At 45.3% G+C, this 70,913-nt stretch overlaps 4 protein-coding genes and 1 pseudogene across 5 annotated transcripts; 2 read left to right on the top strand and 3 right to left on the bottom strand.

The window, feature by feature from the left end:
- The window catches only part of LOC101754877, a 22,141-nt pseudogene extending 8,659 nt beyond the window's left edge, over window positions 1-13,482 (bottom strand).
- Window positions 13,483-18,079: 4,597 nt separating this feature from the next.
- On the top strand, window positions 18,080-33,546 carry LOC101778123 (sister chromatid cohesion protein PDS5 homolog A). 2 transcript variants are annotated; one of them, XM_012845498.3, is made up of 33 exons: window positions 18,080-18,378; window positions 20,152-20,355; window positions 20,456-20,637; window positions 21,360-21,486; window positions 21,628-21,846; window positions 22,016-22,232; window positions 22,339-22,484; window positions 22,586-22,731; window positions 23,513-23,662; window positions 23,754-23,802; window positions 23,882-24,070; window positions 24,320-24,502; window positions 25,682-25,833; window positions 25,925-26,051; window positions 26,154-26,306; window positions 26,385-26,450; window positions 26,537-26,673; window positions 26,756-26,873; window positions 26,967-27,101; window positions 27,201-27,400; window positions 27,949-28,099; window positions 28,197-28,340; window positions 28,423-28,503; window positions 28,873-29,424; window positions 29,515-29,616; window positions 30,445-30,518; window positions 30,618-30,669; window positions 31,374-31,460; window positions 31,542-31,579; window positions 31,967-32,029; window positions 32,112-32,269; window positions 32,374-32,909; window positions 33,013-33,546. In XM_012845498.3, exons 1-33 carry the CDS (start codon window positions 18,289-18,291, stop codon window positions 33,046-33,048), a joined length of 5,064 nt encoding a protein of 1,687 aa, XP_012700952.1. In that variant the 5' UTR covers window positions 18,080-18,288; the 3' UTR covers window positions 33,049-33,546. The 2 variants fall into 2 exon arrangements, with proteins under 2 accessions (XP_012700952.1, XP_012700951.1); XM_012845497.3 differs by having other exon boundaries at window positions 26,382-26,450.
- A 368-nt stretch (window positions 33,547-33,914) lies between these two features.
- On the bottom strand, window positions 33,915-36,113 carry LOC101777708 (DNA oxidative demethylase ALKBH2). Its single transcript, XM_004965186.2, has 4 exons — window positions 35,724-36,113; window positions 34,700-34,816; window positions 34,388-34,574; window positions 33,915-34,321 (listed from the first exon to the last, which is right to left on the bottom strand). The coding sequence occupies exons 1-4, from the start codon at window positions 36,009-36,011 to the stop codon at window positions 34,122-34,124; spliced, it is 792 nt and encodes a 263-aa protein (XP_004965243.1). The 5' UTR covers window positions 36,012-36,113; the 3' UTR covers window positions 33,915-34,121.
- Window positions 36,114-51,429: 15,316 nt separating this feature from the next.
- Window positions 51,430-52,204, bottom strand: LOC101753672 (early nodulin-like protein 1; the record flags this gene model as incomplete). The annotated part of the gene is made up of 3 exons (XM_022826084.1): window positions 51,430-51,563; window positions 51,633-51,977; window positions 52,048-52,204. Coding segments are annotated over 3 exons (636 nt in total), but the record flags the coding sequence as incomplete, so codon positions are not given.
- Window positions 52,205-57,679: 5,475 nt separating this feature from the next.
- On the top strand, window positions 57,680-59,074 carry LOC101777288. The gene is made up of 2 exons (XM_004965185.4): window positions 57,680-58,418; window positions 58,494-59,074. Exons 1-2 carry the CDS (start codon window positions 57,970-57,972, stop codon window positions 58,921-58,923), a joined length of 879 nt encoding a protein of 292 aa, XP_004965242.1. The 5' UTR covers window positions 57,680-57,969; the 3' UTR covers window positions 58,924-59,074.
- Window positions 59,075-70,913: the final 11,839 nt, after the last annotated feature.

Raw genomic sequence — 70,913 nt, 5'->3', positions numbered from 1 at the left:
ATCTAACTCATCCATAAACACCTTGTTCATGAGGTTCATGAAATAAGCAGGTGCATTGGTCAATCCAAAGGACATCATTGTAAACTCAAATTGACCATAACGGGTGACGAAGGCGGTCTTCGGGATGTCGCTCTCCTTGATCTTGAGCTGATGATACCCCGATCTCAGATCTATCTTGGAGAAATATTTGGCTCCCTTTAATTGGTCAAACAGGTCATCTATTCTAGGGAGGGGGTACTTGTTCTTAATGGTGACCTCATTTAATGCGCGATAATCCACGCACATCCTCATACTCCCGTCTTTCTTCTTGACAAAAAGCACGGGGGCTCCCCACGGGGATGAGCTGGGCCTGATAAAACCACTCTGTTGCAACTCTCCCAACTGTTTCTTCAGCTCGGCTAACTCTGAGGCTGCCATTCTATAGGGTCTCTTGGCTATAGGGGAGGTTCCGGGGACGAGGTCAATTACGAACTCTATGTCCCTGTCAGGGGGCATTCCAGGTAGTTCCTCAAGAAAGACGTCCGGGTACTCACTCACTACCGGGACTCCTTCTAAAGTCTTGGTCTCCATGCTGAACACCATGGGGTCTGGACCACTTCCCTTAGTGTGACAGGTCACTTGCACACCATCTCGATTGGTCAGGTGCACTACCTTATCAGCACACCCTATATGACCATCATGCAGGCTTAACCAGTCCATTCCAAGGATCACATCTATCCCCTTAGACTTAAGTACTACTAGATCCGCTAGAAATTCTACCCCACTTAAATTGATCGTCACCCGAGAGCAACCTAGTCGACACTGAATGTCGGCTCCAGGAGTCCGGGTTAATAGGGGTAACTTTAGTAGTACTGTAGGTATATGATGTTTTTCCACAAAACTTGAGGATATGAAGGAATGTGATGCTCCAGAATCAAAAAGTACTGTTGTCAAGACTGAGCTGACTAGGAACTCACCGAGTACCACGCCCTGAGCGTCGCGAGCCTCCTGCGCGCCGATGTGGTTGACGCGGGCTCGACCAAATGACTGCTGAGGCGGCCTCATCTGCTGGCTGTTGTTGTTACTGGGGTTGCCGCCGCTACGGACTGGCACACGGTTGGCTCCTGACAATGCGGCCTTGGGCCCAGCTACTGAGTTGGACAAGGCTGATGCTGCTGGCTTGTTGGCATAGGGGCAGTTGGCGATGAAATGCCCTGGCTCTCTGCAGTTGAAGCATGCCCTACCATTGCTGGTAACCTGGCTGGCGCTGCTCTGTGGGGCCTTGATGGAGTTCTGGCTCCTGAATGGGGCAGCAGTCTGATGTGAGCCAGATGCTTGGGACTGGGTCCGATAATGCATGGGAGCTTGGGATCTGGGCAAGGGATGACCGAAGCTCCTTGGCTTCTGGAATCGGTCCTGCTGGTGTGCCTTGTTTTCCAGGAACCGACGCTTGTTGTCCCTCCACTCTTCTGCCTTGGCCCTCTCAGTCAAGATGGCCATGTTCATCAAGGTGTTGAAGTCGGGGTAGACCTGAGGAGTGAGCAGGGTCCTTAGCTCCGCGTTCAAGCCTTTCTTGAACATGTCCTGCTTCTTCTCATCCTTGTCCACCTCCTCCGGAGCATAACGGGCCAGCTCCATGAACTGGAAAGTGTACTCCTCCACAGATCGGTTGCCCTGGCGGAGTTCACGGAACTCATCCGCCTTGCGCTTCATGGTGGCGGCGGGAATGTGGTAGCGACGGAATTCCGTCACGAACTCATCCCAGGTGATAGTGGAGGCATCCTGGGCGGCAGAGCAGTAGTTCTCCCACCAGGCTAGGGCAGTTCCAGTGAGCTGGTGGGCAGCCAAGAGGACTTTGCCCCTGCTCTCACACCCAAAGGGTTCCAGCTTCCTCTGGATGACGCGCAGCCAGTCATCCGCGTCCAGAGGGTTGACAGACCCGCCAAAAGTGGGTGGCTTGGTCCGGAGGAAGTCCGTCAACTTCTCATTCATATTCTGCCCGCGGGGCCTCTGGCGAGTAACGGCGTTGGCTAGAGCTTCCAGCAGAAGGGTCTGGTTGTTCATCACTTGAACCAGATCGATGACCGGTGGGGGCGGTGGCTGCTACGTTCCCACTTGGCTTTCTCCTCTTCCTTCTGGCTGGCTTACTTCCTGCTCCTCAGGAAGTACTGCTGGGGGCGGCTCCTGCCTTTCAGACTGCCTCTCTGCACTGGGGGAGGCATGGGCCTGACTTGGGAAAGTCCTGGTGGCACGCTTGGGCGGCATCTGCAGATTGAGTGAGACCTCTTTATGAGAGTACGATTTGGATTTTAGTGATCTTTAAAGTGGTTATCTCGTATTTTCAAAGAGACAGAATCCACCTCCTGTCGACAAACACACAGACTAACAAGCAACAAACACAAACGATTTTATTTATTTTGCCACGGGGGGGTACAACACTGCTGGGGTAAGGCCAAAACACGCACTACACGACCGGTTACAACAACACAACTGGGGGGGTACAACTCTAAACTGAGGACCATGACTGCTTCATTCCTCGGGCAATCCTGGCTGGGCACATTACTCGCGGGGCGAGTCTTCTCCCTGGACTGAGTGATCTTCTGACGGGAGGAGAAGGTCCAGCACCTCATCCTTCAGAGTCCCACCCGTGGGAGGGGTCTCAGGAACCACTCCATCCGACACCTCGGAGTTCCTTTCCGAAGGTGGTGGTGCCGGGGTGGCATCCGGGCTTTTCCGCTTACTGGGCCTTGGGACAATGGGAATCCCTTCAAGGATCGGAGCCTCGTCGTCCTCGATGGCCACCATCCTCCTTCTGGCACGAACGGTGAGGTGGGCATCCTTCAGTTCTTTGGAGTGCCGACCCTCAGCCTCCTTGAGAGCTTCAACGGCAATGGCCTCATTGCTTTGAGCAGCCGCGGCTCGGGCTTCGGCGGCAGCTAACTTTACCTGAAGCCTCCTCACCATAACTTCTGCGTCCTCGGCCCTACGGATCTGCTGCTTTAACTTAGCAGCCTGCTCGTCGTAGAGCTCATCCAAGGTGAGAAGGTAGGCAGCCATGTGCAACACAGTGGGGTCATCCTCGCGCTGTCCACGTCCTTCCAAGGTCCGTACCCGGGCTAGCCAAACCGGGCGGTTTTTCTTGACAGGCGGGTAGAACCTCATCGGGGTGCGGCCGATGTGCCTCTCATAGATCTGGCACAGGAAACGGAGGGCCTTCTGGGCGGCCACTTGATAGGTATCCTTGTGCCGGAAGCCGGTGGCAGTCACATTCCATGGTTGGATGTCCGGATAGCGGTTACTCCGCCCGATGTAGATAATCATCTCACACCGAGGGGTCCCGCGGTCCTCGTATTCCCTGCTAGTGTACTCCGGACGCTCGTAAATCCCGAGACGGTCCATGCAGGCGAACAACAATCTGGGAAAACCAGGCTCCTCCAGGCAGTGGCTGTTGACCCATCCTTCCTCGGCCATCTGGAAAAGATCCGGGGCACAAATTAGTTTTTCAATAGAGCAAGGGTAGGAAGAAATTTTGTAATTCTTTTGCTTTGGTCAAAAAGGGCTAATCCGGTTCTAAGGTCGCGTCCTACAGCCAACGATGGCTCTGATACCACCTGAAGCGTCTCCATATAAGCAGAGACTAAATGTGATACAAATATCAGTCCCAGGAGGCTGATAACACATTTATTCGACAGATAATTCAGTTACCGTACAACTCCCGAGGGAGTGGGCGTGAAAGCCACGCAGCGATAAACAGTAAATAAATAACGGCGGCTAACCAAGCGACTGCCAAAAGACAGCACTCGGGACTACACGGCAGCAACAACATCTTGGGCAGGACAACACCACAGGCAGCGTCAGGTGCGGACACAACCTCTACTCGAGGTCCTCTGCGACGAAATCGGGGTCTTCCTCTGTAGCAATGAAGCAAGGGTGAGTACTAGCGTACTCAACAAGTCCAACCCCACCACGGAGGGAAAAACAAGCAAGTTTATGCACAAGTATAACAAGGATAGGCTGGAGTTTATTTGCGGAAAGCTAAATTTTAACACATGCAGGGGATCGTTTTTGAAAGGGTTTTCGTAAAGTTTTCCTTTAATACCCGAAACACTGAGTGGGGTTGATCCTACACAAAGGATCCAAGGTTTTATCGCTATCGGACCCCCCGTTCGTCATAGCGCACGGCACAGCTGCCGGACTCTTCTGAAATTCCACACACACACACACACACATGACATTCTTGCCCAAACACTAGTTATGTGACCAAGCCGTAACTCGTCCAATGCCGTGGACACGGCTACCCGGATAGGTTTAACTCTGCAGAGGGTGTACACTTTTCCCACAAGTAGGGTACCGCAGCACGATCGCCTTAGTGACGGTACGGATCCTAACAAAGCCATTACCCACCTTAGCTAAGACTGACTAGCCCTCGCGGAAACACCCAAGGGGTTCACGGCTCGTCCATGAGACCGTAACCGGGACCTAAGTCACCAAGATCTTACTCCTTTTCCATGGGTTCCCGTTGCTCACCAGCACCCCTGAGGACTAACAGTTCAGCTAGTGGGGTTTATGCTAAGCCGTTGCCCATACAACGGTCGAGTGGTTGCACGATAGTGGAATTAGGCAAGATGACACATTAACTCGGTCCTTAATCACGACAGGATGGATATCTCCCGATATTGCTCAACCACCAAGGTACGAGCACAACAACATAGCATCCCACACGAGGAACACCCATCCATCCCGTCTACACATCATTTTTCCCCAACCCCAAAAGCCATTTCTCTTACTTGAACACACACACACATTTACTTTCCGAAAACACCATTGTGATAATGATTGCATTTGAGTAACAAATTCCTAAGCGTTCTAGCAGCGGCTATCATCTAAACAGAGCGAGTCATATTTAGAGATAAGCATAGGACAACAAGGAATGTTCATAACAATCAAGGGGTGGCTATCCAACCATGTCTTGCGATAAAGTGAAATGCATTTTGTAAAACAGGCCAATAGGTTGTGTTTGAAAAACTAGGTATTAAGTATGCATCAAAAGGGTGAGATTGGACTTGCCGTCTTCAAAGCCTTCCGGGAGTTCCGGCTCGCGGTACTGGTCCTCGGGCTCGGGCTCGCGGTCAAACTCCTCTCGGGCTCCTCCTCGGGCAATCCGCGATCTACGGCACACACAAACAGGCACACGAATAAATAAAAGAGGAAACGATTTTTAACCGTGAGCTCCGAACAGGAAACGCGAACGGAAAATAGGTAGAAGGATTATTTTTGGGAAATTTGGATATGGATCGGCGAAAGTATTCTGGAGGATGACGTGGTAAAGTTTGGGGTTAATTGGAGAAAGTTTGGCGCATGAAATGACGGGTTAAACATGGATTAGGGGCTTAAACGAAGGCTTAGGACTGATTTGTACTAAACCAGGGACCTATTTGTAAATAATTTTGGAGGTGGAGGGGCTTATCCGCGAATAGCTTTATGAGAGTGGTGGGAGGACTTATTTGCGAATAGTGGATTTCAGGGGGTTAGATCGGAAATTGGTTTTCTTCTTCCTCTGGTGCGCACAGTAAGGGGAGAGAGGGGGTCACGGCCGGGCCTAGGGGCGGCGGCCTAGGGTCGCCGGCGCGAGGGGAGGTGGCGGGAGATGGTGGAGGGGTCCGGGGAGGCCCCATTTTGCTACTCACCTCGAGGATTTGGGTAGGGAGGGGGTGCGGCCGGTGGTGGGTTTCGGCGGCGGCGGCGGCTCGGGTGGCGGAGGCAGGGGAGATGGGGAGTGGTGGTGCTGGTGGGTGGAGAGTGGGGAGGCCGAGCGGCTTTTTATAGGCGGCGGGGAGGGCGCCGGCGGTGGCGTGCGGGGTCGGAGCGCGGCGTGGCGCCAGGCACTGGGCGGAGTGGCGGCGGCGTACGGCGGGGTAGGGGCCGGGCAGGCCGGCCGGGGAGCTGGCGCCGGGCGGCGGCACGTGCCCCCGGGCACGGGCTAAGGCGGCCAGGCGGCGTGGCGCCAGGCGCGCCGGCAGGGCCGGGGCCGAGGTGACCGGCGGAGGTGACTGGCGGGAAGTGTCCGGCGGGACCCCGGGCGGGCGGCGCGGGTCCGGGCGACGGGACGGTATGGCGCCAGGGGATGGGGGCGCCGGAGTAAATGGTGTTGGCCGGCCAGGAGGTGTGGCGCCAGGGGATGGTGGCGCCGGGTGCCAGGAGGAAGAAAGGGGAGGAGAGAGAAGGAGGAAGGAAGAACAAAGAAGAAAGAGAGAAAGAAAGAAGAAGGAGGAAGAAAAAGGAGAAAAGAAAAGGGGAAAAAGAGAAGGAAAAAGGAAGAGACCGGCGGCGTCCGCGGCACGCGGTCGGGGCACGCGCACAGCGTCTGACACCGGCACGCGGCGAGATTCACGGGCACAGATAAAAAGACAGGTGGGGGTCGGCATGGGTACCGGGACGGCGAAATCACCGGGGAGATTTCCGATTTCCGGGAGCTCAGCGGTAAAAAGATTTTAAAGGCGGTTTTTAACGGGTGATTTTAGTTAGTGATTTCTGCGGGCGTTACACAGTGGCGGCACGGGGCGGCGGATCCGGGGTCCTGAGGACCAGATCCGGCCCTCCGGCTGCGGGATCTACGGTGTGCGGCGGCCAACGCGGGGCGGGAAGTTGTGAACGCGATGTATAGTGGTTGTGGCAAGTTGGTCCCCGGCCAGCGTGGCGGGTGCTGGGTGGCCCGGCCGCGCGACTGTGGCTGCGTGCGGGTCGGCGCCGAGACAGCTGGTGGTGGAAGCGGAGGCGAGGTGGCTGGAATGGTGCCAGACACCACCTCGGTGCTCCCCTTCTCCTCTCCTTGTTGGCGATGCAGGTCTGCAGTTTTGCAGCACCGCCGTGGTGGTGGGGCCAGGGTGGCCTGTGCTGGCATCAGTGCAGGGTACGCTCGTGGCATCATGGTGGTGATGCGGGATGTGCCGGGCCATCCTTCTGGCACAGGCGTCGGGAGTGAGAAGCTGCCGCAAGCGATACCCGGTGACAAGTCGTGAGGCGTCCACCGAGGGTAGGCTGTGTATGTGAAGCAAGCATGGGGTGGTGCTCCGAGCGAAAGCCTATGCCAGTGTTCTTGCCAGTGGCGCCCTCGGGCGTCATTCTCCCCGTTAGGGGCGTCATTGTGGGGCTTCCACGCCTGCTGCATAGGGTGTCTCTAGGTGAAAACCCTATCCAGCACGTACGAGCGACGACGGCGCTTTTGGCGTCACGCCCTCCTTAGAGGCGTCGCTTCTTGTGACCCGACTTGGCTTGCGGCAGTGCTTGTGGCGCCGGTGGTGGGGGAAGGTAGTCAAGGGTGGAGGTGGTTGATGGTGGTGGTGGTAGTGACGGTGGATGCCCGCGCACGACAAAGCGGCTGCGAACTGCAACGAGGTTACCCGCGCCGGCGGTTGCTTGGGCGACATGCGAGAGGAGGCGGCTGCAAGTGAGGAGGTGCGGGAAGGGACCGTGTCAGTGAGAAGGAGCGGAGGGCTCATGCTCGCTGGAAGCTTTGGGTCCGCATGTGTGGTGCAGCTGTGATCCCAGTGATGGTAAGGCGAAGGTGAAGTTTCTGGAGCGGCTCGGTGGTACCAAGTCACCCCTGACAATGAAGCAAACCCGGATCCTCGGAGAGTCCAGCAGCGGGAGAGGCGAGGCCCCCATGCGCTTTAAGGTGGTGTGTCCGATGAGTGGTGTGCGGTGATGGATGTGGTGAGGCCCACATGCATTCTGCGTTGCCTTTGAGGTTCAGGATCCGGTGCAGTGCTTTGGTCATTTTGGCGTGTAAGGCGCAACAGCGGTACTTCGGCAAGGGGTCCTGCATGGCAGTGGCCTCTTCGGTGAGGTGTGGCGGGCTTCTTTTGTGACTTCTACCAATGCAAGATTGTGGTTGGGAGATCAACGATCGTGTGTGTGGCCTGAAGATGACAGTGGCATGGTGGAACAGTCGTGGTAGCTACATGGCTTGCAGCGGACTGCGGCGACCAGTTCTTCATGGCAGCGGCTGGTTGGCGTGGGACATCGTCAGGAATGACGGCGCTTGCGATGAGTGTCACTTATCGGCTTTTCTCCCGGGTTGTGGTGGTGCGGTGTGGTGAGTTGGGTGGAGTTGAGTTGAGTTGTAGTCGTGTTGATGTCTCAATCCAACTGGTTGTTGTTTTGAGTTGGTGTTTCGCGTGGAGTTGTGCGGCTGTGTTGATGTCCCAATCCAACCGGACGGTGTTGTTGTTCTACTGTTTGTTGTTGTGCCCAGTCTGGGTGTATCCTCTTTTTAATATGATCGGCAGCTCTCCTACCTGGTTCGTTTCGGAAAAACAAGAGCATGGCATATAGTTTCAGCAGCAGCACCGCATATCTCACAAGTGGCTATCGGATCAATATACCTCCTATGCAGATTCGATATACTCATGCAGGACATGCTACCAAAATACACGAACCTTTGGTGGAATAGGCAGATGCCATAGTCTCTTCCAGAGCTAGTTTTCTCCTTCAGACAAGGACGCACGGGACTGTGTAAAGTCCCTGGCTTGATGTTCCCGGGATGAGATCAACCTATAAGTTGATCGTACTATATAGATCCCAGTTTTCTCCTGAGTCCATGCCCACATATCCTCCTGCATCCTTCCCAGCGAAATACGCTTCACTGCCTCGACATCAAAATACACGAGATTATCCTTGAGGGCATCCTCGTTCCATGCATAGTCATTAGGACCGGACCGGACAATGAACCGATCGAGCTCTTGGTTCGCGGTTTGATTGGTTCAACCGGTTGAACCACCGGTTCAACACGGTTCAAATATGGTAACTTATCAACTAAAATCACAAACACAATTGCAGCCTGATGGTTGCTATCCACATTGCCGAAGGCAAGGGTGGGGGTTGAAACCCCAGCCAAGCCATTTTTCCTCCCATTTTCTTCCCTGCATGCTGTTTTTTCTCCTTGCACTCGGTTTTCTCCGGTCTGTACCGGTTTCTTGTCTGGTTTTATACCGGTTTCTTGCTAGAAACCGCCGGTTCAACCAGTTTTTCCCGGTTTGATTGCTTATCCAATCTTTTAGGCGGACCGAACCGGCCGAGGCTCTGGTTCGGTCTTTTACTGGTCGGACCGCCGGTCCGATCCGGTCCCAATAACTGTGGTTCCATGATCTGCCATCAGAGGATAGCAGATCGACAACCGTTATAGCAGTAGCACCATCCTACCGGCAAACCGGCTTATTTCCAATTCCATCCGGAATCTAGGGATCATTCCAAACACTGATTGTCTCACCGTTGCCAATACGTCTGATCAAGCCATACTCTAGGGCTTTCTTCCCAGCCACGATTGCTCTCCAGGTCCGGGAGCAATTTCATTTTATTTTTGCACCCATAAAATCAAAGTTGGGAAAATATTTCCCTTTCAAGACTTTTTCACATAGGGATCTTGGAGTAGTGAGCATTCTCCAACCTTGTTTGCCCAACATAGCAATGTTAAAATGCTTGAAATCCTTGAAACCAATGCCTCTAGCAGATTTTAGCTAATTCAACTCCGACCAACTTCTCCAACGAATACTCCTCTTGTCAACACCACTGCTCCACCAATAATTCAAAACGGAACTGGTGATTTTCTTGCATCTATCAGGAGCCAACAAAAAATAGCTCATTGAGTATGTTGGTATCGCCTAAGCAACAGATTTAATCAGAGTTTCTCTCCCAGCACAACCCAGGAGCCTTTCTCCCCATCCTCCCATGAGGCTTCAAATTCTGGTAAGAATATGTTCAAAAGCATCTTTGGCTGATCAGCCAACCGCAGTCGGTAGTCCCAAATATTTCTCACAAAGAGCTTCTGAATTTATACCAGTAATTTGTTTCATCTCCTCTTTGACGCCCTCCTTGCAATTGGCACTGAAGAAGATAGTTGATCTGGCTATGTTAACCATTTGACAAGAGCACCTCTGGTACCTTTGAAGTACATTCACCAATATTTCCCCTCCTCCACCTGAAGCTTGGGTAAAAATAATACAATCGTCAGCAAAGAGTAAATGTGACACCCATGGAGCATGGATCCCCACCCTTACCCCTTTTGCAAGAAAATGAGGCTCAAAGAATTTGAGAAGGCAGGACAGACCTTCACTGCACAAAAGAAAGAGGTAGGGGGAAATCGGGTCATCCTGTCGAATTCCTCTCGATGGGTGAAAAGTTTCAAACACCTGACCATTGACTTGAACAGAAAGAGATACTATTTCTACACACCTCATGATCAGCTCCACCCATTCCTGACGGAAGCCAAGTTTGAGCATGATTCCCTGCAGGTAGTTCCATTCAACCCGATCGTAGGCTTTTGCCATGTCGAGTTTTACTGCGCAAGCACCAACCTTCCCCTTCTTTTTCTTCAGATAATGGATGCTTTCATAAGCCACGAGGACATTATCTGTGATGAGTCTCCCTGGCACAAAGGCTGACTGCTCCTCTAAAATAATCTCATCCAGAATGAGTCTTAATCTGTTTGCTCCACAGTCTTAATCTTGTACAGTACATTGCATAATGCAATCGGTCTAAACTGAGACAGCTCCTGTGGTGTGTTTTTTTTTATCTTGGGAATAAGTACCAAGACAGCGTTGTTAACCACAAAAGGCAGATAGCCACCATTTAGAAAGTTGAGGACCGCTGTACAGACATCTTTCTTCAACAAGTGCTAATGTCGCTGATAGAAACCAGCAGTGAAGCCATCCGGGCCCGGGGATTTGTCCGGTCCTATCATAGACAATGCCTTCTCTATTTCAGCATCAGAAAAAGGGGCACACAGCAATTCATTCATCTCGTCAGTTAACTTTTGTGGCACATGCTGCAGCACCTCCTCTGGTTCTGTATTATCTTGAGCCTCATACCACGTCTTGTAAAAACTTGTGGCCAGCTCCTCCAGTTCTTCTTGATTGGAACAGGCAGCGCCGTCGGCGCGACGGAGAGACACTATCCTATTTGTACGTGATCTGGTTCTCATCTTGGCTCGGAAGAAACCAGTATTCCTGTCCCCCCTCCTTCAACCAAATTAACTCTGGATCGCTGCCGGTCCATCTCTTCCTCGCGGGCTAGCAGCTCGGACATACACCTCATGACAGACCCCTCCTCGCGCGTTGGCCCAGAATTAAGTGCACGGCCTCTCAACGCCTCCAGCCGTCGCCTCAGCGTATTCAGCTCTTTTTTTACCGAGCCAAATTCATCTCTATCCCAGCCGGCGGAGCGTGTCGATCTCCACGGCCACTCGCGCCCGCAGGAATGCTCCAGTAGCTTTACCATCTTCATCAACATCTAGCTTGATCACATCACCAATAAGCGCCGCTGCCCTAAGGCCTCGCTTCTCATTCATCCAGCCAAAGGGAAGGTTTAGGATCCTCACCCATAACTCCATTTTTGCAAAACTAACATCAGACGGCTTTAAGTGTTCATCGTACTCCCTTAAGATCACTGCATGCCTGCCTACCATCCATGGCGAGCCGTCCAGAGCACGGTTTTTATCCTGTAATCCCCCAAACTCAGCGATGAACAAGTTTTCAGGCTTGTCACCCACCGATCGCATCTTGAGGCCGAACGGGTTGCCCAATGCCGACTTCATCGCACTCCTGATCGTGGTGATGTGGAGGACGGAAGGTGACAGAACCTTGCCGATGATCGCCCACTCCGCATCCCCCCGAGTAATCTCCTCTTCGTCGTCGCTGAAGGCCGCGACCACTTCCTCATGTCTGGTCAAGTTCAACCTCTCCAGGATTTCAGCAACACCATCGCCATTTCCGGATCCGGCCGGACCAGGGCGGGTTCCGGATCCTCCAGTCGCCGCCATGGAGGAAGGACGATCACGAAACAAAAAAACAAGTGCGTGACACCGACCGGGAAAACCGATCGTTCACAAGCAATCGATCCCAATCTAGGGTTCCTAAGCGGCGCTTCTATAACCCAAGAGGGAAAACCTAGGGCTTTGTGGACACCAGCGCAGGAACAGGCTAACCGGTGGTGGTTTGCGGTGGGCGCCGGCAACTGGAGTGTCGACGGCGGATGGCGTGGACGTCGCAGCCACGGTGGCCGGCGACGGAGCAGAGAAGATCGGGCCGGAGTTGGCCAAATCTAGCAGGGGATCGAAATAACCTTCAGGATCGCCAGTAACGTCGCCTTCCGAAAGTTACGGAACGACATCGTTAGTTTTGATGAACTGGCGTTGAGCATGGCTAAGGAAAATGCATTTCTATGTTCTCAAGAAAAAAAGAAAATGCATTTCTATTAGTTATTAAATATTATGACAAAGTTTTTGCTAAGACAATCTTGATACTTCTACTCACCTGTGCAATCCACCATCTCGTATCCTTTCTACGGTGATGTCTGATTAAGCTGCCATTTACCTCTGTTGTTGGCTGCATGTATTTCCAAGGCTCCCCCCATAGCCTGCAGCACAAACAGGTCCTTACTGAAAGAACAGGGCAACTCTGACGAGCGTAGAAAGAGAAACTTCGCAGGACGAGCAGAGACCATGTATGCTGCCAATGAAGATTGAAGAATACATATATTCAGAGAAGAAGAATAATCACCACACTGAAATGGCACCTAGGTACACCTGCAGCCCACATCTTCCTGGAGTTATAGCTCTCTTTCACTCCCACAGCGCCATTTGCCAAAAAGCATTGCTTCGCATGAGCTCGAAAGCTCGCCTCTGGCAATCCAGTGATGTCTCCGGAAAGAAGTAGCAGGACCAGCTGGGTCCTGAAGCACCTAATAATCACAAGATAAAAGATGAACTCTCAACAGATCTTACATTTTTTTATTTTTGTGTACAAAAAAAGCAGCAACTCATTCATATAGCCGTACAAATCTTCGAGGCAAACAAGACTAGCAGACGACACCTTTGCAACCGTCGTGATCAGCCCGGTTGTAGTATCCCGTAACCAGGATCCTCTTCTCTTTCATGGCAATGGCGAGGAGCCCCGACATTGCAACGACCTGCGCACCGATGCGGAGCCTGGGTATCCTCTCCCAGTCTGCAACCAGGAACTGCAAGCTTGGATCGCTGCAGTCTGGAGGATGCTGGTGAACCCATATATCCCTCTGCACTCGCCTGGTCTGTGGATAGTTCTCCTCATCTGATCCTGCGATCTGTGATAACGTTGTCGTTCCAAAGATAATTCAGTCTGCATACAAAATGTGTGGCATACTGTACAAGGAAAAGAAACAGTTTCGGATGAATGCAGGCAAGTCTCCTAATTAGTATCCGAACATCTGATGTGACACTGCTAAAATTTAACACATAGTATCAAACACCCTAGTTCATCACTATTCAAGCCCAAGTGACCCCTTCCACAGCGTCCAAGGAGGGAATGCGCCGTCGTCACCGCGACCGTCAAATTTCTTGTTCTTTTCCACGTTGAGCCTGCAGTTCTCCAGATGAGGCGGCCGCGGCACAAGTAAAACACGTTGTGCATGGAGATTTAAGGGGGCTCTCCGGATGCAATGTCCGTCTGATTGGTTACCTGAGCCAGCCATGGAGCCTGTCCCGCGGGGTGCAAAAGGCCATCCAGTGCCTGGCTCCCGAGATACGCAGGAAACCTTCGTTTCCTCATAGCCTGGCGGGCGCAATGCAGGTGCGAGCCCTTGGGCCACCGTGCAGACAGACAAAAGCGGCTGGTGTGCTAGTGAAGCTCTTGTCAGCCTGGCTGCACAGCAACGTAAACCAAACAAAAGAGCATTGCACCTCATCAGTGATTCTCCTCTTCGGATCCTTCGGTTCCCCTCTCCATTCGTCGTCGAAAGGCGACGGGATGGCAGAGGACGATTGGTATGAGATGGAGCCTATCACTCGCTGCAAGATGCGTAGATAAAGCGGCGCTAGTGTCGATTGTCAAATAGTTTTTTGTCACAGTGCATTAATGACTCGCATAAAACTAAGACCTCGTATAGTATGTTTCTTACCATTTGGCTTGCCATGAAAGGAAATCTAGTGTGATTGAGATGCGTTTATCTTTTAAACTGAATGCACGATTTGGCAATAGAGATTCAACCGCGATATAGTCCCAAGTCCCAACTAATTGAACAAAACAAATGCATATACTGCCTACACATGGTTTAGTTGCTTATTGAGTTTTCTTTTTTTAAAAAATACCCTCCGACCCTAAAAATTGGTCATTATGTGATTGAAAATTCATCCCACAACTCTTGTCCTTCTTACCCATTTAGTATGTCCATATGCATTTGACAGTCAAGTAGCGCCAGATTTAGCTAATAGGTAGGACAAGCATGGTCATTCCATACTTTTACTGATTTATCCGAGCTTTTCTAGACTGACTTTCTTTTAGGGACGGAGGAGAGTAGATAATTAAAGTTTACAATTTTTGCACAAATAAAAGAATACTATCTGCAGAAGCTCGTACTAATAAATGATGGGTACACGTACACCTTGGAAAATTCTTGAATTAAATGTCACTAATTGTTGCATATGTTGTTTGAAAAAAAAATATTGCAAATGCTAAAATGTGTTGATTAAGATTTTCTCCAATCGTTGGGTAGTATCTCACAAATTGTTGCAACAAAAATGTTTTTTTTTGTAAATAGTTGAACGTGCGTAGCAAGCTACAAAGTAGAAATCTTCACTAATTACATAAAGCGATATCAAGGGATTAATAAATAAAAAAAGATAGAAGCTATGGCTTGTCACGCTTGGGGACTGTCTTTAGGGGTCCTGGTTTTAGCTTGGGTGGGAGGAAAATAACCGTCGGTAGAAAAAAAAAACAATCACTTTGGAAGCTACTCTGGTTGCCTCTTCGCCTCTCCAACCTCATAGGTCATTTCAACGAAAATGATCTCACTGACAAGCCATTGCAATAACTGCTGAAAAAAAACAAAACATTTTGGTCAAAAAATAAATTTCAGAATAACAAAATTATTCTAGAAATATATAGTAGCATTATTCTGAAGGTTCATATTACAATCGCTGGCTACTACAATGGAGAAATGAAAAGAAAGAAAAAAATTAAATAATTTGTTGAGTGCTGGGTGGGTCTATGTGTAGAGTCTCTTGAGCAGCAGATATGTCCTCTAATGTACGAAGAATTGACTAGATTTTTTTATAAGAGTATGTCTTTTAAAATAAAACAACATATAGTGGAAGCACTTTCATGACGAATTTACTTGTTATCTAGTAATGTCAATTTTCTTGAAGTGTTTTTATGGACTTTGTGCATCTCACACTAAGGAGATAGGAACAATTTTGTTTATCTTAAGAAATCTTATTCTTTTGTATTAAGGTCAAAGCTTAAAAAGATTGTCCAACGATGTATTTATTCTTTATCTAAATGGATATTAAATAATTACCTTTATCTAAAGTAATCGAGAACAACTTATATTTTGAATGAGGTTAAGTAAACACACTAACCCTTGAGGCATACACACTCTTATAGTTTAAGTATTGAATCATGAACTAAACTTAGCTCAATTGGTCAGTTTTCTTATCGTGGATAGAAAATCTATCCGTACAGGAACTCGGCAAACATAATGTCTTTAGTGACTTTATCAATCCGCTAGTCGTGTCTTTTGAAGGTTCTCATATAGATAGAGTGTGCATATATGCATCCGTAGGGGTGAGTGTGCATGCATCTACTGAACTGATTTCCTCACTATTGTATTTCCCCATTATCAACATTTATTAACCAGATTATCACCGATCCATGCAAAACTACGTGAGCACACGCTGCAACCTACTAGCAGCACACGAGCGTGATGCCTGTTGCAACGCATGAAGCAAGCAATCGACACCAATTAATTACCACCTGTTATCTTTTCGCAGTTCCCTATCTAGCTTCAACCAGTTTAAGTACAACATTGACCTCTTACAATTTGGCATGCATATCTAGAATAATGAGTGTGAGGGTAGTGAAACAGATGGGTGGATTTTTTTTAATATATGTGAATGCATAAGTGGTGGTTTAAACATGTTTCTTTATCCTCATAGTAAGACAATGAAAACATCTTAAATGAAGTGACAAAGAAATAAATGTGTCAGCTTGAACAAAAAGAAATATATGCTATTTCTTTGTAACAAGGAGTTAAAAGCTTTTAAGTCATCTATTTAAAACTTCCTACATCTCTAGCTTTCAAAGTCATACGTCACGAAAATCATTGTACCCACAATTCATAAACCTTCAAATGACATATTTTGAACTTCCTATATCTTATAGTATGAGAACTTTTGGTGGATAGATTAAAATTTCTCTAGAAATCACATATTCAAAACTTTCTTACTTCTCTATTTTGAAGTAGCAAACTAAAACATTACACTTGAAAATTTAAAAATAAACTTTCAAATAAAAAATTCATAACTTTCTACATCTTCATCTTTCTAATCCCCATATGAAAACCTTTGTATATTCGGGCACACAATTTTTTTCTAAAACAAAACACACCATTGAAAAAGATTTGCTTTTGAAATTCAAAAAACTTTTAAATCAACCATCTAAAATATTTTCCTAAATCATTAAAAAATTCATATTAAAAACCATGTAGCCAGCATTGAAAAAACTTTGCATGTTTTTAAATCCAAATCATATATGCAAAACTTTCATGCATAAATGTTAGCTAGAATCTTTGTAACCATTGTTGAAAAATCTCTAAACTGATAGCTTTTAAAAACATAAATGCAAAATTTTTGCATATAGATATTACGAACTTTTGCATCATCAACTTTTAAAGATGCACATCTAAACTTTCTTCCTATATTCTCAAGAACTTTTGAAGCATATGTCTAAAACTTTCTATATTTGATCTCATACTATAAGAAAATATTAACTTAATCTTGATTGAGATTATATTTAATTGCTCATATCTCTCACGGGACTGTTTCTGCACGTGAAAAACTCCAACTATTTTTATTGATGCAAAATTACCGGTGCTATTATTGCTATTTAGGGGGATGTGCATTTCTAGTGCATGGATTAGCCAATAGATCAGCAGAAAAATCATTGAAAAATTAGAAAAAAACATATATCGTGGACATTCAGGTTCAATTGATACCATGAAAAAGTAACAACAATAAATCAAAGACTAATCATATGGCACACTGAGAATATTCTCAGATCCAATTAAATCAAAGGGTTCATTCGCAACTCCACCTGCATGAGTCACCTAATGACATGTGTCCTTGAGTTCCGATTCATGATATAATCAAATAGAATGTTTACATTTCTTATTTCCTTAAGTTTCGCTGTTTAGCTTGGAGCACTAAGCTAAACAGCTAAATTTCAGCTGGGTGGTAGGTAAGACACTGGCTAAATTTTAGTTAGGGCAAGTATATTGGTGTTGTCTAATAGACGGTCTCATGTATTGACACGTAATTTTAAGACGACTCAGCAAACCGTACAATGGGTTGTTTTATAAGTTGTCTGGTAGAGCTATATAATTCTTCAATTTGTGCATATGAAAAAGGAAAAATTATGAGTTGCATGACGCTAATAGCTTCTACAATGGTCGTTAAGTTGTCTCGAAGTCCTACAATTTAGCTCATGAGGCGGTTTTTTCGCGAAACAACAACCTCTTTCTCTCTCCTCTCTCTTTCTTCCACATCATCAAAAATCCTACGTGGTATTGTATGAGACGACCTATAAACCCACTGACGTGCTTAAGGATTCAACAAGTTGCTTAAGCATTCAACAACTTCTCAACTAGTAAAATTTAGTGACCTAAACTTTGTTTAGTTAGCGGGACCCAACTAGAGCCATAGATGCCTCTGCCTCAGTGATGCTAAACTCCGACACTCCTAGCAAGACAACAAATGGCATCCTCGCAGTTAAAACTGAAACCCCATCGGCGCACGCCTCCACCGGAATCAGTGAACAGTGTCCTAAACCTGCCCCGGAAACCCCCTCCCCCATCGTCTGCGGACCCGCACCAGCCCCCGACACACGGGTCCCGCGCGGCGTCGGCGCCACACCCCAGCCGCACCCGAAGCGCAGGTGCCGCGTGACAGATGGGCGCCGCGATTTCTAAATCGGCAGGCAGCGTGGCAGCACGCCCGGACAGCACACTGGCTGTGGGCTGGACTCCGAGACCCCAAGCCAACCGAGAACAAACTCGATCCCAACCCAGGCGGGGCCTTGGCATTCCGCTCACGAGCTCTCCGCCTCTCTCTTCTCTCTCTTCCACCACCCCACCCCCTCCCACGCCAATTTCGAAACAGCGCGAGAGCAGCCAAAAGCCGAGGGAGCCCTTCCGCCTCAGATTAGAACGACACCCAGAGAGGAGAGGGCGCAAGGCGGGAGCTTCGAGCGCGAATTGGGCGTCGATCCGGCGCGGCGGCCGGGGATGGCGGCCGCGGAGCAGCTCAAGGAGCTGGGGGAGAAGCTGCAGGCGGCGGCGCCGGCGCCCGCGGACGAGCTCGCCAAGCTCCTCGAGGTGAGACCGTGGAGACTCTTCGGAAGCTCTCGTGCTCGGGGGGTGGCTCCTCGCGCCCCCGAGCCGTGGCGGCGGGTGGCGCCGGGTGGGGTTCGGGTGGATCTGTGCGCGAGGCGAGGGAATTCGGCAGGTTTAGGGTTTAGAGCGCTGGAAGGTACGGTGCTGGCCGTAGGGTTTCGCTTGCGAATTGGGGGCGGCGGGTCCGCGGTTTGGATGGTTGGGCGTCAATTCAGCGTTGGGGAGGGTTTTCGGGGAGTGAGCTTTTGCGGGGAGGGCTGGTTAATTTTGGTGGCAAAAGGTTAGGTTTTGGCAAGATTGTGCTGTAGATGCTGTCGTGCCTCGTGAATTCGCGAGATTCGAGGTGGGTTTTACTTGTTCTGGCAGGGATTGTTGCTTTGGTTGGGGGAAGCACCGGGTGCAGCTTGGCCAATTTGGTGAGTTTTGGATGCTGAATTGCACTGTTGCAGTTCAGCTACCAAAGTTTTAGTTTCTGCTGTGTTGAAGAGAGGATTAATGTTGGTTAGGGTTCATGGGGTTTTAGCGTAACAAGAGGCCTCAGCTTTCTGGTGGTTGGCGGTTGTTTCAGTTACACTAGTTGTTACCGTTACACTAGAGGAGTGAATGGCACGAGTGGAACAAGAGTGCAGCTTGATCGTTATGCTGAATTGCACTGTTGCAGCTAGGCACCCAAAGTTTTAATTTCTGCTGTGTTATTGCGATTGGTTAGGGTTTATGGGGTTTTAGCGGAACAAGAGGCCTCACCTTTCTTTCTGGCTGCTGGTGGTTGTTTCAGTTATGCTAGTTGTTTCCATTACACTAGAGGAGGGACAGTAGCTAAGGGAAGCTGCAGATTTGTTCCATGAATCATTTTGGTGGCAGTTTATGTCAATACGTTTTGTTAAACCTAGGGCATGCTTCATGGAAATGCTGTGATCAGGGTACCGCTTTGTCTAGCAGTACCTTGAATGCTGTGGTTATATGACAGTTTTATTTTGGTAATTTCTTTATACTATTTATCGCAGGAGACTATTTTATTTGGTTTGCCCTCGAATCATGCCTTTTAGAACCACATGGACAGGCCACCTGTGCATGTGTTGGAACACAAACGCACCTATGCTTGTCCGAGTAAACAGCAAATGATATTCAACTTGTCAGAGAAGGAAACTGAATCTTGCACTCTTAGGGTCACACATTTGGGTCTTGTGTGTTCTGGTGTCGACTGCTCTCTGTTAGAGTTTTGGATGTGAAGAGGTCCATAAAAACTCAGTCCTAGGGAGAAACTCTCCCAAGGTATTGCAGTAAGAAGAAATTTTCTCGAGCTGCAGGACTGTGGAAAGGCCCTGAAGGCCAGCTACCCAGGACATGCCTGCAGCATGCATAGCTCTGAAAACAGCCATGGGTGAGGTACTACATGTGTGTTCTCATATGGAGAGGACCATGGGTTCGACATTTTGGTGGTAAATAGTATAATTTGTAGCTATTGTGGTATCTTGTGATTACGATTAAAAAGGTGTGTGCAGTTGCACACATACATAATAACTATCCTAATCGAAGTCACTATGCCACCAAGATAACTGTCACCAGAGTTAGTGTACCACTATGGCACCAGGAATTAACTGCGTGATGATACAATCTCTCAAAAGCAGGCACTGTTATGTTGTTTTTAAGTATGAAATTGGTTAGTCATACATACTGGTTTGATACTTAAATTGGGATCTTTTTCTTCATGGCAACTATGCCCTAGATACTCTATTGATGCTAATATTACTGCAGAAAGCTGCGGAATGCTTACATGGAATAGAGCAGTCGCCGGGGCTCTCGGTGATGGAAGCTATTCAACCAAGTTTAAAGGCTGTCACCAGAGAAGAATTTCTGAAACATGAGGATGAAGATGTCAAAGTTCTCTTGGCGACCTGCTTTTGTGAAATTACAAGAATAACTGCACCTGATGCTCCCTACGACGATGATGTTTTAAGGGTAACTATCATATCCTTTAAGGCACCAAATGACTGGTTTAGATAACTTGTATTGAGTTTACAACGTTTCTTTGGCATTTGAGATTTTTTTCCTTGTGCAGGACATATTCTATCTAATTGTAGGTACATTTCGCCGACTCAGTGATGTTAATAGTCAAACCTTTGGCAGGAGAGTTGCTATTCTCGAAACAGTTGCTAGATACCGAGCATGTGTTGTGATGTTAGATCTTGAATGCGATGATCTTATCACAGACATGTTTCGAACATTCTTAGAAGTTGTCAGGTAATTTAATAATTCAACTTTGTCAACTAGGTCAGTGCCTTGTGGTAGAGCATGAATGTTCATTCATTTATTGCTGCTTTATTTTCTCACTGTTGGTTGTGTTGTAAAGAAATCCAACAAAATGTATTCCAATAAAATCTATACTTGTTCTTCTTTGAACATGATTTCTGCAACTTCACAATGAATATGATTTCCTTTTGGTCTTTTGTCCGTGTTTATTTTTAAACTTAGAAGTGTGTACTGAGGCCTGAATTTCAAAGTCCTTATTGCTAAATAAATGGCTGTAGTATTTTCAGTCCAGTAGCATTTCAAAATCCTCAAAAGATATACTGCTTAACAACATATGTATTAAGTATGTAGGTTAGCAGCCTTGATATCCATAACTGATGATCTTTTTGAACACTTTAGCTGGCCAAAGAGGTTGCAGTAATATTGATCTAGAGCTGGAACATAATTTCTCGTGGTTCCATATAATTTTACTAGTATCATACTTTTTTGTGAAACTTGGTTAACAAACGGTTGGAATATTGTTCTGTGCCTAAGCAGAAACTCAAAGGTTTATTTCCTTGCATATGATTAAATATTATTGTGAACAATGCCAGATAACTTTCTTCATGCAACATTTCTGTTAGCCCTGTCATTCTTGATAGAAGTGCATACACCACATATTAGGTTATATTTTATTTTCCCTTGTTTGACTTCAGTTTTCTTATGTGATGCAGTGACAGTCATGAAGAAAACATTGTAAAGTCAATGCAGACAATAATGACCCTTATTATAGATGAGAGTGAAGATATACAGGAGAGTCTTCTGCGTGTGCTGTTGTCAGCATTGGGGCAGAAGAAAACTGTGAGTACCTTTCCTTTTAAGGTGTTTCAGGGATATTTTACAAATTTCAGAGGATCGCTGTTAGCTTCATCTACTGTTTCACCTATTCTTATGTTTGATTTACTTCTCTGAATTATTATTTCTGCGACTTCTGATAACTAGGGGGCTGCAATGTCCGGACGTAAGCTTGCTCGCAGTGTCATCGCGCATTCTGCTGGAAAACTTGAACCATACATAAAGAAGTTTCTGACATCATCATGGACTGGGGATGGCAGTTCTTTGAATGATCAAATTGATCACCATGGAATCGTATTTGATGTTTATCAGTGCGCTCCGAAGGTTCTTAAGGTGATCGTGCCTTATATTACTGGGGAATTGCTGGTACGATCTTACTCTGGAGCAATCACTTGGAATAAATGTTGGGAACAGAAACTGTCCACATTTTTCTCAAATCGATTCATAATAAAATGCTATAGTTCTGAGTTTAAGCGACTGGTTTCTTTTGGATTGTCATACTTTGTTGATTAAAGTCATATTTAATATTTTCTAGGCAGATGAAGTAGATGTTCGGTCTAAGTCAGTTGAATTACTTGGGGAAATTTTTTCTTTACCTGGAGTCCCTATTGTGGAACATTTCAAGACTCTCTTCGCTGAGTTTCTGAAGAGACTGACTGATAGAGTAGTTGAAATCCGTATTTCTATGGTTGAGCATTTGAAGAGATGTTTAATATCGGATCCTTCCCGAGCTGAAGCTCCTGAAATCATTAGTAAGAATCATCTCCCCCCCCCCCCCCCCCACACACACAGTTGCGCTCATTTAATTTTGACTGATCAATAAATTTTGCTTATCCCTGATGGTTGTCTTCCTGGCAGAGGCACTTTGTGACAGATTGCGTGATTATGAAGAAAATGTGCGGAAGGGAGTGGTGACCGCACTTTGTGATGTAGCTTGCCATTCACCTGATGCTATTCCAATCGACACAATTAAAGTAGTAGCAGAGCGTGTCCGTGATAAATCGGTTAGTTTTCCTTTGCTCTTCTTCACACACTTCAATTTTTTCCATTTATTTTTATCTGTATGATTTACTTTAAAGTATGTGTATTCTTGAAAAAATTGCAGCTGTCTGTGAAGTGCTATACTGTGGAGAGGTTGGCAGATATTTATAAGCTATATTGCCAGAGGGGTCCTGATAACTCAGCAAGTTCTGATGATTTTGAGTGGATACCTGGAAAAATATTAAGATGCATTTATGACAAAGATTTTAGGTAAGATCATGACTATTCTTGGCTTATATTTTCTCTTGCCATATCATTTGGCCCCATTGAATTGTGTCATGATAGACACATTTTCTTGCTAAACTCTGCCTAACTGGTGGTGTCTGATTTGGTCACCTCAAAAGTTGCGTCTGCGCGTTTGCTACAACTTTGTGCAGCAGCCAGCAAATCATGATAGGCATTCAAACAGGACAATGTATTCAATTTGTGTGCCTAGCTGCACTTGTTCAATTATGCTTTTAAAAATATCCAATTATGTGCGTGTGTGGCTTCCACGCTTGACATGCCTAGTGCGGCGAAGTGTGATGGTCATCCAAAGTGTGGTAAAAGTGCAGTTATACACTTGTACTACAGCATATATGCTTACATATGCCAAAAGTCCTACTTGTCCTTTCTTACCAGTAAGACATGCTCGTTCTGTAATTTCTTTGTAAGTTTATTGCTGGTTTTGGTTTCCCATGTCTCTTGGGATCTGCCTAACAGGAGTGAGTACTTTCTCCCTGCATAGTTATGTAGTGTTTTATGTGCAAGTTCTGTTGTGCGTATATTCATTTTTAGCCCAGTGTGGACATCAGATGTGTGCATTCTTAGTTTCTTTCCTGTTACTTTGTCCAATGGTATAGCTTTTTTCCTTGAGGTGAAGTGAGTTTTTGTCAGGTGTTTTTTTAATATAAATGAAGTAGGGGAAGCCCCTACTGTTTATTGGGTTATTTGGGTCATGGGGTGTGAGCCTATGAGATCGCCCATATGATGGCTTTATTATTTGGTGCAGGCAAGAGTCAATCGAATCCATTTTGTGTGCTTCCTTGTTTCCACCGGAGTTTCCAACGAAGGGAAGAGTGAAGCACTGGGTTACAGCTGTTACGTACTTCGATAAAAATGATATGAAAGCTCTCGAATCGATTCTTCTGCAAAAGCAAAGGTGTGATTTTCCGTCTATAGATTGCTTAAATTGATGTTGAGCTCTTTCTGAAAGTGGTTTTGATATGTATGTCTCCCCCTGAAATTATCAGAGTGCAACAAGAAATGCTGAAATACATGTCCCTTCGGCAACTAAGCCAGGTTAGTGTGAATCTTGAATGTATTATAAAGTGACTGTGTGATCTATTAGGTTACCTTGTTAATTCCTTTTGTAATGCAGGAAGATGCCCCTGATCTGCAAAAAAGAATCGTTGGATGTTTCCGAAGCATGTCTCGCTTATTCAGTGACCCTGCAAAGTGTGAGGAGAACTTCAACATGCTTCATCAGCTAAAAGATGGCAATATCTGGAAAATATTCACTAGCCTGCTGGATTGCTCAAGTACATTCGAGAAAGCTTGGTCTCTTCGGGTACATTCCATTTCATTTTCTTTTTGTAAGTTAGATGTAAAATAGAAAGGAGAAGTGAGAAATAAATGCCTCTGTCCTGTTCCTGATCCAAGCTTTTGCCACTTTTCATTCCATTTGTTTCATCAATTGCTACATAAAGACGAGATGTTTGCCTGCCAGTGGTTGAAAATGTTTGCAATGATTAAACCTGTTTGACTTGTTTTCTGAATATGCCTAGTTAAACAATTTGAATTTATGTGTAATCTGCAGGCAGATTTGCTTAAGATACTTGGTGAAAAACATGCACTTTATGATTTTGTGGGCGCATTAGCAATGAAATGTTCATATTTACTTGTAAACAAGGAGTATGCCAAAGAGATCCTGTCAGAAGCTTCTGAACAGAAGACTTCTGGGAATACAAAGCTCATCTCGGCATGCATGAATCTTCTAACGGTAACTCAATTTCCTGAATCACTGTTCGTTTTTTTAATAGATCATTTATCGGCCATGTTGTATCCTTGATGAATTATTATTTTGTTCATATTTTGGCATAAACGTACTGAGCAATTTCAGGAGTTGCTTGTATGTCAGAGGATTTTCTTTGAATGTTTGAAATTTCTTAGGTCTGTTCATTTGTTGTAATCTGATGCTTTGGATATAATGTAGCTAAAAGCAGGCAATTGATTTATTGGACACTTACTAGCTTGTACATCCATCAGAAATTTAGAGTAGAAAGATAGGGTGCAGTGAGACAAGTCACTGAAGTTTAGAATTAACCACACTTGTAGCTTTCCATGGTCCGGTAGCTCGTGGCAGCACTGCAGGAAGAAAAATGCAGTGGTGCGGCATGGTTACCAATAAACAAAGGCCTTTATTCTTTTGCGATGACTGATGACAAGGGCCTAGGGTGTCAAATCATTTATAAAATCTGCACATATGGATTCATGATCCAAAAACAATTGTTCTGTTTCTACTGTGCAATCTTAATGATGCATATGCCATTGCCAGCCCAGGCTAATGGCCTTTGTCTTGAGTTTAAGATGTGGCTTGTTTTCCTGCTATTTGGTTTACTGAGGACTGGAATTAATTGAAGTGTCTCGTGACAATTCATCACAACCTCTAATAATATACATGGATGAATAATTTGGTATTGGCAGCTGCTGCTGAATGGTCAAACATGTTATTGAGATGTTATGATGCATGGGTCCCTGGCAGACAAAACATTGGCCAGGTTATATTAGATCCAATTTATGAATTGCTTGGAGCTAGATTAGATTAGATCCAACTATGAGTTACTTGGATTTCAAGTAATGTCTCTATATTTAGGTAGGACCTTCAATAAAGTTAAATAATGAATAGAACGAGAAGTCCTTGCTGCCCGTGGGATCTTGTACCCAGCGCCAGTGGTTATCTCGCTCACTGTAACCAAATCCCAAGAACATAACACTGTACTCTTAGCATCTCCTAACACCAGTGACTAAATTACTCATGTTTATGTAAAAAAAAACTCTGTAACAACAGGTATACTGATGTTTCTTAGTGGAATACTTCTGTCTCCTATGTATAGTCTGACTTCCCTTCGTTCAAATATTATTTTAAAGCTTATAACGTCTTAATCCTTTTTGTGTGCAGGCAATTTCTAGTTTCTTTCCATCCCTTTTGTCTGGACTTGAAGAAGACATTATTGAACTCCTGAAGGAGGATAATGAAGTGCTTAAAGAGGGCATTGCTCATGTCTTATCGAAGGCTGGTGGCAATATTCGTGAACAGCTAGCCTCATCAAGGTGCAGTTTCTTGGTAGCCTCTTAATTTTGCGATCTATCTTAATATTAACTACTAAGGTTATGGAAGTAAATTGATGTGGCTCTATTTCAGTTCCCTTGATCTTTTATTAGAGCGTTTATGCTTAGAGGGCACGCGGAGACAAGCTAAATACTCTGTTCATGCACTTGCTGCAATTACAAAAGATGATGGTCTTATGTCACTATCTGTTCTTTACAAGGTATCAGTTACAAATTTAATTCTCTCCTGTTAGTTATTTCTTGTACTACAGTGTATAATTGGCATATTGGGAAAATTAAATGTTGCATTTGCAACCTTGTAGAGGCTTGTGGATTTGTTGGAAGAGAAGAAAGTGCATTTACCATCCATCTTGCAATCTTTGGGGTGTATAGCTCAGATATCCATGCCAATTTTTGAAACGCGGGAAGAAGAGATAATAAATTTCATAACTAAAAATATTCTTGAGTGCAATGATGTAAGACCTTTTCTCTTTGAATTATCATTTCTATTCTATCTTTTATACCGTTGTCATCACAATTCCAAGTGTCAGCAGGATATGGTTGAAAATTCTTCTCATAAATCTGAATGGGGTGATAGTACACAGAATTGCTTGCTGAAGGTTGGTGAAGTTATGGTATTCAAGGTCTGACTTACAGTCCAATCATCAATGCTCCTTGACTGTTAGTTCTTTTTTTTTTTTTGCAGATTTATGGCATCAAAACTTTGGTGAAGAGCTATCTACCTTGCAAAGATGCTCATGCACACCCTGGAATAGAAAAGTTATTTGATATTCTGAAGAATATTCTTACCTATGGTGATATTTCTCCAAATATGGTCTCAAGGTACTTGTAGATACACACCCTTCAATTGCATTGTAGAACATTCTGCCCTGTATAACATTTTATCTTGCTGCTCTACATGCAGTGCTGCTGATAAGGCCCACTTGAGGCTTGCAGCAGCGAAAGCTGTTCTCCGCTTATCAAGACAATGGGACCACAAAGTACCTGTTGATGTATTTTATTTGACCCTCAGGATTTCACAGGTATTTCATTGGGCACAATGCTGCTTGCAGGCCTTCGTTGTTCTGTGTGTTAGGTCATCAACTTTGGAGATTCATATTTCTATTCATTTTCAGGATGATTTTCCTCAGGTGAGGAAATTATTTCTTTGTAAAGTACATCAATATATCAAGGAGAGGACATTGGATGCAAAATATGCTTGTGCCTTCTTGTTTGGCGTTAATGATTATCATGCCCCTCAGTACGAAGAGGTTCATATTCTAAACACGCTACAAATTCATTCTTGTTTTTTTTTGAAAGATAATCAATTATGTCTCACTGAGTTTCTCTTGTTTCCATGCATTTCTCAGTTCAAGCACAATCTGATTGAAGTAGTTCAGATATGCCAACAAGTTAAGATGCGCCAACTTTCGGTCCAAGCAGATATGAATTTGCCGACGGCTTACCCAGAATATATAATTTCCTTTTTGGTTCATGGGCTTGCTCATGATCCTTCATCCCCAGACATTGAGGAACATGAGAATGTCAAAGCATTTGGTCCAATCTACTGGTATCTAATATAGCTCTTTCTATGCTGCTCTCTTGTTATCACGATTTTACTTGTCCACAAAATATTATTTCATAATCTGCACCCTTGCAGTGAAATGTATTAGAATATCATATATTGGATGCAATAATATGTGATATAATTCTTAACATATGTTCTAGTTTTTACCATTGTAACGTTGCTCTAGTCTATTTTACTTGATAGCATTGCTTGAATGTTGCATGCCTTTGTCATGTTCACGGCTTTGCAGTCTGCTATACTCTTGAAACCGTAGATTATTGGCCAAAAAATGGGCTTCATGGTTGTGAAGAATTTTCTTGACATAGGCCAACCAGGCCTCACATATTGGTTAAATGGTTAGGTTTTAAGTGGTTTATTCCCAATGATGCACCTTTAGATGTTATAATCTAAGGTCCAGTCTAGTTTATTTTGTATAGCTTGGAATTATTGGGCTACATGAATAAAAAGACAATGTGCTTATCTTAACCCTTCTAGCTGAAATAGTCGTGTGCTTGTACGTGCAAATATTTATCAAGAAGCTTTTTTTCCAGGCGATTGCATCTGATTCTTTCAATTCTCCTGGGAGAAAAGGGTTTGCAACATGGTGTTCCAGGCATGAAAAAGGAGAGCTTCACTACATTAATATCTATATTCAAAAGTATCAAACATTCACAAGATGTGGTTGATGGAAATAAGACCAAGGTAGCGATGTGTTTGACTTTTTTTTTCCCTTCATTTGGGTTGATGTACATATTCGTTGCTACTCAGTACGACTTAATGTTCTGCATGCTGTTCACAGACTCTGCATGCTATATGTGATCTTGGTACCCTTATTGCAAAGAGGTTGTGCAATGATCAAACAGATTTATCAGAAGCTCAAACAGTTCCATTGCCTGCTCAACTTTACACACCACTTCAGGATAACCAAAATGAAAATTCTGTGGTATGTGCTCCAACAAAGCATGAAAGAGTTGCTTGATAGTTAATAAGGCTTCCATTATTGATAGTTATCTAATAATTTGCAGGAAAATGACGAGAAGATGTGGTTGGGATGTGAGAAAGTACTGGCACATTTCGAGGCTGTAATGACAGCAAACGTTGATAAGGTATGAAATGGATAATGAATACAGTAATGCTATGGAACAGATGTCCGGAATCTTAAAAAAATCGGACGGCTCAACTATTGTTTCTGCATGTTTTTGGACAGTGAATGTTGCATAAACATAGTGTTCATGTTGCGGTGGGAATTTTCTATCCTAGAGTCGAATGACGTAGTCATTTTTACACATTATTTTATCATGTTGCAAATTACGACCGCTAATGTTGCACTAGGTAATTTTTAATGTTTCGTCGGAGCGTCCGATGGGAAATTTCCCATCGGATGTCCGGGCGCTTGCAGCGCCGTAATGAATATAGCTCACCTTTGCCTGTTATGTCTCAACTGCACTAGTTTCTTTCTTTTTATGTGTTTCCAGGTTAAATCTCCCAAACATAAGATGCTTATTGATGAGACTGATGAATTTGGAAATGAAGTTCCTCTTGGGAAAATTGTCAAACTTCTTAAATCACAAGGAGAAAAGAAGGCGGGGAGAAAGCAGAAGACACCATCAAGTTCAGTAAATGCAGGGAATGATGATGATGTCCTGGGTTTAGTAAGAGAAATTAACTTGGACAACCAAGGAGATTTGGGGGAATCACAAAAGAGTAAGCCTAAGAAGCGTCAGACTGAGTCAAAAGAGAGTAACGAGAAGCCACTTGATTTTTCCTCACCTAAACGCAAAAGATCGATTTCTAATAATAGACCACATTCAGCAAAAGGTAGTAAAAACAGTGATGAGCGTCTACTGCATACTCCCAACAAAGGTAGGACTGATAACTCATTGGAAACTAAGTTGAAGGAGAAGAAAGGCAGACATGATTCAAATGATACAGAGCTGTTAGTTTCTCCTAGTAGTAAAACCCCTGTATCTAAAGGAAATAAGGGTGCTAAGAAATCCCATACTGACATTTTGAATAGTGGTCTAAAGGTAATTTCTTCCATCTCTATCGGATTTATATATTTATAAAACTTATGAAGTTTAGTTTCTGATTTGTCCATTCTTTTTCATCTTTTTCAGAAGTCTGCTGATGCAGACAGTACTAAGAGAACTGTTGAACCGAGAAGTCTAAATGGGTCACTCAAAAGACAGAAACCAAAACCAGTTTCTGGTTTAGTAAAGGTAACAGTTATTATTCAATTATATTTTTTTCTCGGACATGAAGGAGAGTTGCGTATTTTGTATGGACAAAGTAGTCTTTTATTCTGTAAGCCACATTGTTATGGGCTTAGATTTGTTGGACAAAGAGAGGGAAGGCAGTGGAGGCACTCTTTATCTGAACAGTACCGCATGGACAGTATCAGGGAGAGAGATGGAGAAAGGGAAATTCCTTCTATCTGCTTAATCTTTACTGGTAGCCCTCCTCTATTCATGGAGGAAGTTACTTGTCCCCTAAGCCAACTACCTAGATTGGACCTTGTAGACAATCAAACCTAGTTACAATCATATCTACAATGTCCCAATTACAATTTGAATTAAGAAAAATCCTTATGGGCCCTAGGTGGGGCCCAGCTAGCCAACCTGCTTGGGCTGGTGCCTGTAGTGCTGGCCAACCACGACACAAATTGAATTAGTCGCAGTTTTTGTACAAATCATACCAATCACTGGAAGGAAGCATATATGTTCTTGGTCATAGATGAAGCACATTTGTGGCAGGTAGCTGGAGCCAAGGGGCTTGCTGCCCTGCACCTAGAAAGGGTGGTGATCTAGAGTTTAAAACAGGGGTTTAGTCCGGTCAGGTCCTTGTGTGCATTTTTTTTGATACGAAAGAGTAGTGCCAATGGTTTACATCCCTCATCCTGGTCCAAGGTGGGGTGATGTCCTGTAATTTGGACCTTTATTCTCTCTTAATCAAAGATACGCAACTCTCCTGCGTGTTCGAGAAAAATTTGTGCAAGCAAGTTACCTTCTAGTGTCTTGTGTCTGCTAAGAGTTTGTTTATACCTGTAGTGCTCAACGCACGAGTCAAGCAGCACAGACTTGGTAGGACACCGAATAAAAGTTTGGTGGCCGTTGGATAAGAGGTATATTCTCTAGTTAACATTATCTGAACATATGCTGTTATTGCAATTAGTTGATTCCTGAAGGTGGGGCTAATTTTAAGAGTTTGTTTTTTTTATTAGATTTTATCAAGGTCTTGTTCAATCATATGATTCATCCAAGAAAAAACATACGGTAAGCTCCCCAAAACAATGCATTAATAATTCATTATCTGTAATGATTAATCCATTTTTACTGCTGCAAGTACCACCATAAAGAGCAGCAATTTGCTTTGTGTTTGGACACCTTGTCTATTTCTATGGATGTAATTGAAGGTTTTTATGATGTATGTTTTCCAGTCTGCCTCGGATTGTTTGTGGACTGTTATTGATTAAGAAGGAAATACTGTTGTTGCTTAAAAACTTTACTGCCTCAGAAAAAAGAGATTTGTTTATACTGATGTTTTAAGTCACAATTATTGTAAATTGTAAAGCCATGGACATGGCATCTAAAGCTGTTGTGAATATGTGGTTCCTTTTTAATGTTTGATATGCAGTGTCTTCTTACTTTGTTGTTTATTCAACACATAAGTAGCTTCAATTTGTCTCAGTTAAAATGTTATAGGTTTACTATAGGTTTATTTAAGCTATAGGTTTACTTTCCAAAAGGTGAACAATTCTGTAACACTGGTATAACTGCAGTAATGCCTGCTATATTCCACTGGATTGTACAGAGTGCTTGGTGCTCACAGTAGCAACTTTCAATTATGTGTAGTATGAACTAGTTGCCATCTCAACACGTTGAAGTTGTAGAAATGATAATTTAAGTCCAGACCGGTAGAAATTTGTAGGTGCATCAGATGTGCTTATATGATTTTACTTCCCTAAATACTTAAATAGGTGCTATACGATGACGGAGATGTTGAAGTGCTTAACTTGGCTAAAGAGAAATGGATGCCAGTTGAAAGTAATGATTCATCAGTTAAGGTAGAATATTTCTAGTTCTTTCATTGTCTTTTCAATGTAGAAGAAACTGTTTGATTCACTTTAGTTTGCTCAATATGGCAGAAGCAAAAGAAAGACCATCTTGTGACAAACCAAGGAAGGTAAGCTGATATTTTTCTTTCCCTAGAATCTACTCCCTCCGTTTCAAATTGTAGGTCGTTTTGACTTCTGTAGATACATGATTTTTGCTATGCATCTAGATATAGATTATGTCTACATACGTAGCCAAATATATATATATATATATCTAGAAAAGTTAAAACGACCTATAATTAAGAACGGAGGGAGTACACTTTAGTAAACTGCTGTGCTGTGCAACTGTTGGGATCTAAGGAAACAGGCTCAAGCATCGGATTCAACTTAAATAATTAAAGATAGATTTTGCTTTTATGCCTATATCATGGAATTACCAGAAGTATTGAAGTCATTTGTAATTATATTAACCTATGGTGTCATTTATAAATCATTGGTCTCTAATCAACTTGCAGAGCACAGGAGAGAACAACCAGCATTAGCAAGTCTCCGCCTAGCCAACAGAAGTCAAAAAAGAGGTAAGCCCAAATGGAATGAAATGCTGTAATGATTCAGAGTCGAAACCATGGTGTAATTCATCTGTTTAATTCATCTTTCTAGGTCCTTGCCTCCAAAGAGGAAAGGGCAGCCAAAGAACAAACGTAGAAAGACTGCAGGAGGAATCAAGTCTGTCGTAGGGAGCAGTGGAGCTGGTGGTAATGATTCAGATTCATACAATTCCCTTGCCCACTCAGATGTGGATAAAGATGTAGAATCTGGTACGATTGCTTAATGTGTTAACTTTGATTATATGGACCCGTTGTTTCTTGAATGCATGCCTTTTCTTTCATAGATGAGCCTAATGTGTTCATTTATACAACAGATGACCAAATGGATGAAGAAGTAGTAATCAGCTCAGCTGAGAAAGAGAAGGCTGGGAAAGACTCCAAAGATGTGAAAATAAAAGAGAAGGCACGGAAGGGGTCCAAAGATGTGGAAATGAAAGAGAAGGCAGGGAAGGATTCCAAAGACGCGGAAATGAAAGAGAAAGTGGGAAAGGATTCCAAAGATGTGGAAATGAAAGAGAAGGAAGGTAAGGACTCCAAAACTGTAAAAATAAAAGAGAAGGCAGTGAAAGAGTCCAAAGATGTGGAAGGGAAAGAGGAGGCAGGGAAGGACTCAAAAGATGTAAAAATGAAAGAGAAGTCAACGAAAGAGCCCAAAGATGTGGAAGTGAAAGAGAGGGCAGGGAAGGACTCGAAAGATGTGGAGATGAAAGAGAAGGCTGGAAAGGAGTCCAAAGATGTAAAAATGAAACAAAAGGCAGGGAAAGAGTCCAAAGATGCGGAAATGGAAGAGGCAGAACAGCAGGATGACCATAGTTTGAGCAACAAGGAGGAATCGGACAATGAAACCCTTGTGAGTGCACTCCTATGTGCTAGCCTATGTCTCCATACTGGACCTAATCTTCTCATCTTGCTATTTATGTTTCTTACCAATTTGCTTTGTTTTGAATGTGCAGAGCGTGTGGAAAAAACGCACAGCAAAAGCAACATAGTCTTGCTTTCTCAGCTGACCATTCATAGTAGGATGCAGATTTCACAGGCAGCAGTTCGGGAATGTGGATATCTCATTGATTGACCTTTCGCAATTGACAGTTGTAATGTAGAAAATGTTCGTTTCAATAGCAACACGTTAGTATAGAAGAACAGTGGAATAGGATTTGCTTGTAATGTTATTAGATGCGGGCACTTGTTTGCCCATTAAGCTATGGCATGGCATCCCCGGGTGTTCTTGTATATCCTTAAGAGGAGAGGGGTCAGAGGCTATGTAACATATCTGTTAGTTCTTTTGCAGGAGATAGTGCCTTGTTGTTGAACTGATGCGGAAATGTCGTAGGCAATAAACTAGTGGCACGTGTTGTAAAACTAGCTGTGGGCATCCAATTTGTGGTCCTCGTTCTAAAGAACCGTACTTTGGATGTATAATCTGACGCTGGAGATGTAGTAATTGGATTTGATAAGGTGTGTTAGTATAGTTTTGTTTTATACTGTTAGCATATAATTCTGCAGTATGGTTACTCGTATTTTTTTGGTACGAAGCTGTCGCTTGAATTTAGAGCTTAAATTCAACACAGTTAATATAAAATGTTTCAGAAACTGTTGTACTGTTTGGTTCACAACATATTCTTTGCTCATTGTTATTCTATAGTCTTAGCTTTTGTTGGGGCAACGGCATTTTGAACCTAGGAAGCAATACATCGTCACCCGAGAAGTTGGCATCTATCTGATGAGCACGATCTCATGGATGCAACATTTTTATTTTATAACCTCGAACTGAGTCGTGCGTATTTCCACAGCCAGTTAACTGTGTAGCAAGAAACTTTTGCGCAACGTGTTAGCTTGTTAGGCATGTCCAGTGAGCTTACTGCTAAAGCTAGCTGAGCCTCATACAACACTAAACAATCACGCCCAGAAACGAAATGGGGTGATGTGCACCGTATACATTGCCACAAGTTACACTGAGCAAGCGCAAGAAAACTAAACGAAATGGGTAATGTAGATCATACGTTTAACATTGCCATAAAAGTTACGCTGGGCAACACCACAAAACTTGGACGCAGCAGGATGTTTAGGTCAGTACATGCCGGAAAGTCAGGTTGATCCTTGGTGAGCTTGCCTTGGCTCGCTTCGGAACTGAGTGCTGCCAATCCCGCTGGGTGTAGCCTCTCATCACAAGCAGCGAGCCATGCTTCAGGAAGAAAGAATGCTGCTGTTGAGGAGCAGCGAGCTTGAGCCGCTTTCGAGCAGCTTCTCCGGATCCAGAAGCGGCTGGTAAGATGTTGGGAGCGATCAATACCGGACAGGTAATGAGCAACGAAACAAAACAGGAGGTACCTTGTGATTTGGTAGGCTTTTTCCTAAGTACGAAGTCGCGTTCACAACCAAAGCTCACAGATGCTATTTCTGGAGTTGGTCCATAGAGTGGCTCATCGTCAGCATGCCATGAAACATAGTCTGCACCGGTCTTGTATCTGTTCAGGAGCAAGCTGTTAAAACAGCTCCCGGGAAGGGCTTCATGCACCTAATGAACGTTAATGAATCAGCGAATCACTAGAAATGATGAATGCTGATATATTTTGTAACGTTCCTACTGTCTTGACAAATACAAGCTAACAATACAATGGGTATCTATGGAACACTCCTTACTGCTTTCAGGATGTCCTTGAGCACGGGGAATTCATCCCAAGAATGGGCATGAGGCTGATGACCACTATATTTCAAATCTGGTAGCCCTTCATCTGCAACATAACAAACATCTCTAGGCTGCAGAAAAAGAAGAGGAAAAGATAATTGGATTAGCGGCTCTCTACCAAAATACACATTTACTTCAACAACTAGTCGCAACCCTATTATCACTCCAGCATTCGAAGAATCACACATCTCTTTTTCTACTTGACTAGTTTTCCTTTCTTCTGCCAGTGTATCTACCAGTTTCTATAACAAAATATCAAAATGATGTAATACAATTGGCAAGGAGTCCCACACTCCTAAACTGTATCACTGGAGACTTTTGTTGCAGTGACCCGACATATGGCTCCACCCTTAGCCTGTCCTCAACCACAGCTTAGCGCGCCCACTACTGCTTGACACTGGTGTTTACAATTCATGAGTCCCTGCTCGCAATTTGATGTAAAGTTTGGTCCATTGAACTATGACATAGCCATGCATTATGCTGTTTTTCAAAGATTTTGGGTTATCCTAGTTTGCTTACCCAAAAGCCCATCGTTTTCATCCATTTTACATCAATTGCAAGTTCACATATAGCTAAGATAATTTATGAAGAAAAATGTTCCAATTACCCAACCCAGGAAGGCATATCTAACCATGCGGCACAACCTCGAGCCCCTTGTATGATCAGGTTTTGCTAGATTGCTAAACCCACTGGAACGTGATGCTTTACCAAAACGACATACATTGCTTATCCAAAGCCGGAACAGTGCGGCAATGCCTAAAGGAAAATAAAAAAAAAATCCTCAATCGGGTACCACAGCTATGGGACTCGCAAGATTAGCACCTGATCATTTTGCCAAAACAACAGCAGGGCTACCGATTTGCCTAGAAGGAACATGCGTATCGGGTAGCACAACTCCGATAATCCCCAATGCTTAGTCACCCTAACCGAACGCGGATGAACTGAACTGAGGAAATGGCTAATCGAGACGGCGCGGACCTGTGCGGTGCGGCCGAAGACGCGGAGTTCGGGGCGGTTCCAGGGGATGGTCTTGTCGAGGTAGTCGAACCATTCCCACGCCTTCTCGCGGTCCACGAACCGCTGGAGGTGCACGACCTCGCTGCCGCCGCCCAGGTCAGTCACCTCCCGCCGCGGCGGCTCCGGCCGCTTCGCCCCCCCCTCTCGTTCCCCCGCCGCCGCCTTGCCGGAGATGCCGGGGTTAGGGTCGGAGTTTCCGTCCGCGCCTGGGGTCGGACCGGCGGCGAAGAGGCGGAGGCGCGAAGCCATTGGCGGTGCGGCGGTAAAGGGAGGGGTGGAGGCGCCGAGGCGGTGCGGCGATGGGAAACGGCCACACCCACACCCACACCCACACAGTGCCGAGGACAAGGCACCAGCGCGCACGACTGATGAAAAGACGCAGGCCATAGTTTTACGTAAACGGTGTAGGAAGACGTATACCTCAATATTGTTTTTCCTACTTGTGGTCCTCCGACTTGGGCCAACCCCGAGAGGCCGAGGCACATAGCACGCTAATGCGGTGAACGCTATATATATATGGCATACGTGATACGGAGTAGTATAGTACACATCATCTGTCGCCCGAAACAATTTTTGCGTGGGCTTTTCCTTCAATTCGGCCCATAACTGATTCAGGCACAACTATTTGACTGATTTTTTCACCCATCATCTGGCATGCGTGTTTGTGACGTGACGACTTCACGCGGGTTTTTCCTTCAATCGGCCCATAACCGATTTAGACCCAACAAATTATTTTTTACTACCTTATTTTTCATTCATTCCCTTTCTCTTTTTGTTTTTTTTCTTTTCATCTGATCCTATGGATGCAACGGTTTTTAAAATTTTCCTTTATCCGATCCTCTTTGCTTATTTTCCTTTAAATTCCTTTTCTTCCACAAATTGTTATCTTTTCCTATGATATTATGAACTAGTTTTTTTTATTTTCTCCTTAATTTCTCTAATTTATATTTTCTTTTTATTTTTATTTTTCTTTATTTTCTTTTTAAGTTTTGTTTTGATTCTACAAACTTGTTTGCCATGTGTACATGTTTTGTTCGCTCGCAGTAATTTATTCGCGATGCAGATGTATTTTGTTCTGTAGAATAACTTGTTCGTAATGTGAAATGATTTGTTTACTTGTAGACTCATTTGTTCATGGTGTTAAATTGTTTTTTTGGTGTTGAAGGCTGAAATTGTACGCAGCATGGACCTATTTGTTTTCCAAGTGCAAGGACTGAGTCAATTGTTCAGTTTGTCGACTAATTTGTTCGGAATGTTAAATTATTTGTGCGCTCTATTTGATATTTTGTTCACAGAAATCAGTCATTTGTTCCTACGGTTCAAATATTCGTATGTCTTAGCAAAAAATGTTCAAGCTTTTTAGAAAATTGTTTGTAAAAATATATCGTCCAAACATAGTCAATTGTGGTCTTATTTTGAAGATTTTATTGCAATAAACACAATAATGCAATCAGAATTTAATTTGGATAATCGGTTTGAGATTTATGATTTTTTAAATTTCAGATTCCCTATCCTCAGCTCTTTTTCCTTTGTCAGGAATCAAAACATCTCAGCCGCGCTGTTCTTGAGGCAGGATGCTCATCAAAATTTCTACACTCCCCTCTCAAGGATTGCTTCTGAACAATTACAAGAACTCAGTCTTAGAGTTCTAGGTGTGGATGTTAATGAGAATGGGTCTGACTCCTGGTCCTATATCCGGGGTAATGACAACTATTTCTCCAGAAAAGCTTATGCTGTGCTCAAAGGAAATGCTACTGTCTCACCGATTTTTAAATGGATGTGGAAATCGAGTACACAAGGCAAACACAAGTTCTTTTGGCTGCTACTCAAAGAATCGTTTGAACACTCGCAATCTCCTCCATTGGAAACACATGGTTCTGAATGATTATACTTGTGCGCTCTGCACTTCTGGACTTGAAGAAACTCTGCACCACCTCTTCTTCACTTGCCCTTTCAGTATTATTTGTTGCAACTGGCTTGGGGTTGCATAGGATCATCCCTCTCGATGGTGGATTTGATCATTGATGCTCGTCAGAAGTTTGGATCAAAAATCTTCAGAGAAATCTCGATGGTCGCTTGCAGGTGCATATGGCTGCACAGAAACGGCATTATTTTGATGGTGCCACCCTCTCTCTGGATAGATGGAAGATGGTTTTCAAGGAGGAACTTTCTCTGGTTATGCACAGGGCTAAACCTTCTTTGAAGCAGGAGTTGAACATTTGGTTATGTAATCTAACATAGTGCTCTCCCCTCTACTAGTTAGGATCTTCTTTGGACCTATGGTCTTGTAATTTGTAAATATCCCTTTTATATATAGAAAAAAAATCCAGTAGGAGCCTCCCCTGCTGTTCGGTTCAAAAAAAAAGGTAATATATGGGATTGTGTCATAATGTAGCGACGTCCAATCGCACCCTGAATGCTCTTATTTTCCGTTATTTTTGTTTTGTAACTGCAGTTAGTCATTGTAGCGATAACTGTCGAGAGCTTCTATAGTCAGTAATTTTCGTTTCTTATCCAGATTATGTCATATGTCTGCAACAGAATCAAGTTTCGTGGGTAAGGAACGAAGCTCCATGTGATTTTTAATTCGCAGAGTTAAAGCTTTTCCTAATGTTATTCAATTTGTGAAGCAAATTGTTATGACCATATAATCTAATTTAAGATTTTTCACTGGAAGTTGATACGAATTTGAGTTTCACTGTCAGTTCTTTTATTCATACAGTCATACCTGACCCTGTTCCATTGTAGCATTTTGTCTACTCTCTAATTTCCCCCCCTTAATTTCGTGATGTAGCGCACTGCTTCCTCTCACAGTTAGTTGTGCTGCTGTTGGAAACACTTGATCACATAGGAAAAGAGAACACATGTCACCCCAAATTTACTAACCGCTTCCAATATTTTCTTAATAGATTGCTCTACCTTAGCTTGACTATCTTAAATCATTTCCTTATATATGCACATATGGACAATAGGAGTCAGTGCATACTACACCTTGCAACCAAAACTATCTAAGCACGTCAATCTTTTCCACAGATTTAGCAGTTTTGTGAGTGCCTCACCTTTGCCATTATAAAAATAATCTATAATCTTCATCCAATTTACTCATGCATATCATTATAAAGCATAACTTAAAAGACCATTCTAAATTTATATCTAAGCTACCACATATGTCATTTCTTAAAAATATCTTGAAGTAAACATCTTAGTCTAATTATCTTTATGTGCATCATACAAAAATATCCAAAAGTAAACTAATATATGATTCTAAATTACCTATTTATATCATTGTTAATATAAAAATACTAAGTTATCTAAATTACCTATTTATGTCATTGTTAATATAGAACTACTAAGTTAAGGTATATACACATGAGAGGGTCACCACGTAGACCATTTATACATGTATGTGAGGAAGTAAGTTTTCAATCAACTCCTAGACTTAATGCATAAGTAGGAAATGATATGAACCCGCTAGGGTTTGTTCCCGATCTTTTGTTGAGTGGGGGATAACTCGATTTGGAGTGGATCCAATATTGTGCTACCCAACTACAACAACCAACAGGGGTGATGCGCCTTAGCGACAGTTACACCGGCTTCAATTTATTGTTGTTCTTGTTGTGCCAAGAACAACCTTGAACCTGCAAGCAAATCGAAGAACAAGCAAGAACAAGTGGACAAGCAAATAGTGTACAAATCTTGCCAAGAGATGAATCTGATACACTCGAATTTGGGGTTTTGAATCAAGTAAATCAGGTGGTCTAATCGACACACACGTTTACAAGGAAGTTGCAGTAGCTAAACTTTCGTACCTAACTATTCTTGGTGGCGGCTAAGGGGTATATGAACATGGGAGGATGACCACAAGGGTGTTGGAGTCATGCTCCAACCCTAGAACGCATCCCTAATGGATCCAACTTGATACACGATCCATTGGATCAAAATAAGGTAATACAACACCATAGACAAAAAAGGCCTCTGTAGTAAATTGATGATTGCGGCCACCTTAGAAAAGCTATGGACATGAGTCCGAATCGATATGAAAATAGAAGGTTTCCATGAAGTACTTGAACGCTCCAATCCGAGTCCATATGCGACCGTGGTGACTGTCACAAATTAGTATTGTTTTGCAGTCCGAATCTAACTCTGAAACGTGTTGGATTTGATCTCTTTCTTTCCTCGGACCAAAAAGTGACGTGGTCGCCTGGTGGGGAACGCTGGGAATTCTTGGACTTGATCCCCAATCAACTTCTTTGGACCTCTATGCCTTCCATTTATGTTTAACACTCTTTTTATCCATGTATGTATTTCTGAAAATGACAATGAACACACGTCATGGTGTAGCATCAATTCATCAAATGTATCAAATACAATCATGATAAAGAATTATTTCACCTTTGAATCAAAAGTTGCTAATGTGATTGTATCTGAATAGGTGATGTCCTCATCAGGAAATAACCAGTAATTTGGACACATGAATATGAATTTCTAAAAGTAACAGGTGTAGATGCTTTGGGGTTTGCCTTGGGTCAAAAAAAGTTAGTATCTTCAGAAGACCAGCAACCTCAATAACCTCTTCGAATTCTTGAGGTTCTTTAGATAACTCCACAAATTCCACCTCAAGAGGTTCAGATTCTATGATATGATACAAGTCACGGTTAGAACATGCAAAACTAAACTTTGAAAATACTGACTATGCAACTTATCTTCATGATAAGCCTCAATTTATTTCTTAGCTAACCTACCCTTAAGCCTTTTCTTTTAATTAGAAAAGCATTAATATTAAATGCTAATCTTAAAACTTAATTCCTATAAATTAATAGGCATTTGTGAATAATAAAACATTATTTAGAATTTTTATACCTTTAATAAAGACAAAGTATTTAATTAAATACCTTAAATATAAGGCATTAAATAAACACCTAATTTTTAATATTTTTCTTAGGGTTTAAGAATTTTAATACATAAAATAAAAATAAAAAAAACCTAAAAAAATTGGTTTCACTGATTTTCGACACTTCTACAAATTATAATGAATTAAAGATGAAAACTGGATTTAAAACTAATTTCTAAAACATCCTAATTTATTTCTCCTGAAACCTGCTGGGAAAAGCTTAGATCTACTCACCCTCGCCCTACAAAACCATAGATCTACTCACCCTCGCCCTACCCTATCTCACTGACGCGCGGGTCCGATCAACCAGGCCACTCCCCCGGGCTTGACCATGGGTGCGCCGACGGGTCACGGCGGAAACTCACTGCCGGTGACCTCGCCGGTGACGAGACCTAGCTAGGGCGATTCCCTAGGTCAGCGCGCATCGACCGGCGGTGTTGTTGACCAGGGTGGTAGGCTGTGTAGGGGTGCGCGACGATGGCGGCGGACATGGCCGTGGCTTGGCCGGCGCGAACGATGACGATGACAGGACTCCGGCTAGGGACACACTCTAGAGCTTCTGCAGGATCTAAAAGAGCTCCCCGGCGCACACAGGTGCTCGCCGAGGAGGTAGCTCACGGTGTCCGGCGGATGGGGAAAACGCCGAGGACGACCTCGCCGGCGTTGAGCGGCGAGGTTTAGGTGCGTGGTGTGGGGATGGGGTGGAGGCGAAGCTGCGGATGCAAAGGATTTGAACGGAAAGCAGTGGAGCTCAAGGAATTGAGTGCGAGGCGGAACTCTGCTCCGCTCTGTTCTTGCGGACGAAGGAAAAAGAAGAGCACAACAGCTGCAGCTCGGGATTTATTTACCTCGACAAGGCGGTAACTGGTGCCAGCAGCTGCTTGGTTAGCGTGAACGTGGCATGGTGAAAAACATCGGCGGCAGGCGGACAGCTGTGTGGCACACGAACTGAGATGGCGGTGGCGCTCGATGGCAAGCAGGCAGACGAGTTGCTGGTTGCTCGGCGATTCAGCACAAAAATGCACAGAAAACCAGCACCTTCTTCAATGAAATTCGTCCAAACCAAGCTTCAACTCGCCATGAGCCTATAACCAAAGTTGGAGCTGGTATAAACAGCTACATGTGATAGATAGCACTTTTGTTCCAATGACCAAAGGATTTGGAGATAAAAATTTCTGAACTTTAGTGCAGAACAAGAGCTCTTACTCAGTGGCGGATCCAGAAACGGGCTCCGCCCCGGGCTAACTAATATAAGGCTTAAAATCTTACTAGCCATACACTATTAGATATAATATATTTTTCAAAGAGCACAATTCAACCAGTAGACTCAAACAATACATAGAACATTGAAGGTAGAAAAGTACCAAATTAAGAGTCTTCCATGATAAAAAAAAAGAACCATAGATGTCTTCATGAATTAACACTACTTCCACTTGTTCCAACGTCCTCAATTCTACATAAAAATTTTCAACATATTAGCCCTATATAAAGCAAGATAACATTATGTATTGAAATAGACTAATACAAGTAAACAACACGCACCTTGAGCCCTCGTTTGGCAAATTCATCTTACGGTTTCTTAAGCCTTGAAAGCGCTTTAGAATTTTTTCATCTTCAATCGACGCAAACAAATCTCGCTCAATATAGCACATCATTCTATTATTCAACCAATCATCATTCATTTTATTTCTTCGTTCAGTCTTGATAATATTCATAGCAGAGAAGGCTCTTTCAACTGTTGCTGTTGCCACCGGCAAAATCAATGCAAGTTCAATGAGACGATACACCAAAGGAAAAGCTGTATCTCTTCTAGTCTGAACCATCTTCTCAGCAAGGTTACCAAGATCAATACAAGTGTCAAAATTATCATCATTTTTGACTTCATCAATGAATATAGGAGGGTCACCCGCAAGCTTTATGCAGTCATAATCACAGAAGTCATCTTTATAAATCTTAGCAAGCTCAACTAACTTCTGTACTTCAAAGTTGGCAAAAGAATCCCTCGGATCAAGACAAGCAACGCATCTCAAGAGTTGAGTTGATCTTTCTAGAAATCGATTGTTTAACTCACAATAAACTTGATCAATCACAACATTGAAAATTCCATGATGAAAATGATGGTAGTAACTCACTAGTTTAGCACCACGACATCTCGAACGACCTCTAACTGGTATCATATCTTCCATATTAGGAATTTTTATGTTGTTGAGGAGGCAAAACTCCTTTACCTCTTCAAAAAGAGCATCCCAACCATTTTCCCTAATTTCATTTATATTTCTCATCACAGAGCCAATTAATCCTATTGCACGAACAATGTTTTGATTTTTTTTTTTGCAAACATTGTGACAAGTCTTGAGTCATCCCCAGTACTCTAATCATAAGATGTAATATGAACACAAATTCAAATGACTCCATTCTTTGAATCAATCCAGAGGCTGTAGTTTTTTTCCCCATCAGTTCCATCTTCACTAATATTCTCCAACACCTCCAGTACAGAGGACCACATGATCATAAGACGTGCCAATGTTTTGTGATGTACCCCACCGTGTATCACCAGGCCTAGCAAGACTAGTTTCTTGGTTTTTCCCTCTCCCAGAAAAAATAGCACTACTATCTAACTGCTCAACAAGCTTATCATGATGACTTTGAAGGAGTTGATCTTTCCTCTTGCAAGAAGCACTAACAACATTGACGATTGAAGTGACATAATTGAAGAAATCAAAAGTTGAACCACAACACTTGGCTACAGAAACTACCACAAGCTGCAATTGATGAGCAAAACAATGGATGTAAAAGGCATATGGGTTTTCGTTCAATACCAGTCTTTGTAACCCATGAAATTGTCCTCTCATATTTGAAGCTCCATCATATCCTTGCCCTCTAATCTTGGAAATAGATAGACCATATCTTCTAAGCATAGTATCCAATTCTTCTTTTAGTGAAGTTGATGTGGTGTCAGAAACATGTTCAATGCCAAGAAACCTCTCAATCACACTTCCTTTATCATTGACAAACCTACAAGAGAAAAGAGAAAATAGTGTTACTTGAAAGCAACACAACAAAACCAATAAAATAACCAAATAAAGAGAAGGTATATACCTCACAACCACAGCCATTTGTTCCTTAATAGATGCATCACGAGCCTCGTCGACAAGAACCGCAAAACAACGGTCTCCTATTTCACTTTTAATTAACTCACTTGTCTCCTCTGCACAAGCCCTAGCCAAATCTTTCTGAACCATTGGACTACTCATTTGATTATTATGGAGCATTTTCACCGGTCACAAGTGCAGCCTTAGGATCCTTCTTTCTGTACCATTCAAGCATCTCCATAAAGTTCCCTTTATTTCTTGATGTTTTAGACTCATCATGTCCACGAAAGGCTAGAGCTTGCAAAAGGAGAAATCTAGCAATGCCTAACATGATACTTAAATGAGCTTTATATGCCTCCTCTTTTGCTGCACTTGTAATAGTCCATACATGTTCAACACTTTGCCTCTGATTTTTGAAATCAAGTGCACGCTTTCTTGCATTATTATGAAAGCCATCAATTGATTGAGCATGCTCCTTGAAACAATTTTTTGCATTCTTCCAATTTCTAAACCCAACTTTGGTAAATGTATTATTAGTATGAAACCCAGCTTGTTGTGGCTTAAAGAGATAGCAATAAAAGCAATAAGCTGCATCCTTGGCTACACTGTACTCTAACCAATCAATTTGATCAAACCATGATCCAACAAATCCTCTTGATTGGCCTTTACCATCTTTTTTCGTTTTTGGAAACCTATGACCAGCTGGCCTATATGGACCTATTTGTAGATATGCTCTCCTTGCCTCATCCCTAATGTCATGATGAAAATCATCAATTGGCTTCCTTTGTCCTGGATCAGCAACTATATCTCTCATATCAAGTTCAATCCGTGGTCTTTTTTTGCTCAACCCGGCTCTCTATAGTTTCGGCACTACCACCACTCTTTGACGCATCTTTTTTAGCATAGTATTTCTCCATTCTAACTTCTAAGGTATGAAATGTTGCAACTTGCAATAAGACTCAAATACCAGTCATGCTCAATCAGTCAATGAAATGAAATATTCATGATTTTGCTAGTAGGCAGTAGCAACCATAGAGCAATTTTCAAAAAAAAAAAAAATTCAACCTCAGTCCACAACACTTCAGGGGGCAATGCCGCAAGCCCGTAGGGGCCAGGCGCCCAGGCGCCAGGGGGCCGGGCGGCCGGTGGGGGTGCAGCCGCACGGGGCCGACGCCGCGTGATGGCGGAGGATAGGAGCCGGAGGAGCGCCGGGCGGCCGGGCCACTGGTCGCCCACTCGCCCTGGCGCGCAGGGAGCCAGGGGCGGCGGCCGACGGGGTGCCGGGGCCGCCGACTGCAGGTGACGGCGCGCGCGGCCGGCGGAGGTGCGGCGCAGCCAGGGAGACCGCCAGACCGGGACCAGCCTGCGGGAGGCGTGCTGCCAGAGCGGGGGCCGGGACCGGCAGGACGGGCGGCCGGGACCGGCAGGACAGGCGGCCGGGATGCCAGGACGGCCGGATTTGCGGGAGGCGGGCGCCGGGTAGGACTCGGGAGGGAGCCAGGGAGGCGGACACGGGAAATGTGCAGGCGGCCGGGTGAATGCGGTGGGGGCGTGCGGCGCTAACGAGCTAGGGCGACGCCGCGATCGCGAGGCCCGCGAGTTCGCGATGGCCTGCTGGGCGGCTGGCCTACTGGGCTTTCTCCTTCTCGGGGTGGGCTAATAGGCTGATAGGCCTTTTTATGCTATTTTTATGAAATAATTATCCACTGTTCATGGGCCTCGCCCCGGGCTGCAGCCCGGGCAGCCCGGGGCCCAAATCTGCCCCTGCTCTTACTGTACTTTTAAGATTCTCTCGTCAGTTATATAGACCATGTTGAAACTGTGTACGGTTTAATCTTTGGCCTCCAAACTCATTCTTCTATGCGCTACAACTGCTGGCATATATTAACCATATATCATACTTCCTATTTTGAGTGAAATTGTTCAAAGTGTTCAAGAAAGATTTTCCAAAATCTTGGCCCAAAACTAGCCATTTACCACAACATTTATACTTATATTTGCAGAGGCTTACAGAACTGATCCTATACCTCTGTCTTTGACACTTGATCTGAAATGCTTTTAGTCCAGGTCCTGACCCAAGCTTAATTTTATCGTGCCAAACACTTTCAAACCTCTTTTCAACATATTTGAATATTTTGTTTGAATTTTGATCAGATTTGACCTTTTCCAACATAAGTTGACCAAGTCCAATAATCCACATTTTAAACCCATAAATCACAATATTGCCCTTAATAATCGTTCTTAATGGTTTTAAACACAGAGGTGTTACAACCTCTCCCCCTTAAAAGAATCTTGTTCCGAGATTTCGGTGGTAGATTTCTTTGTGACAACGGAAAGGAAAATGTGTCATAAACCCTTCATCATATGACTTCACAAAAGAAATTGCTTGATTGCTTTTGTACATATTATACACTTGCTTATCTGATCTCAAACATCTTCAAAGAGCTCAGGATACTTAGATTTTAAATATTCTGCTTGCTCCCAAGTAGCCTCATCCTTGGTATGGTCCTTCCGTTGTACCTAATAGAATATGATACTTTTGGTTTGAGTATCTCAAGTCTTCTGATCCAAGATCTTAATAGGTCTTTCTTCATAAGTCAAATCTGATTCCAACTCTAGTTCTAGATCTTCTAGAATTTCTTTTGAAACTCTCAAACATTTCTTGAGTTGAGATACATGAAACACGTCATGTATAGAGGCAAGTTGATCAGGTAACGAAAGTGTTGGCGCTAAAAATCGGCCGATGATCTTCAGCATCGGACACACGACCCGGGAGAATCTGCTTAACTTCTGTTCGGGTTATCGCCCTGGTACGGTTCGCGCAGCGTGCCAGTTAATCTGACGTGTTGATTGACAAGGAAACAAAAGTATTAAATTATAGGGGTTCCGATCGGCTAGAGTTCTGATCTGTCCTTAAAAGCGTATCAGCGAATCGTCCGATTTACTGTAGAGGTAGCTAGCTATAAGACAGCCGATACTGTGTAGCGATTGTAAAGAAAAACTGTTAGAGCAAACTAAACAACACTTAATGAAACAACACCTAGGATAGATCTAATCGGTTGTATGATAATGAAGAAAAAGAGCAATAAAAAGCCGACAATTCGTATCTCAAGCTGGATAACTGGTGATAAGAACTAAAATAACAGGTATAACCTACGATTCTAGTTGATATCGATAACTGGTGAATAAATCTAAACGAAACAACAACGATGCGCCCGAAGTTAAAGCTTAGATATTACTCGATAAGCAGAACTTACAGAATCGGCCAGAGATCGTGTCGATGCAGTCCTGCTAACCCGTACGAACTCGTGAAAGAAAAAGGTATTCTGGCAAAGTCGCCAACTTGAAAGTAAAGTAAGAGGAAAAAGTAGATTGGTTGTATTGGTTGATGTGTTGTCTTTACAAGCCTCTGGAGGTGGCTATCTATAGCCTGTTACAACTGATTTCCTAACCAACTAGGATCTATCTCTAATTTTAAATGATAATGAATATTTACAAAGACAACTTGTATCGGAGTTGGTTACCATATCCTCACAGACCGATCTCCTTTCTTCAGCTATTCTTTTCTTCGGCCCATCTTAGGCCCATACTGGCCAAGCCGCTCTAGCTCCCAATTGGCCACCTTTACCGACCCCTTTCGTTAATCGGCCGAAACACTGTAGCTTCAATCGGTTGATTCCCAACTGTAGCTATTAGCTCACTGCATCGCCCTCCCCCTTTTTCCTTCTTTGACATCGATTCAAAATATGTGTCAAAATCCGGCGTCAACAGAAAGCTTATAGGCAACAGGACCCTTTCGCTCTAGAATTTCATATTACCCAAAATATCTTGGAGCTAGCTTTCCCTTAACCCCAAATCGCTGCACCCCCTGCATCGGTGATACTCAGAGGTATACAAAATCCCCAACTTTAAAGAACAAGGGTTATCTTCTTTTATCAACATAACTCTTCTATCTTGCTTGAACTACCTCAAGATGCTTACAGATCTTCTGAATCTTGGCTTCAGCTTCAGTAATTAAGTCTGCCCAAAGTTTGCTCTCTCCCCCACCTCTGACCAATTCAAAGATGTTCAACACCTCTGACCGTATAAAGCTTCAAAAGGTGCCATTTGAATGCTAGTTTGATAACTATTGTTGTAGGAGAGTTCTACCAAAGGTAGACATTCATCCCATTTCTTTGAGAAGGTAATGGCACAAGCTCTTAATATATCTTCCAATATTTGATTGACCCTCTCAATCTGACCTCCAGTTTGAGGATGATAAGCTGAACTTATTAATGTTGTACTCATTGCTTTATGTAAATGTTCCTAGAATCTTGAAACAAACTGAGAACCTCTATTAGAAGTAATTGTTTTAGGTACTCCATGCAGCGACACAATCTGGTGCAAGTACAATTCTACATATTGTTTGATGACATAAATAGTCTTGGCCGGAATAAAATGAGCAGTTTTGATCAATCTATTAACTACGACCCAAACTGAATCATATCCTTTGGTAGACAATCCTACTATGAAATCCATAGAAATATCTTCCCATTTCCAAGTGGGAATTGTTAAGGGTTGCAATAAACCAACTGATTTCTGATGTATAGCTTTAACCCTTTGACATGTATCACATTCCAATACATACCTTGCTATTTCTCTTTTCATTCTTGTCCACCAAAATATTTGTTTCAGATCTTGGTACATCTTATTACTTCCAAGGTGAATAGAAAATCTTGATAGATGGGCTTCATCAAGAATTGTTTTTCTCAAGTCCATATTCTTGGGTACTACTATTCTATCTTTAAAATAGAGTATCCCATTCCCATATTGGGTGAAACAAGAAACTTCACCTTTGCTTATCCAATGTTGAAGAATTCTCATTCCTTTTTCTTCTTTTTGAGGTTTTACTATCTGCTCCTTTAAAGTATCATGCAAAGTAATGTTCTTGACAGTACCTTGCATTACCATTTCCAAATTTAAATCTTCAAACTCTCGACACAAGGTCCTGAGATTTGGTTGAGCAGTAATACAATGACATTGAGCTGTTCTGCTTAAAGTATCAGCCACTGCATTAGCCTTACCTGGATGGTTATGGATTTCCAACTTGTAATCCTTAATGAGTTCCAACGATCTTGTTTGCCTCAAACTCTTGTGGTCTGTATAAATATGACATTCACTTCCCAAAAGGTAGTGTCGCCATATCTTTAAGGCATGAACCGCTACAACAAGTTCCAGATCATGAGTGGGATAATGCTCTTCATGTCGCTTCAATTGTCGAGAAGCATAAGCTATGACCCTTCCTCCTGAAGCGTCATAGTAAACATCAAAAGACTTCTCAATGTCATGTTGGGCTAGCACTGGGGCTTTGGTTAATAACTTTTCCAAAACCTGAAAGGCTTTTCACATTTTGAGCTCCATTCAAATTAAACTTCTTCCTTCAATATCTCAGTTATTTGCTTGGGAATCTTTTTTCTAAAATTTGGAATGAAACTTCTGTAATATCCAGCCATTCCAAGAAAACTTCTCACTTCATGCACAGATATTGGTGATTTCAAATTCAAAATATCTTTCACCTTCCTGCATCCACTTCAATACCCTTTTCTGATAAAACATGTCCAAGGAAAGGTACTTTCTTTAATCAAAATTCACACTCATTGAACTTGGCATATAGCTGATGTTCTTGGAGCTTGTTCAGAACTATGCGTAAATGTTCTGCATGTTCTTCTTCATTCTTTGAAAATACCAAGATATCATCAATGAATAACACAACAAACTTGTCTAGTTTGAGCATGAATATAGAATTCATCAGGTACATAAAATGTGCTGGGGTATTTGTCAATCCAAAAGACATCACCAAGTACTCATATAACCCAAACCTGGTAGAGAATGTTGTCTTTGGAATATCTTCAGGCTTTATCTTGATTTGATGATAACCCGATCTTATGTCAATCTTGGAGAAAACTTTGTCTCCACCTAATTGATCAAATAATAAATCAATTCGGGGTAATGGATACTTGTTACCGGTCGTTGCGGGAGTGGCAAGTGGCTGACAAGCTTGCTCGGCTCGTTCCTGCTGATGTTGGACCACGCGATCGCGGTTCCTAGTGTTGTGGCCTTCCTCCTGGGAGAAATTTTCGCCATCTTGTGGAGTTTCATCATCAAAGACGAAGACTTCCCTATCTGGTGGGGTGAACCTTCCATCTTTGCCCTCACCGTAGGAGTTTGGAGTTGAAACTTGCCGCAATCCGAAGACTGGGTGGGTTCAGGTGGGTCATCAAATTGGATCTGGAATGACTGCGCGAGTTTTTCGGAAAACACAATAGCTGAGTTCTTGAGGCCAAAAGGGGTAGGAGAAGGGCCCTGGCCCGACTTCCAGAGCGTAGAGCCGACTCAGAGAGGTTGATGCATTCAGCGATGGTGCTGCTGATGCGATCTAGCCCCGCGATTAGATCAGAGGGCGTGGGTGGGCGGGTTGCCGCGAGGATGTGCAGGACCTTCTCCGTGAGAGAAAGATCGCCGACCCGCTGGATGATCGGAGCAATGATCCTTGGGTGGAGACCTTGTGTTGCCAATGTAGATTCGACGAAGCCCGAGGTGGTGATGGATGCAGAGTCGGCGATAGAGGCGGTGGAGTCGGAGTCCACCGGCATGCTCCCGAAGTGGAGCTGGATCGGATTGGTGAGGAAGTCCTTCATGCTCTCGGGGAAGATGACGTCGGGGCGGGATGCCATCGAGCTCGCTGGGGAGGATCTCACCATCACCTCTACCTGGCACGCCAACTATCGAATTTAGTGACTGGTAGTCCACTAGGGGTTTACCCAAGTGGTAGATTTGTAGGTAGGGGAGATTGTCAGACCAAGAACTTGAATGGTAACATAGAGATGCAACGTTTAGACAGGTTTGGGCATCCGGAGAGTAATACCCTATGTCCTGGTGAATTGTATTGTTGATCGAAGGTGTGAAGAGTTAACGTGCCCTTGGGGGGCACCCCTGGCCGCCTTATATAGGCTGACGACCTAGGGTTACAATCGGATAGGATCTAATCCTAGTTGGTTGTTACAAGGAAATCAATCTGAGTCAGTTTACAACAAGTATCTCATGATATCCGGGCTGAATCGGTTCATCTGGCCTCCAAGCTTGTGCCTCACGTAACTTCATGCCTTGCCCCACATGCCATGATCGGGTGGAGCCTACTTGTCAGGCCGGTCAGTATCCTGATCGGTGGGACCCGTGGGTACCCTTATCCCTCAATTAGAAATGTCATGAATTGTGTTGATCTGTGATGATTACCCAAAAATCGTCACGAATTGTGTCGATCTGTGATGATTACCCAAAAAGCGTAATTGTAACGCTCAATATATGATGATACGTGAAATCATCATAGATACTGCTTTCTGACGGTTTTTCAGCGATTTATGACAAAAATTATTATTTTATGGCGTGCTCGAGGAACACCTTGATCGCGAAGAAGACATCCTGTCGCGCTCGCGCGTTAAGCCCAGGCTATTATTTTGACATGTGTCTAAGAACGTAAAAAATCACGTTACGAGCCACGACACTTGCACAACATTCAGTGCCCTAGCACCAACACGACAAATGATCCAACGAACAAACACAACATCTCAGCCGTAATTTCACTCTGCTGTAGGTTTTCCTAGCACTACCACGAACAGTGCAGACATGCGAAGGCACGCATACCATCTCAAGCGCCCAAGACCAGCAGCGAGGCACCCAGAACAACCGCCCCAACGACGTGGTGACAGCAGCCACCAAATGACGACGGCGCACGCGCCGGCGCCGCGCCGCTGGTATTATTCGCGTCGGTGCCCACCACCCCTCCGTGCGGGTGCGGCGGCGGTGTCGACGACGACATCAACCCCGGCCCGGTGACGGAACTACCGGCACCACTGCCGGAGCCCGAGCCGTGCGGCGGGCCGAACTCGCCGCCTTCGTCGCCGCCGCCGCCGCCGCCGGCTGCACCGCCGGGCGCCATCGCGCCGGGCGCCCCCGTCGGGGCGGCCTCGCTCCCGCCGTCCTGCTGCTGCTGCTGCGGCAGGACGCGCAGGGTCATCCGCTGGCCCGCGTCGCAGTGGCCCGGCGCGCCGCTGATGAAGTAGGAGAAGCCACTGTTTTCGAGGCGGAGCCTGGTGTCGCCGCCGTCGAAGCGCTGCGACGGCCTGACGGCGTCGCAGAACTTGTAGTCGTCGCGGGAGACCACCAACACCGAGTCGTTCTTATCGTACTTGAAGTCTGCAAATGATGTAGAGCGATGGGATCGGGTCACCTTGCTTGCACGCACGGGATGCGATCGATGCATTGCAGGAGTACTTATGGAGGAAGTCGCCGACGTGGAAGCGGTTCCTGGCGGCCCAGTGGTTGTAGGTCTCGCCGTTGGGCGCCGCCGGCTTGGCCCACCCCCTCGGCTCGCCGCCGACCTCGAACACCTGCGCGTGCCACGACGCCGACGCCGAGCCCACGAGGAAGACGGCGGCGGCGACGAGAAGGGCGCAGGCGACCGCCGCCGGGAACGCAACAACGCTGGCCATTACACCGACCGCTGACGGCCGACGCCGAGCGCCGGGATCGAGCTGCCGCCTCTCGATCGATGCAGCGCGAGAACGAACTGGACGAATCGATTCGCCTCTCGCGATCGCGATCGGATCAGCGTCTCTTCCGAGCGCTCTGCATGCGGGAGGGTTTATGTAAGGACAAGACTGAGAAGGGGAGTGGCGTAGCACGGGCGCTTCCGCGGCGGGACGTGGCTGGGGCCAGGGCCGTCGATGATGGCGGCGGCGAGTTTCTGAACGGTGTGTGGATCCTGCTGGGCGGGTGACTTGGTCACAGAGAGATGCGGTTTGGTCCGGGAGCGGTGTAAAGCGCGCACGTGGCAACACGTTGCGATAGGAGGATTTGGAAATGCTGTGAGTGACAACTGGGCTATCGTCTAAGCTGGGGGAGAAGGCTGCTGGGCTCGAAAGTGGGCTAAAAGCCTAAAACTACTGAGGTCATGAGCTCATGGCCTATATTTTTCGAGACGGCTTAAGCCCAGAATGCCCACTAAGCAAATGGGGGATTTAGGGAAAGCAGCAAGCAACCCACGACATTCCTAACAAATGAATAACAAGCATATTAGAAGCAGATCCAACACCGTAAAAATCGACTGGAAACTACAAAATAAAAGGTAGCCCTGAAAAGATTAAAAGTTAAGGAAAAAGGAAACATCCTATAACTGTGATCGGGAACTAAGACCCCCCGTCTAGTATGGTCATCTTCATTGAGAAAATTTCTTATTTCATATTGCAAGATTGACTCAATTATTTTTCTTGATCCTAAATTCTTTTTTTATTCCTTATAACTTTAACTCTAATTTCTTATTTAACATTTTCATCACTTCCGTCAACTAAGTCGGCCGAAACTACCATGAAATCACCTCAAAATTTATGAAACTTTTTCTGATGATACAACTTAAAAAAAAGCACATTGCCGAGGCTGCTTCCGTTGCGAGGGCATTTGTTGCTCTGCCTCCTGACTCTGTCTTGCAATTTGCGAGCTGCCAGCTGTGCAAGCCAGTAAACATTCATGGTTACTGTGCAAGCCAGTTGTGCTAGCGATACCACAATTGCTTGGCCGGCTTGCAAATTGCAAATGTGTACTGCCCCCTCTGTCCCTTAATACCAGTCGCTTGGGGAAGCGTCCTACCCTCACAAGCACGCTTCCCAAGCGACAGATAAAAATGGACGGAGGGAGTGCTCTACTACTTTTTTTTTTTGAAACGAACGGGGTAGGAGAGCTGCCGATTATATTAAAAAGAAGATGAAAAAAAACTTATTAAAAAAACCTTTTTTGTAAGAGAAAGTATTATCAACGTGGTAGGATAGCAGAGAGCTGCTTTGCCCCAGCCATGATCCACATCGCGGCCTCATCTTTAATTCTTCCAAAAAACATGCTGATTGTAGATTCCTTTCGCTCAAAAATTCTCAAATTTCTCTCCCTCCACACTGTCCATGAGACGAGCATGATCAGAGAACGCATGGCTTTCCTTGAGCAGCAATTTGTTGCAGCCCTCGCCATCCACCACTGATGCAGAGTTTCCACCTGTTCCTAGAGCATCGGTTGGATTGCCGGACAGGATATCCAATTCGCCACCATGTCCCATAGTCTACGTGTTACCCTGCATTGAATGAAAAGATGCATTGCTGGCTCATGTGTATTGCAGCATAGCGAGCAGTTGAGTTGATTCGGCCATCCCCGTTTCTGCAATCTGTCTGTCGTCCAGAGCCTGTTTTGGATCGCGGGCTAGTAAAAAATCTTGCAGCTTCTAGGAGCCCACACTTTCCATATGAGCATGTCAAAGCTGGTGTACGTCGAACCAATGAACTGCGCATTGTATGTGGATTTGGCGGAGTAGATACCGTCGGCACTGAGTTTCCATTTGATGTCATCTCCCAGCCCGGACTGAAGCACCACTTGTTGGATAGTTTGCCATAGGAGAACAAATTCTCGGAAGTGTTGCGCGGAAAAGTCTCTGTGCCGAAGGTTGATGTCCTTAATCCAGTTTCTATTATATAAGGCTTCCTGCAGACACCTATTCCTTTTATTGGAGACCGAATAGATGTGTGGCGCTATGTCCCTTGGCCGTTGCCCCTGCGCCCATCCACTATTCCAGAATAAAGTCCTCGCTCCATCTCCTATATCGATGGTGGTGCATGTCTATTCTTTTTCTTGGAGACCGAATAGATGTGTGGCGCTATGTCTCTTGGCCATTGCCCCTGCGCCCATCCACTGTTCCAGAATAAAGTCCTCGCTCCATCTCCTATATCGATGGTGGTGCATGCGGCGAAGAGCTTTTTATCCGTATTGTTACAGGGAACTTCGGATCCTACCCAAAGCTTATGCTCCACTTTCCACTCTTGCCATAACCATCTTAGTCTTAATCCTCTTGCGAACTTTGTGAGGTTTAGGATACCCACACCCCCCAGCCTAGTCGGCCTTGCGGATCATACCCAGTTGACTTTACATTTTCCACCTGTGATGGCCGCTGCCCTTGTCCAGAAAAATTTCTTTCGTCTGCAGTCGATGTCCTTCATCAGTTCTTGTGGAGCATCTAGCGCTGAAAGGAGGTATACCGCCTTCGAAGTTAGTGCTGATTTTGTGAGTGCTAGACGTGTCGCCATGGTCATATTCCTTGCATTCCATGCAGTGAGCTTGCCAATCACCTTATCAACAACGTACTGGAAATCTACTCTCTTTAATCTTGTCATCGTAAGTGGCAGTCCCAAATATCAAATCGGGAAGACGGCTCTTGTCACTGGGAGATCCCCAATAATGTCGTCCAGATTAACACCCTCATAGCTTATAGGCACCACGCTTGATTTCTCAAAGTTTGTTTTCAAACCCGACGCCTCCCCAAATCGGGTCAATAGGTCGGCCAACACATTGATATCCTTATTGGTCGGATTTAGGAATATGGCTGTGTCATCGATGTACATGGAGGTTCGTAGATTGAGGCATTTGCCCCTAAGTTTGGTAAGGGAACCTTGCTCTGTGGCTAGCTCTAGAAGGGCGCGGAGCGGCTCAATTGCTATGGTGAATAATAGAAGCGATAGTGGGTCACCTTGCCGTAGTCCTCGATGGTGTCTATTGGGGCTGTTTGGGATCCCATTCAGAAGGACCCTTGTCGACGATGTGTAAAATAGTGATGCCATCCAGTCACACCAACGTGAGGGGAAACCGAGGCGCTCTAGGAGGGACAGCATCCCATCGGACTGAGTCAAAAGCTTTTGCAATGTTCAGTTTGAGGAAAAGGTTCAGTATTTTCAGGTGGTGGAAACGTCTCACCATATTGCAGACTGTCAAGAAATTAACGTGAATGCTTTTTTTTATGAATGCCGATTGTGATTGCGATACGATGTCTTTCATATGAGGTGCTAAACGCATGGCAAGGACCTTGGTAATGATCTTGACAAAGGAATGGATCAGGCTTATCGACCTAAAGTCAGCCACTGATTTGGCACCCTCCTTTTTTGGTATGAGCACAATGTTGGCTGTATTGATTAACGGTAGACTTGTGCAGCGCAGATTGTGGAAGCCATTTGCTGCCTCAATTAGATCAGTCTTTATTATGTCCCATCATGTCTTGAAGAAGAGACCTGTGAACCCATCTGGCTCGGGTGCCTTGTCAGAGGGCAGTTCATCTATTGCTCACTTGATTTCCGTTTCGGTGAAGGAGTCATCAAGGCCGTGTAGGTCCAATGTGGGCAGATTCAGACACTCCCAATTGTTGTCCTGCGCTTTGTCACCGAGGTGGCCCATCATTTTCGTGAAGTGGTCTTGGATTAGCTTTGCTTTGTCCTCATGGTTGAAAGCCCAGAGTGTATCTTGTTTAATCCTCTAGATGGGGTTCTTTTTCCTCCAGCCATTTATCTTTCTATGGAAGTATTTTGTGTTAGCATCACCCAATTTGAGGTTCTTTATGCGTGATGCTTGTTTCTTCCTTGCCCTTTCAACGACCGCAAGGCCTAGAATTCGCCGCTTTAGCTTTTGGCATTGTGTAGTTTCCTCCACGGTGAGGACTCTGTGCTCTTATGCCATGTCCAATCTGAGGATTACATTGGATGCCATGAGGAGTTGCATCTTGGCATCCAGGTAGAAGTTTTGGCTCCAGGCTTTTAGTGTGATGGCGGTTTGCAGTAGCTTGCGGTAAAGGTGGTGGAAAGGTTCATGGTGATTACTTGGTTTGTTCCATGCTTCGGCTACCACTTCCTTGAAGCGAGGAAGTTTCATCCAGAAATCCTCAAATCTAAATGTGCGTGGGCGGCTCGGGCCGTTTTGATTAGATAGAAGCAGGGGGCAGTGGTCAGAGTGAGACGTCGATAAGGCGTGCAAGACGTGCGATCCAAATAAAGGATCTTCCTTCCGCATTGCAGAAGACGCACTCTAGTTTCACAAGTGTTGGGTTTTGTTGCTCATTGCTCCATGTGAACCTACGATTTTGTAGTGGAATTTCTGAAAGATCACATTCGATAAGCGCCTCTCTAAACAGACTCATTAGTCTGTGGTCCAGTCGCGCATTGTTCTTATCATTGGCTTTATAGATGAGGTTGAAGTCCCCCATTATGACCCATGGAATGCCATTGCTCGGTTTGATCGACAACATCTCTTGCAAGAAAGCTCTTTTTTTGCCCTAACGCGATGGCCCGTACACATTTGTTAATCAAAAGGAGCTGCCGTCCGTTGATGAAACAGTGGCCGAAAGGTGATGCACACCACTGTTGATCTCAGTCACCTCTATGTTACCCTCATCCCAAAGAAGTATGAGTCCCCCTCTAGTTCCCATCGCACCAGCGGCCGGTGCAAAAGCAAACTTGTTAAGCTTATAGGCTCCTAGGTAAGACACCACAGGGTCGTCAATACATTGAAGCTTCGTTTCCTAAAAGTATGCAATGCTACACGTTGTATTTGCCATAAATTGATGAACCACATCCTTACGCGATTGTTGGTTTAGACCACGGACGTTCCAGCACAAAATGTCAATATCAGGGCCAATCATCAGAACTCCGATTTAACTCAGGTAGGATCTCCGGCCGTAGTGACCGTAGCAGCGGACAAACTAGCGCGGTAGACTCCCAGGGCATGCATAGCGAAAGGTTCGGCAACAACACAGATAGTAGTGGTCAGTCTGACCCATTAGGTTACAACCGAGAGTACTCTACTGCTAACATTGATTGCCGCTGACGTCACGAGAAATACATGTGCACGTTTTTTTTCTCTTCCGGAAAGCAGTACATGCACAGAGTGTACGGTAATCGGTACGAGTTTACCATCCACCTGGTTGCGAGTCGCTCGTTTATCTGCTTGCGTCAATCCAAGTGGAGTAAACTGTTGCAGGAAAGTGGGTGAGCTGAAGTGAAGGTGAAGTGGATTTTAGCCAGTGGAGCAGGGCTTGTCTGGTCTCGTCCCATCTGTTGCCTGTTGGTCAATTGTGAATGCGAGGCTTGCTCTCCAGTACTGTTCAGTTCACAGTCCCCCACCCCCATCACGACAGAGACTTGACCCCCCTCCAGTTCTATCCATGGCGAATCGCCGCTAGTGCTCGAACACATCAGCGCATGATCTTGACAAATCATCGGCCAGTCTAGGTAGGTCAACTGCTCGGATCGACCGCACAAGCAAAAAGGATAATCTATCAAACTCCCAAGAATCAGCATCCCCACCCAGTTGGCCAGTTCCATCTCCGCCCACCATGTCCATGTCCGTGCAGATCCCAATGGATCACCCTGTCTCTCCCCCACCTCCGGGCGCCGCCTGCGACGCGGTGGAGGACGAGGTTCCTCAGCCGCCGGCCAGTGGCAGGCCCGTGCCTGTGCTTATCTCGCCCATCGTCGCCGTCCCCGCCGCCGGCGCTTCGTCGGCTGGTCCTGCTGCTGCTACTGCTGCGCTGCCACCGGCGTACACCGGCGTGCTGTATATGCACACGCACAGCCACAAGTGGCCCGGGGTGGCCGACGACCACGGCAAGAAGCGGGAGAAGTGGCTCAAGGAGATGCGCGGGTGGCTCATGGTGCTGGCCGTGCTCGCCGCCTCCGTCACCTACCAGGCCGGGCTCAATCCTCCCGGCGGCTTCTGGCAGCAGGACGACGCGCAGGGCAACGTCGCCGGCACGCCCGTGCTCCAGTCCAAATTCCCCAAGCGGTCGGCGATTCTTCGTTTCCATCACTGATTGCCAGTGCAACGGGCCTTTGAGCTTCGTCATTAATCTTTGTGCAGGTACACGGTGTTCTTCTACTTCAACTCGACGGCGTTCGTGACGTCGGTGGTGATCATCGTCCTGCTCATGAACGAGTCCTTCTACCACTCGGAGGCCAAGGTGGAGGCGCTGGAGGTCATCGTGGTGCTCGACATGGCGGGGCTCATGGGCGCCTACATCGCCGGGTGCACACGGGAGGTCTCCTCCTCCATCTACATCATCGTCCTCACCGTCGTCGTCTTCCTCTACGTCCTCTACACGGCGCAGTTCCTGCCCAAGCTCTGGGGCCTCCTCGTCCACGTGCCCTTCCTCCACAAGGCGGCGCAGGGAGGCGCGCTGCCCGTGCCGCACGACATCCTCCACACGGCCAGGCCGCGGGTGGACATCGGCCGGACCAAGTCGGCGCCGCCGGGGTCGGTAGGATTGGTCACCCGACCAGAGGACGAGTGATGGCGGCGATCGTGAATAATTCCGTTTCCTAGAGCTTCAGCAAACTTTAACTAGCTGGATCCACTTTTCTCTAGTCTCTAGATGTATCAAGATTATTTGCTCGCTGGCTAAATGAGCCCAATTGCAGTCAATGGTGCGGTTATGTCCTCTACTCTTTACCTTCATTTCTGTTCGGCGTCTTAAAATTCACGCCGTCAGACATTTTTAACATCTTTAAACTGCTAGATTGATGATAGAAATTCAGATGACCGGAAACATAGATGCACAGTCCATCTGTGTAAAATGCAACGGCCACACCATTATTCCTGCAAATTGCTTCAAGAGGGGATTTAACCTCTTACTGGCTCTGAGGGAGGATTGTGAGCACAAGGCTAGACTAGCAGTAGTGGCAGGAGAGACAGCTGGGTGGCAGGGATGAGGTTGGGGTGTCACACCAGTGCATTGGTTCCCCAATCCCCATTGTCTAGCTAGCCCGATTCCATTCAATTCTGTGTTATGTCCTGTACTTTTTTAGTTTTATTTCCGTTGGGCGTCTTAAAATTCATGCCGTGGAACATTATTAACCATTGTAAATGCTAGATTGAGATAAAAAGTTCTATTTATATTTTTATAGTTGTATTGTTAGAATGTACTTTTAATCACACTTGCAATACTTTAGAATAGAATGACTAAAAGCACAATATTCTTATTTGACTTGTGTGAAGGCTGAACAAATGGTAATGCTAAAAGGATCGACGCTCCGACATATGTCGTAATTGTTAAGCATTGATGTTGCAATTATTATTTCTGCATGTTTCACAATAAATGTTTTATGAAGCATAGTGTTCATGTTGTGGCGGAAATTTTCTATCCCAGAGTCTTAAATGACGTAGTCATTTTTACACATTATTTGTCATATTACAAATAGTGACTACTGATATTGCACAAGGTAATTTCTTATGTTTCGTCGGAGCGTCCGATAGAAAATTTCCTATCGGATGTGTTGGTGTTTAGACCCGACAACCTACTGAGGGGGTACCTGAGGTAGTGTTTTATGTATGGGGCTCGTCGAGATCAGGAACTCGAAGGTGAACTTAAACACACGATTTAGACAGGTTCGGGCCGCTTATGTCGCGTAATACCCTACGTCCTATGTGTTGGTTGGATTGTATTGATTGAACTTGTTTGGAGGGGATCCCTACCTCGCCTTATAATGCCGGTGGCAGGGTTACAGATTGGTTGTTTACAAGAATACTAGTCGGATTTGACTAGAGAGTCCTACTTTAATTGCTATGAGTAGTTTCCTAATCCTCGACTAGTTCTTGTCCTCCACGTAGACCACGCCGTCCTACACCGTAGTCTCCATGTCTGACACGTCTCGGTGTACAGCCCCGTATTGTAGGACTGTCCAAACCTTATGGTGGGCCCATGAATGTATGGATGACAAGCCCCGAGTACTTTTTAGTCAAATGTAACAGTTCCGAGTACTTCTGTAGACGTCTCCGACTAGTTTGTGGTGCTCCTTAGAGTACTCCATCGGATTGAGTCTTCGAATGCACTCCAGTACTGCCATGCGGCTAGAATGTGGTCAAACCTCATTTAACTTAGTCTTTGGATCTTCAACCTTGAATTTTATATGGAAGTGCGATGAAAATCGCACTCCATATGGAGTAGCCCCCGAGCCTTAGGTTGAATCAAAGAATCAGGCTGAGGGTCAATCTTGTAATTTTACATCTCTTTTACCTTAAAACCCAATGAAAAAACTTTTTAGCCAATGGGCACGTGGCACACAGCCCCCAAGCCGTTACACGACTAGTTTGGGTATAAGGGTCAACTATTAGTCAACGTAACCGTTCACCAATAGTAACCTTATCTCTTTCGAAAAAATTGGAAACTGTCAAGCGATAACTGCGGGCGTTTAAAAATGGAATATTCTCGTTAATCTCACCTCTATTTTAACTATGGCTTGGTTATAAATAACGGAGGAATTCATCCCTTTCGTTTCACCGAAACCATTCTGCCTGTTCATCCTCCACACTGTAGCCCTAGCACCGCCGCTTGCGATCCTTGAGCTTGAGTGCCATCCTCCCCCACCACTTAGCCTCCCAGCGCATGCACAAGGAGATCCTCATGGCAACACGAATGGGGAAGAAAGCAACCTCCAGCAAGGCGGCGGAGAGCAAAAAGAGGAAGGTCACGAAGAAAGAGAAGGAGATCAAGTTGCTGGCGCCAAATTATGGGAAGACTGACCAGACGGCGCTGCCAAATCAAGCCTGCACCTGGAAGAAGTCCGTGATGAAGGAGGTGGATATCCAGGTGTATGTAGATGCCAAGCTTCTCTAGGAGTAGGACTTCATCGACTGGAGGGATGCCTTTGGCAACCCTTGGCCACTGGAGAGCTACACCCATGAGACGGTAATCTTCATGCATTTCATTGAGCGTAGGTTAGCTCTGCCTGCATCGGACTTTTTTCGAGGTTTGTTGAGTTACTACAAATTGGAATTAGTCCACCTCAACCCCAACTCGATTTTGCACATAGCAATTTTTGTGCATTTGTGCAAGGCTTTCCTTGGAATCCAGCCACACTTCCAGCTCTTCCGGAAGTTGTTCAAAGTGAAGTCCCACCCCACACTGGAACACACCAAAGTAGTGGGGGGGGGGCAGGTATCCAACTGCGGGAGAAGGTCAAAGGCTCGTACGTGGATTATGAGCTGATTGACTCTCACTCGGGATAGAATGACAAGTGATTTTATATTGAAAATCATGAGCCATGACTACCCAAGGTGACCGTCCACCGCCCAGTGTGGAATAACTGGTGGTTGGACGAGCCGACTCATGGGGGTAGCCTTCAGGTTCCTGAGCTCCTGGAGAAGATTGCTGTACTCAAGTCGCAGGGGCTAACAAGAGTAGGCGTGGCCTTTAGTTTCATACGGAGGTAAGTCCCCAAGACCCATCCCGCATGTTATCAAACGACTTGTCCGTGGATGAGGTGATGGCGCAACTGAGGCGCTTCTTCAAGCACGCCGACGACGATCCCAACTATCGTGCGAGAATACTGCACCACCAACCCGACGAGTAGTGTAAGTACCCATGGCCTTAGCCTCCGAGTACCAATTTTTATACTTGATAGTTTTGACGTGTCTTCTCTTGCAGGAAGAAATTAACTTATTTTGCTCCGCTCCTCCTCTGCTCGGATCGGATGGCTCTGACGTTGCTCCACTTGTACAGACCATTGCGACTGTACAGAAGGCGATCAAGGAGGAGGAAGAAGAGGAGTCGGAGGGTTGGTCCTCCTTCGGCAGCTCTGATTCAGAAGCTGCTTAAATTTTTTTTGTCGAACCCCGTCTGTCAGACAAGGTGGGGTCTTCCTCCGGGGCTTCAAAGTGTAAGCCCAAAGATGTCCTAGAGGCCGGATTGGTGCCACCCCCGAAGAGAAAGCGTACTATCGCTGTCAATCGGGTAGTGAAGAAACTACCGACTGCCGATGAAGTCCTCCCCTCCGGTAATCACATTTGAAGGAGGACAAGATCTTGAAGATCGAGTACTCATAAGTCATTTTCCTTTCCGCCATACCTGACTTGATTATGATATTGGTGAATAGTAGGTAGTCGAGGAGGAGACAGAGGCGGAACAAACGACTATGGAAATCGTGCAGCAGGTGCTGCCGGAGATCAAGAAGCATATCAATCTTGACGATGATGAAGAACCTCCTGTCGCCAGGGCCAACCTAGTCAGCGCGCAGGCTACTCAAGGAGTGGAGACAGCAACCTAGGCTGGCGAGGATCCAGCTGTGATCCAACAAGCCGTGCCAAAGAAGCCGTCACCCACTGTCAACTCCCTGTGCCTGGGGGCAGAGCCCTCTTTGAAGATAAGGCGATCCACAAAGTAAGTGTTCGAGTACTGACTATGAACCGTTGTTGTCTTGTGATGTGTTGTGACACTTGTCCTTGTTCAGGAGATCCGCCAGCGTGGACATTGGGGGTCCAAGCTCGAAATTTGGAGCTGATGGAAGCAGCCGCTCAGCCCAAGAACTCGTCCTGGAGCTTGCAATTCCACCACCAGAGGAGCAGCATGTGCCTGAGGTCACTCCAGGTGCTGTATCCCTTGTTGTTGCACTCATGCACGATGTGATTGCATCACTTAATGTTTCTGTAATGCCTACCCCCGAGCTGCCGGTGGCCGAGCCCATTGCGGTGACTACTTCCGCAGTGGTGGCGACTTTGGTAGTTCCCGAGCTGGAGGTGAAGACCAAGGTGGCGGCAGCGACTACTACTGGAGTTGAGGCTGCACTTGTAGCCCCCGAGCCAGAAGCTGAAGTCGAAGCTGCCGGGGTTCTGCAAGTGCTGGCCGTCGTCCCACCGCCTATTGCAGGACCATCGACTAGTAGCGGCGCGACCTCTCTTGCATCTTTGGAAGCCAGTCCATGAACTAGCCAGGCGTTGGTTCCTCTCGGTGCACCAATCGCTGAAGAGCACGAGGAACCATGGATAGCCAAAGGGGTGGACCGGGAGATGATCCAATTGTTAGCTGACTCTCTAGCCACCGTGGAGATACAGGCCATGGTGATGGAGATGCACCGCCGTGTAGGCGAGTACACAATAGTAAGTTTCACTGTTGCATTTGTGATGACTTGAAATCGGTACTCATTACTTATACGAGTACTTGCTCAGAGATGATCCAAGGCTATGGGGACACTATTGTCGGATTTAGTAGCCTGGCAGTTCACCAGGGGATTATCCAAGTGGTAGATTTGTAGGCAGGAAAGATTGCAAGATCAAGAACTCAAAGGTAATCATGAGAACACGAAGGTTTAGACAGGTTCGGGCCTCCAGAGAGTAATACCCTATATCCTATGTTTTGCTAGTTTGTATTGCTTTGCGCGGGTGCGAAGAACAGATTGATGCCCTCGGGAGGCGCCCTTGGTCGCCTTATATAGGCTGACAACCTAGGGTTACAAGTCAATTTGAATCTAATCTAGTCAGTTGTTACATGGAAAGCAACCTGAGTCAGATTACAACAAGTATCCCGCAATCCGGGCTGATTTGCGCCCGGCCTCCTTGACTTGCGCTCCAAGTATCTTCACATCCTTAGCCCGCATGTCCTAGTCGGGCGGGCCCACTTGCCCGGGCTGGCCAATATCTTGGTCGGTGGGGACCCATGGGGTACCCATATCCCTCAAGTCCCCGAGTGATATATAGACGAACAAGAACCTGATGACATCACAACGAAGCTTGGAATGTGGTCGGCTGAATCTGATGGCGTCATAGTGACGGAGAGGCTGCGCAGTGCTTAAAAAAGAAGAAAATTCGAGCGAACGCAGAGCCATATGCGCAGAGCATTGTTGAGCGCCGAGCTGATGGATGTCGGGCATCCAGTAGGTTGAAGCGAACATAGAGGGCGTCGCAAGACGCACTCCATGTGGAGTAGCCCCCGAGCATTGAAGCGATTAAAATAATTGCTCCAATTGTCAAAAACATAACATAGCATGAACGAATCCATATGTACGAGGACTGCGGAGTTGCGGAAGCACGCCGACCAAAAATAGGCATCCAACCCCTGAGCACGAGGACTGCGGAGCCGCAGAGGCGGGCCGACCAGAAATAGGCGCCAGCCCCCAAGTACGAGGACTGGAGGGGCCACAGAGGCACGCCGATCAGAAATTGGTGCCCAGCCCCCGAGCGCGAGGACTGGCAGAGTTGCAGAGGCACGTCAACCTAAAATAGGTGCCTAGCCCCGAGCCTGGGAGCCGGCCGAGCCACGAAAGCACGCCAAGTCGCCTCCTGCCCCAAGCCATAGAGGTTGGCTGGGCAATGGGAGGCACGCCGAGTAGTTTCGGAGCTGTAAAAGGACAATACAAAGAGTATGTAGCATAATGTAGAGCATTTAATAATTGAATAACTCGGAGTTTTATTTGGCGTAGAGTAAATTCTTGCGCATCCTGCTCTTGTAGGCCATGTAATTTCTCCGAGTAGTTAGCCCGTTACATTTAAGCACCTGACCTTGCTGGGGTGTTGCCGAGAGCGGGCTCGAGCGTGCTTAGTAGGAAGCGACACGTGAGTGCCAGGCTTCACGGATTAAGGCGTGTGCTACCCGAGTACTTTATCAACCATTAAGAGAGATGGACAAGCCGCAAAGTAGTCAGAACTTTGCGGAAAAGCGAGAGTGTGCGCTGGGCACTCATAGGGCACAACCCCGACCGTATAGTGGACGGACCAAGCTGTATAAGAAGTCGGGGTGTGACCGAGGTGGTCGGCGGAAGTCACGGAGACATAGATAAAAAGTCAAGACGTATGAAGATATACGGAAGCCATAAAAATATTTAATTGAATTATGACTTAGCTTGATTCATGGCCGAGTCGGAGAATAGGCGACGCGTCCTCACGTTTGGGCTTAGAAGCCTGGGTGTCATCTTGATCGCTAAGATCCGAGTCAGGGTTTGTCGATGAAGCGTGGTTGCCGTCGGGCACGTCGCTGCCAAGTCGCCAGCAGGCTTTGTTGATGCCAAGTCGCTATTGTCTCCAGTCGTCAGAACGTTTGCCGGCCATCTTGCGTTAAGCTAGCGCGAGCCCATCTTTGCCGTGCAACAACTTTATACGGACGTCCGTACGTCGATGATCCCAGGTGCCCTGGTACCTGATTCGATTACAGACAAAAACACGCAGCTCGAATTCGTGCATGCTATGGAACGCTCATTGGCCAATGGAAATAATTAGGAGTACAACTGGCCGATTCAACTTAAGAAAGAAAATCAGATATGGAAAATAATATATGCTCCCTGTTTCACGTAGGGTCTTTGTAGATTGATTTTGTTGGTCGCATGTAGATGAGCGTGGAGTCAACGCCGAGGACAGATTAGTTGGTATGGATGCCTCCTGTGCTCATCAAGCCGACGTAGATAGGATCTGGGCGGCGGCCGGCTTGGTACTTGCCCCATCCTAGGTACGTAATCGTTGTGGCGAACGGCGCATGAAACCAGGCGGCGCTCGATTGGAGGAAGAGAAGCCCCATGCGCCAATTGTAAATGAGAGGTCGATCTGCAATTAGATACTGCAAAATTTGACCGACCTACTTCCAGTTCGTAGAATGACTCACCCGATTTTACGGTTGACGACTGCCATCAATCTCGTCCCGCGTTTAGATCGGAAGGCGTGGGTGGGTGGGTGTTTGTGAGGAAGTCATTCATGCTCTTGAAGGAGATGATGCCGGGGCGAGATGCCATCGAGCTCGCTGAGGAGGATCTCACGATCAACCCTACCTGGTGCACCAACTGTCAGATTTAGTGATCGGCAGTCCACCTAGGGGGTACTCTGATGGTTGATTTGTAGGTAGAGAGGATCGCAAGGCCATGAACTTGATGGTAACGCAAGGCACAAAACATAGAGATTTATACAGGTTCAGACCGCTAGTGTAGCGTAATACCCTACGTCCTGTTTAGAGGATTGTATTGCGCTCTGCGCTCGGGTGTTGGTTGTTGTGTTGAGGGATTGGATGTCCTCATAGGGGTACCCCTACCTCCCCTTATATACTTCGAGGGGTAGGGTTACATGGCAAGTTCCCTAGTTGATTACTATAGATGGGACCTAGTCGGATTACAACACGTGGGGAGCCCTAGCTGGACTCTATCTTCTGCCTTCTTCGTCAAGTCGGGCTGACCCATTAGTGGTCGGCTTGACCCTCCATGAGGGTACCTAGGTATCTATAACCATGCAAGCTCAAGAGCTTGAACAGGAGCTGGCTAAGGAGCGGCAATACTCCTCCCGGCTACTCATGAAATACGACGGCCAAGCTGCAAAGTACCGGAATCTTGTCCAAAAAGCCACGGAGGGGAAGGACCACTTGCGGAGGCGCAACAAGTCGTTAAACAATCGATTGGAAGGTAAGTTGTCACCTCGTGATGGTCTTCGAGTACCAATTTTTGCTTGATGAATCTGACTTGCTGTTTGCTTTGTTCTTGTAGCTCTCACCAAAGAGAACGAAGATCTCCAGGGCCACGTTACGGACTGGCAGAACTCGTATTATGGAGTGACAGATCAACACGATACGTTGTCCGCTCTGTACGAGACTCTGGAGCACAAGCTGGAGAAAGAAAAGAAATTGCACACTGACGGAGAAGTCAACCTGGTGAATACCATGACGATTCTTCGAGAGCGTGAGGCTGAGTTGGTGGCAACCAAACTTGCTCTGAAGAAGCTAACAGAAGCCACTCAGCCCGTCGCCTATATGGTGGAGCCCCTAGTAGAAGGCGTGGATCCCCGCCCCTTGGCGAAGATACTCAAGGATGTACCCACCAAGATCACTGGCTATATCCAGAAGATGGAAGAGTCCATCTCAAAGCAGCTGTTGGCCATGGTAAAGTCCTACCCACAGGATGACTTGGCTCCTGTTGCAAAGGGAATTGCAGAAGATTGCTCTGATGAGCAATTTCAACAATACCCGCAAGAGATGGCTCCCATTGCTAAGGAGGTAGCCGATCAAATAAACCTTGAGTAAATGTATGTAAAGACAGCATGTCATTGTAATATAAACATGATTTTGATGAAATGTAAATTATTTGAAGTCTTGTTGCAAATTCTATTGCTTGTCGACTTGTTTGAGTTTTTTGTTTTAGTGCATCTCCCGAACTACCCTGATAGTTGCTTGTGTGGTAGTCGTGAGTGTCTACGCACAAGGCTACTCTTGTGAGCCTCTTCATATACATGATGTAGAGTAAATGTAGGATGCAACCCCTTTCTGCGGAGCGAGAGTACTCGGGTATCTAGGTAGTCAGACTCTTTAGGCGAGTAGACTCTTCAGGACTTCATTAATATGAGCCTACATTTGCAACCTCTCTAGGTTGTTTGGGTGTTGCGCCCTGAAGACCCAGAACTACAGACTTGGTTTTACAAGCTGCGACTAAACAAAAGTGTACTATTGATAGAAACACAAGCGGGTGACAACCAAGAATCCGATGATCGATAACGCTTGTACTTGACTAATTTCCCTTTGATATTTCTATCCCACCGGGCGTGCCAAAAGTGTGTTGATGCAAAAATCAGGAGGCGACCTTCACGTACTAACACACGAAAGGCCTGGGAGATCTGCTTTACTCCGGTGTAGGTCCTATAGATCGGCGCGCGTGGTGTGCGTGGGCATGCCAATAAGTTTGACCATTCAACTGACAAGGAGAAGATTATCCTCTTGAAGTCCAAGGTAACTGGCCGATCAGGCCGATGTGATCTTGACACCAGCAGTAATAATGATATAGCAAAATAGAGCATGATGAATAAATATATAGGCTATGAAGCCGATTCTAGTACCTTGATGAGCGTGAATGGTTCATCGGCTATCCAGCCGATTCAACATAATTTAGCAATAACCATCGGCTAGTAAGCCGATAGGAAATGGAGTGCCGTCGAGTCCTTGCTCCACCATAGCTAGAGCCACAAACCGATAAGATCTAAACTAATATCACCACCAATATTTCTAGGTGAAACCACAATGATGCGCCCGGTAGTTGTAGCCTAGAAACACTTAGCAGAGCGTCAATCTAAACCCCACCAGCCGATGAATCTAATCACAATGGAACTTAATTCTAACAACACTCGAAGGGTAGTCAGGATTAAGATGCAACAGGTTATTAAGCAATCTATCATCTATGATGAACCGATCTAAAGCTAATTAAAGCAAACTGAACGGCAAGATGATAGAATAGATGAATATCAGCCGATGCAAGCTTAATCAAAGCAGGATAACTGGTGAATACCGTAGAGTGAGACAAAAGCGATGCGCCGTAAGTCAAAGATCCAAGATACTCGATAACTGGTAGATGAAACTAGATGAAACCATAGCGATGCGCCCGGTAGTTAAATCCTAGAACACCTGGTGAAGGAACTTGCAGCTTGTCAGAGATCGAAGTCGATGCAGCCCGGCTTGCTAGAAGGAACTTGTCGAGAAGCTACATTACTCCTACTCCTAAGGCAATGGTGTGAAGCCGAAAGGTAGATACGTAAAGGTAAATATATTTGTTTATTGATCGTTGGATAAAAATTACAATGGCCAGGACCCTTTATATTTATAGGGTGGATGGCCTTTGACGTTACATAATTGGCATTTAATCACGTACAAGGCAAGTCACGTACACAATATTTTCTAATCAAAACTCTATCTCTAACTAACCCAACTCTATCTCTAAATAAGCTTATCCCTAATCAACTCTATCTCTAGAATATTTTATTCTATAAAATAACCTCCCGTACGTGCGCTTCCCTTGGATGCCAAACTATTGGAACTCTTGCCGTGTACATGTGTTCGTTGATTTCCTTCTTCTAATCTTCTAGCTTTCTTGCTTTCTCTTTCTTCATGCACACATTCCTGATTTCTATGGCCAGCTCGAAAATAGCCTTATTTAGGAGATTTCATCATTTTTTGCATCATCAGCTGATTCCTTCCTTTCAGAGCATATTTCCAAATTTTGGTGTTAACACAGCCCCCCAGTTTCGGAGTATGAAGGCTTCATGTTCCGAAACTAATTATAGAAGTCCGATGATTCGGTGTCAACACTTCTCTAGATAAGATTTCGGGTAGTATAGATAACTCCCAAGTTACTGATGACTTTGTTTGCGAAGACCGTCAATGGAAAAACTTGTCCAAGGAGCTGACTAGCTCATTTTTGTGAGTGCAGGCTTGCTTTTGCAAGTTGTTGTTTGTCCAACAAGTTGAATAACCCGAAAGATATGTGTGCAGACTAGTTATTTACATGCCGTATGTGGATGATTTTTTTATCCAACAAGTTGGATAACTCAAAAAATATATGTGCAGACTTGTGAATACAAGCTGCGAGTTGGGTGGTAGTACCCGAGGGAGCTGAATAGCTTAGCGTTCTTGCTTTTGCAAGTTGCAATCAGGAAGAGACTAGTCATTTTATGACAAAAAATAACTCTACTTTATTGAATTAAAATTATACAACTGAGGCCGATGGCCAATTTACATGAGTATGTAAACTATGGGTAGAATCGACACAGGTGTTCGGTGTTCCACGAGTTGTCGACTTCTTCACCAGAGAGAGTTTGGAGCCTGTACAACCCAGGTCCAATGACCTTGGAGACGATGAAAGGACCCTCTCATGGTGAATTGAGCTTGTGCCACCTCTTGGTGTCTTGAATACGCCTGAGGAACATGTCGCTGGTACTGAACAAACATTCTTTGACGCGATCGTAATAGTGGCGAATCCCTTCAAGGTATCTTGCTGACTGGACGAGTGCTGCACAACAAGCTTCTTTGAGGCTGTCTAAGTCTAAATGCCTTGTTTCTTCTGCCGCGCCCTCCTCGTACTGTTCGACTATTGAATATTTTCACATGACAACGGCGGGGAGGATGGCTTCTGATCCGTAGACCAGGAAGTATGGTGAGTATCCTGTAGGCTTGCACGGCTGTGTGCGAAGCCCCCAAAGGACATTGGGTAGCTCCTTGAGCCACTTGCCCCCTTTGGTGTTGCCAATGTTGTGTAGTCTTTTATTCAGAGCTTCCAGTAACATCTTGTTGGCGCGCTCAACCTAGCCGTTGGCTCGCGAATCAGTGATAGAGATGTACCGGACATCGATCCTGTTGTTCTTAAAGTACTTCCAGAACTCGTGGTTATTGAAATTTGAGCCCAGGTCTGTGATGATGCGATTGGGGAAGCCGTAGATGGATGATCTCATCGAGGAAGTCGAGTACTCTATCTGCCTTCGGGCAGGTCACTGGCTTTGCCTTGATCCACTTGGTGAACTTGTCAATCACCATGAGTACTCAGTTGAAGCCCCCAGGTGCCGTAGGCAGAGGGCCAATCATGTCTATGTTGGAGGTATGCCCTAGAGGCAATCATAGAGATGATGATATTCCATTTGTATCCATGATTTGTATATTGTGTTCATTGAATATCCATTAAAGGCTACTTGAATTGATTTGCAATTATGTGAATTATATGTGAAACTCTTTACTTGTATGGTTATTCTAAAGTTGTCCCTAGTCGGAGTTCATGTGAGGACACAACT

This window comes from Setaria italica, chromosome IV (genome assembly GCF_000263155.2).
Source record: "Setaria italica strain Yugu1 chromosome IV, Setaria_italica_v2.0, whole genome shotgun sequence".
Taxonomy (NCBI): domain Eukaryota; kingdom Viridiplantae; phylum Streptophyta; class Magnoliopsida; order Poales; family Poaceae; genus Setaria; species Setaria italica.
This window is presented reverse-complemented; position numbering and strand designations above follow the sequence as displayed.

Bases quoted from the DNA above. Each gene is read 5' to 3' on its own strand.
- LOC101777288 (XM_004965185.4), top strand. From the start codon at position 57,970: ATGTCCATGTCCGTGCAGATCCCAATGGATCACCCTGTCTCTCCCCCA. The intron at 58,419-58,493 runs GTCGGCGATTCT...ATCTTTGTGCAG, and splicing joins CAGTCCAAATTCCCCAAGCG to GTACACGGTGTTCTTCTACT.
- LOC101777708 (XM_004965186.2), bottom strand. From the start codon at position 36,011: ATGGCTTCGCGCCTCCGCCTCTTCGCCGCCGGTCCGACCCCAGGCGCG. The intron at 34,817-35,723 runs GTCCGCGCCGTC...CTTTTTCTGCAG, and splicing joins TCTTCGGCCGCACCGCACAG to CCTAGAGATGTTTGTTATGT. The intron at 34,322-34,387 runs GTACCTCCTGTT...ACATCTTACCAG, and splicing joins AAAGCCTACCAAATCACAAG to CCGCTTCTGGATCCGGAGAA.
- LOC101778123 (XM_012845497.3), top strand. From the start codon at position 18,289: ATGGCGGCCGCGGAGCAGCTCAAGGAGCTGGGGGAGAAGCTGCAGGCG. The intron at 26,052-26,153 runs GTATCAGTTACA...GCAACCTTGTAG, and splicing joins CACTATCTGTTCTTTACAAG to AGGCTTGTGGATTTGTTGGA. The intron at 29,617-30,444 runs GTAACAGTTATT...TTATACCTGTAG, and splicing joins CAGTTTCTGGTTTAGTAAAG to TGCTCAACGCACGAGTCAAG.